Source organism: Bos taurus, chromosome 16 (genome assembly GCF_002263795.3).
Source record: "Bos taurus isolate L1 Dominette 01449 registration number 42190680 breed Hereford chromosome 16, ARS-UCD2.0, whole genome shotgun sequence".
In the NCBI taxonomy this organism is placed as follows: Eukaryota; Metazoa; Chordata; class Mammalia; order Artiodactyla; family Bovidae; genus Bos; species Bos taurus.
In genome coordinates, this window is record NC_037343.1 from 23,045,151 (window position 1) to 23,117,239 (window position 72,089).

Sequence of the window (72,089 nt, forward strand, 5' to 3'; positions counted from 1 at the left end):
GAAATGCTGTATTGTGTTCACTTGCTCATAAAAGTTGGTTTAAAAATGTATCTATGATGAAATTTGTTAGGAGCTTACTTTCATTATAACCTTGTGGCAGGAATTTGGGAGAAGGCTAACCTGGTACCTCAGTTGGTAAAGAATCCACCTGCAATGCAGGAGACCCCGGTTTGATTCCTGAGTCAGGAAGATCCGCTGGAGAAGGGATAGGCTACCCACTCCAGTATTCTTGGGCTTCCCTTGTGGCTCAGCTGGTAAAGAATCTGCCTGCGATGTGGGAGACCTGGGTTCGACCCCTGGGGTGGGAAGATCCCCTGGAGAAGAGAAAGGCTACCCACTCCAGTATTCTGGCCTGGAGAATTCCATGGACTGTATAGTCCATGGCGTCACAAATGTCAGACAAGACTGAGCGACTTTACGTTTCACTTTTCAACTTTCATCAACCTCAGACATTTTGGGTTATTGCCTTTACCTACCAAAAACCATCCAAGAGCTGTGCATATCCAAATGAACTTAGATACCTTCACAACAGGCAGAAATTGGTATCGGGGTTAGCCTTTTTTTTTTTTTCCTTTAGGAGAGGGTTATTAATTTTGCTTACCGATACTCAGAATTATCCTCTGTAAAAGATTTTGACTGACCTATAATTGTTATACTATATCCTGTAAGAGATGTAGTAACAGGTTTATTTTTGAGTCTGTAAAGCATGGCTACCTTTCCTTTGGGCTTCCCCAGTGGTTCAGTGGTAAAGAACCCACCTGCCAATGCAGGAGAAGCAGGAGACGCAAGTTCGATCCCCGGGTTGGGAAGATCCTCTGGAGAAGGAAATGGCAACCCACTCCAGTATTTTTGCCTGGAGAACCCTATGGGCAGAGGAAGCTGGCAGGCTATAGTCCATGGGGTCTCACAGAGTTAGCCACTACTGAGTGAATGGATTTTAGCATCAGTGAGGGCCAAGGCTGGCTATTTACCCTTTGTTTCTAGTTGTTGTGTGACATGGACATGACCTCCTCAACTAAAGTAAGATGAACCAGAAAACACAATCTTTATTCTTCATCCATTCCCACCGTGCCCCCCACTGTCACCCCCTAGTCTCTATATCCTTGTCACAGCCTCCCTTTAGCCAGTGTCCTGAGGAGGCGGTGATGGGAAGGGTTGAGAGGCAGGTGTGGACCCTCAGGCTCTGTATCTCTGAGCCAACATTTTGTGCTCTTTTTCGATAAGATACAGCACTGGACTATAAGATATTTTGGCAGCAACTCCATCAAAACGTAAACACAAAGACTGGTGAGTCAGCTACGTTTGGCTTCTCCAGCTTGCTTCCAGAAGAATTCGAATCTCCATACACCTCCAAGTGAACTCTTTAAGGAGGGCCTCATGAAAAGGAGGTAAAACAAAGACTTACGACATATGGTTTATCTTTTCAGTAATTACATTTTCAAATGTAATCCTATACACTTTTTCCCCTTAAATAAAGTCTTGTTTAAAACCAAATGTTTCTCTGTTAACACAGAGTAGGCAAATGAGAGTCCACACGCGGATATTGAGATATTCAGTGGTTTCATGGTTTTGAAAAGTTTGAATTAACATGCTGTACTTGTGGCCTCCTGCAGAATAAGGCTGTGGAAAGGGAAAAGTGGTTAAGCACTAGGCTTGTGTCTTCCACATGGACAAGCTCTTTCAGGCCACACTCAACTGCAGAATCAGCGTTTTGGTTTTTTTTCAGGGAGGACAGAGCAACCTTGCGGTAGAATATTTGCCGCATGTCCACATCAGAATGGCATATTTCTGAATTCCAAGTTCCAAGAAGAAAACCTACTTTCAGATTCTCTTCCTCAGTAAAGGTAGCTTTCACAAAACTTTTTCTCTCTCTCGGGTCAGTCCAAAGGGAAAAACACGTGGATTTTTAGAAGCTTTTAACCAGCTAATAGGACCAACTATATTTATGAATGATCACATTCCAAATATATTTTCTGCTATTCTGGGGACATGATGAGATTCCCACATCTCTCCCATTACCTAAATTTTCTGTTCATGCATCAGGGACCATGTTACTCCTTCAGAGAAAAAAAACATCCTCTCTGCTAAGGTAAATTTGTAGGAAATTCGAGACCAATAGGGCAGGCATCCTACAGTGAACCAGAGCCTCAGAGATGGGCTGCTGGAAGCTGAGGAGTAGGAAAGCAGAGAACTTTTACAAGTCAAGGGAGTGTGGTGGGCACCGTGGTTTTGTTTTCTCAGCCTCCATTCAACCCTTTTTGTCCTGCCAATGTAAGTGAACTGAAATCTACATTTTCCAGACTCCTTAGCAGCAAAGGTTGGGGATACAAAATAGGTTCTACATTGAGAAACACGCATTTGTCTGAGATTTAGCCAGGCTTCCCAGGTGGCACAGTGGTAAAGAGCCAGCCTGCCAATGCAGGAAACACAGGAGACATGGGTTCGATCCCTGGGTCAGGAAGATCCCCTGGAGAAGGAAATGGCAACCTACTCCAGTATTCTTGCCTGGAGAATCTTATGGACAGAGGAACCTGGAGGGCTATAGTCCATAGTGTTGCCAAGAGTTGGATACAACTGAAGTGACAGCAAGCGTGTATGCAAACTTCCGAGCCAAACATGAAAACGAAGCCAATGTCTTGCAGGCAAACCAGGTCACAGAGACGGAATTCTTGAGTCCCCTTTGCTGGCATATGCAGCAGTCCAGTGATGGATAGCGTGTCTCCTGGCTATCAAGAGTCAGTTATTGTGACAGCAGAAGGGACTACAACGGTGTAACAGCAACAAACTCTCTGATGCCTTGGCCACAACCACGCATAGTCCCGTGCCAGGCCCTTGACTCCCAGTCCTTCACTGCTTCCACTAATTTTAAATCACTTTCTGTTTAAAACACCCAGAGTGATTTTGCTTCCTGTGCTCTACTCTGACCAACATGGAAAAGACGTGTGGTCATCAGGGAAAGATCAACCACAAGGTTAGGAGCTACAGTCTCTAAGTTTTAGAATTAGAAGAGTGTTTACACAGCCTCCATCCAGTCCAATTCTCCTCATTTTCCAGGGTAGAAACTAAGATTTCAGAGAGGGTATATGACTGCTGATTAAATGAATTGAGACAATGTACACAAAAGACAAAATGGAGGGAATGATTAAGGCGTATTTGAGTTTGAACCCTAGAGCCTCAGTTTCTTGGTCTATAAAATGGAGGCACTTGATAACCTGCGATTCTTCCCCTTCTTTTGTCCCTTTATTCATCATCAGGTGATGTGGCGGTACCTGCTTAGACCCACATTTTCCTCATCACTAGAAATACGAAGGTGAAAAGCAAACCCTAAAAACGGCCCCATGTCCTAGTATACTTTTAGTCAGCAATGAAACTCTGGGTAGCAGCACTGAGATTACAAGAGCTACCCATCAGGAAGGAACAGTGAAAGAGGAGGAACAAAATGGAAATTGGGATCTGGAAATGTTCCTCTATTGACTCTACTTTCTTGGGCTCCAAAATCACTGTGGACAGTGACTGCAGCCACAAAATTAAAAGATGCTTGCTCCTTGGAAGAAAAGCCATGACAAATCTATACAGTGTATTACAAAGCAGAGACATCACTTTGCCAACAAAAGCCCATCCATATAGTCAAAGCTATGGTTTTTCCAGCAGTCATGTATGGATGTGAGCGTTGGACCATAAAGAAGCCTGAGCACTAAAGAATTGGTGCTTTCAAATTGTGGTGCTGAAGAAACTTGAGAGTCCCTTCGACAGCATGAAGATCAAAACAATCAACCTGAAAGGAAATCAACCCTGAATATTCATTGGAAGGACTGATGCTGAAGCTGAAGCTCCAATACTTTCACCACCTGATGCAAAGAGTCAACTCACTGGAAAAGATCCTGATGCTGGGAAATATAGTAGGCAAGAGGAGAAGGGGGTGACAGGATGAGATGGTGGGGTGACAGGATGAGATGGTTGGATGACACCACGGATTCAATGGACATGAGTTTGAGCAAACTCAGGCAGATAATGAAGGATAGGAAAGCCTGGTGGGCTGCCGTCCATGGAATTGCAAACAGTAGTACATGACTTAGTGAGAGAAAAACTAGGAAAAGTCTGTATTATTCAACTCAAGCTGTCATAACGAATACCATAAATTGAGTGGCTTAAACAACGGAAATCTATTTTCTCATGGTTCTGGAGGCCGAAAGTTACAGATTAAGATGCCAGCCAATTTGGTTCCTGGTGAGAGTTCTCATTCTGTCTTGTAGGAAAGAATAGCCTTCTCGCTATTTCCACACATAGTCTTTCTTTCCTGCATGTGCATGCAGAGAGAGAAAGGGCTCTTGATTCTTGTCTTCTTTTTATAAGAACACCAATTCTATCAGATATGGGTCCCCACCCCCACCTTATGACCTCATTTAACTCAGTTCACAAAGTTCATATCTTCAAATGAATTCACACTAGGGGTTGGAGCTTCAACATATGAACTCAGGAGACACTATTCAGTCTGTAACAAGATCCAGGTGACCTGATAACAAAACCCAGAGCAGATAATAATTCCTGAGGGAGATGGCTGTTCATGGTCCAAACTGAGGACACTGAACTGGATCTAGCAGCTGGTGTTGGGGACTATGGCCTGCTATGCCACAGTAGAGAATAGATCTGAATTCCCCAGACAGGCAGCAAAGGACAAACACACTTTTTTTTTCAGAGCTCTTGTTTGTTTGCTGTTTAGTTGCTATGTTGTGTCTGACTCTTTGGTGACCCCATGGACAGTAGCCCACCAGGCTCCTCTGTCCATGGGATTTCCCAAGCAAGAATACTGGATGGGTTGCCATTTCCTACTCCAGGGGGTATACCTAACCCAAGGATTGAACTCACATCTCTTGCATTGTAGGCAGATTCTTTACCACCCAAGCCACAAGGGAAGCCCCATGAAATGTTGTTGTTAGTCACTAAGTCCTGTCTGACTCTTTTGCAACCCTATGGACTGTAAGCCTGCCAGGCTCCTCTGTCCATGAGATTTCCCAGGCAAGAATACTGGAGTGGGTTGCCATTTCTGTCTCCAGGGGATCTTCTTGACCTAGAGATCAAACACTAGTCTCCCACATTGGCAGGTGGATTCTCTACCACTGAGCCATGAGGGAAGCCTCTTCTCATGGTTAGAGTAACATAAAGGCAAAAAGCAAGTCAGACTAAACATAAGACCCCTTTTATGTTCTATCCAACCACGCCAAGACAACAGGATCCACCAGAATGCACATACTGTACCTAAAAAAGCCTTAGCAGTAACCTCTTCACCCATTTACAAGGTTCTAAAGATGGTACTTGGAGCTCTTAAAGTGATAGCATAAGCTTTAGTCTCTTTTTGTTGTTTTATATTGACCTACACTTGGAGTTGGGCTTCTCTGGTGGTTCACCTGATAAAGAATCTGCCTGCAATGTGGGAGACCTGAGTTCGATCCCTCAGTTGGGAAGATTCCCTGGAGAAGGGAATGGCTACCCACTCCAGTATTCTGGCCTGGAGGATTCCATGGACTATATAGTCCATGGCGTCGCAAAGAGTCAGACACGACTCAGGGGCTTTCACTTTCACTTTTTCATACTCAGAGATATGTAGCTCACATGGCCCTGATGTCATGGATCATGTGGATCCATGGATCATTGTTATGGATCACTGAGACTCACATTCCATGTCCTGTGGAAGTCCAGTACGTCTATGCAGAATCCCAGTCATCTCTTTTTCCAGGCATGTTTTGGTGCTTCCCTTTAATACAACATTAAAATAAATACAGACACTCAGTTTCTTTCTCCATTTTCACACAAGCTTCCATGAGCATAAATAGGCTCTACAGAAATTTGGGGGTCATAGCAAAAAGCTTAGGAAAGAGTCACATTGCCAAAGCCATCTCTCCAACTCACTGGTCCTCCTTCTCTGAGTTCCACATATTATCCATAACAATTCAGCTCTCCCTAGCAATCTCTCCTAAGCTTATATGTTCAAACCCACACACGGGTTGACTTTGATGCCAACGCCAACAGATCCAAGATAGATTAAGGTGTTTGTTTAAAAACATACAATCTAATAAAAAGTAAAAATGCAAAATAAGTAAATAAACCAACATTTATAAAAAACAGACTAGTGCTGTTAGAGAAAATGAAACACTCCTTTCTTTGGGTTGATTGGTTCAGTCTAATGGTAAAAAAAAAAAAAAATGGAGTTGGAATTGATTCAATTGTTTTAGCAATCAAGAGGAAAAGAAACTAATCAATTATGCTAATGAGAATCACTTTTATCAGTGCAATAAAGTAGTCATTAAATAATGTCACTGAAAATAGCGATGACCAGTTTCTCCCTCAACATCTTCCTGTCTCTTCTTTCTTTTTACTTTTCTTTTATTCAACATGGATTTCTTATGCATCTACTGTGTGCCAGGGACAGTTTTAGACACTGTAGGTATAGCAGTGAGTAAAAGAGAGGCCCTGTCCTCATTCTGGTAGAAAAGACAGTTGATAAACATGAAACAGAGGCATAAAATAAAGTCATACTAGAAATAAAATAAAGCAGGGTGATGGGACAGAGAGTAACTGGAAGAGGTTGGGTCAAGGTGATAAGATAGAAAGGGAAGTCTCTCTAAAGAAGACCTTATTGAACAATGACCTTCTTGGTTAGCAAGAAAAAGGCATAGAGAAGAGAATCCCAAAGGTGGGAAGTGCAGAGAATATGAGCAACAGTAAAGAGGCTGGTGGTGGACAGTGAGGAGAAGGGATGTGGGGAAGTGATGGGTAGTGACATCACACACACGCAGGGCCCAGGCCACCAAGACCCTTGTGAGTCATGATAAGGAATGTGAATTTCATTACCATCAACACTATTCTATTTCCAACCACGTGTTAAACATTTTTTGACAGAATCAGAACTACTCCTACATGGTTCTTTCTTTTTCTTTCTTAATCAGCAAGAATGCAGAGATTTAGTGATCATATATGACATTATAACTAAGTAGAATGTTAAAGATATTAAAATTCCTTAAAGTCCATACATACACTCACACACACACTGAAGGTGTGTAGCCTTTGTCTCATGGGGTTTTACCTATAGAAAGCGGACGGTGTGCCCTCAGGCACTTGCATGGCCCATTGCCATCTGCTCCTGCAAAATCTATTTCCACAAACAAGAAAATAAGTCCCTGCCATACTATGTCCCAGGCTCCTCATTTCAGACCGCAGCTGAAGTTAAGCACTTTGAAAACGTTGGGTTTCTTCATTGTTTAAAACCAATAAGAAAACTAGTCCAGATTTTTTTTTTTTTGCTAGGTTCTTGGGATGGCTCTGAAGAGAGTACACATGACTTTTGGAAACCGTAATCCTTTCCAGCCCCTAGAGATAGGGAGGAAGAGTCTAGTGGATGCCAGAAAAGTGAGCTGAAACAAATTATGCAGTGGGCCTAATAGAAAACCCACCATGTGATGAAATATTCTCTCTCTTTTTTAATTTATGAAAACTTCTCCCTTGCTTGTTCCACACCCATCTCCCTTGGGGCTTCCCAGTCCACTTAACTGCATCATTTAAGAATTAATTTTTTCCTCCATAGCCAAGGGTACAAGACAACAAGACAAAGATTACCATCAGTGTTCCTTGGTTCAGATGGATTTCCCTTAGGAATTCCTTTCCTCCTTATCCCAACGTGGTTCTAAATAATATTCACCCACCCCAATTTTGAAATACAATTCATCCTATCCATTTACCTGAAAGTTAAAGATGCAGAGCAATAGCTAAAGTGAAGCTACCCGCTCACAGATGAGATCTTTGGAATATCCCCCAAGCTCTACTAAACAGAATACAGATTAATCCTACAGTCAGGGTATGACTTTAAATAATGTGGGAAAATGAACCTACTGTGGGATCATAGCCATCCTTTATTCTCCCTGCATTTCAGTTAGTCCATGTATAAGAAAATAATGAAATGGGAGGACAAAGACAGTACTAAGAACTATGAACAGCACTATGAATTAAGATGCTCACTGGAACATGGAAATGTAATGGTGAAAAATTAGAAGCAAGTTAACTTCCAAAATGCTGAAATCATTAATAATAGTTTACTGGATTTCATTAATAATAAAAACTAGAATTTGTAGAGCATATTACTTTATAAAACATTTGCAAGTATATTGCCCCATTTGTAAGCAACCTAACAAAAAAACAAAGACCAATTTATGGTCTATTTATATTTCCCCAGTGCAGGAGATCTAAGAGACATGGGTTTGAGACATGGGTTGGGAAGATCCCCTGGAGAAGGGCATAGCAATCCACTCCAATATTCTTGCCTAGAAAATCCCATGGACAGAGGAGCCTGGCAGACTACAGTCCATAGGGTTGCACAGAGTTGGACACGACTGAAGTGACTTAAGCATGCAATTATATTTCACAGATGAGGAAACGAAGGCTCAGATAGGTTAGGTGCTTTGTTTCAGGCTTCCCTTCTGGATCAGAGAGTAAAGCGTCTGCCTGCAATGCAGGAGACCCAGATTCGATCCCTGGATTGGAAAGATCCCCTGGAGAAGGAAATAGCAACCCACTCCAGTATTGTTGCCTGGAAAATCCCATGGACAGAGGAGCGTGGTAGGTTACAGTCCATGGGGTCGCAAAGAACACGACTGAGCGACTTCACTTCTACAGAGGTAGTATGTGACAGAGCACAGACTCAAAACCAGCGTGGTGTTTGGATCCAGGCAGGTTTGGCTTTGAATATTAGGTCTGCCGTCTTCCATCACTGTATCTTTTGAAGGTTGTTCATCAGTATGGACCTCAGTTTTCTTATCAGCAAAACAGGATGTTGAGTCTGTGATCAAGGGGAAGTGAAAGTCGCTCAGGCGTGTCTGACTCTTTGCAACCCCATGGACTATACAGTCCATGGAATTCTCCAGGCCAGAATACTGGAGTGGGTAGCCTTTCCTTTCTCCAGCAGATCGAACCCAGGTCTCCCGCATTGCAGGCAGATTCTTTTACCAGCTGAGCCACAAGGGAAGCCTGTGTGATCAAACAGGAGACTATGTATCTAATGCAATGCCTAGCATGTTGTTGGTAGAAATAAATCCTACTTCTCTTCCCCTCTCTTTTATTTGCTCATCCCATAGCTTTTCTACTAACTAACCAGGCTACCTCTACTATCACTGGAACTATTAATAGCTACCAGATAATTCTATTCTCCTTATCTTCCCAGTATGGAGTAGTATATTTTCCAACAAGCTACCACTTAGTATCTCCTGTCCCAGAGCCACCCACACCCAACCGACAGAGAGAGAGAATAACCTTTCCTTTGGCATCAGGGTCCGTCAGTGCTTTCCCTTCGGACTCTGATTCTGAATTTCTACTTGACTCTTTAAATCTACGGCACTTGTTGCTTCCTTAGTCTAGTTCCCTAGTGTCAGAAAACGACATGAAAATATTCATGTTTCTGCGTGTTTAAGGCTTTCTGAGTAATCTGGGTTAAAGGATGAGTGAATAGCAAACAAGGCTTGGATTATCCAGAATAATAAATTACCCAGGAGAGATTTACAGATTTCTCTCTCCTGGAGCTATTTGTTCACATTCCAAAGACTTGTAACACCCTCAGGATCTTTCCCTTCTCTCCACAGAGAAGATGTGTTTATACTAAAGAGCAAACTTTCTGTCCTTCTCTCCGGAGGGAATAAAGACACCTGTACAATTGTTCCTATATGAGCGCCAAGATTCATAATTTCAGGGTTCTTCTTCTGCATTCTAGTCACCCTTCCCTTCCATACAAGCCCATGGCGGCTGCCTTTATCATAGAATCCCGAGGGTGAGATGGGGCATAAGAAAACAAATCGGCCCCCCTCAGGTCCGTCCCCCTCTGATCCAGAAACCGTGTGTTTACTGTAGGGATCAAAATAAACAAAATATAAAATATTATCTCCTTGGCTTGATTTCTTATCCATAGAAGCCTAAAATATCTTTCAGCTCCTTCCTGAGTCCCCTTCCAATGCAAGAGATGCAAGAGACTCGGAAGGGGTTGGGTTCGATCCCTGGATCCAGAAGATCTGCTGTAGAAGGAAATGGCAACCTGGTATTCTTGCCTGGGAAACCCCATGGACAGAGGAGCCTGGCAGCCTACAGTCCATGGGGTTACAAAGAGTCAGAGAGGACTGAGCAAACACATATCATTTACAGAATCATCTCAAATGAATGCATGGGAAATATTTCTTGGATTATTAGTTCCAACCTGAGTCAGGTAGAATTATCAGAAAAGAGAAATCTGCCTATCCTGAGCACCAGATTTAAGACCATAAACTGAACCCTAAATGTCCTTTAGTGAAGATGGGAAAAACGCAAGTCAGAGGAAATGAAAGGAACCTACCTAACTCACCAGTTACTATTAAGTATCATATCTCTGCTACTCTGCTAAGTCACTTCAGTCGTGTCCGACTCTGTGTGACCCCATAGACAGCAGCCCACCAGGCTCCCCCGTCCCTGGGATTCTCCAGGCAAGAACACTGGAGTGGGTTGCCATTTCCTTCTCCAATGCATCAATGTGAAAAGTGAAAGTGAAGTCACTCAGTCGTGTCTGACTCTTCGCGACCCCATGGACTGCAGCCTTCCAGGCTCCTCCATCCATGGGATTTTCCAGGCAAGAGTACTGGAGTGGGGTGCCATTGCCTTCTCCGAAGTATCATATCATAGCTTAGTAATTAACTATTTCAACCTAAAAAGGCAAAATGATCTCTCAGGCTGTCCACATATACTCTTGCCAGATCAGAAGAGCTCCCAACAAAATTGTGGTCCCAACGACAAAGAAATTGGAAAAAACTTACAAAGGATGTTCCTTGCCCTTGTGTATTTGGTTCTGCCAAGATGTTGAGAGCAAAAACTCTTCCTCAACCTAACTGCAATCAGAATCTTCAGGTTTGGCCAGCTTTTTTTTTTTTCCTCTTCATGTATTTCTAGCTATGCTGGGTCTCTGTTGCTGTATGGGGGCTCTATCTAGCTGCAGTGAGCAGGGGCCACTCTAGCTGCGGTGGTGGGCTTCTCATTGAGGTGGCTTCTCTTGTTGCGGAGCATGGGCTTTAGGTACACATGAGCTCAGTAGTTGCCACACACGGGCTTAGTTGTCCTGGAGCACGTGGAATATTCCCAGACCAGGGATTGAACCCATGTCCCCTGCATTGGCAGGGGATTCTTAAACCACTGGACCACCAGGGAAGTCCTTGGCAGCTTTTATCTGCCTAGCTGTTTTATAGTGAACCAAAACAATCTTCATTCGGAAGCACACAGGAAGTCCATCTTAGTAGGATTTGGTTAGAGACTTCTGTAACCCCCTCAGTGTGCCCTGGTTCCAGGTCACCACAAGGCTGGCTGAGTTAACTTAAGTCAGTCACATCAGCAAGAACAGCAGTGAATAAAACTTGTGCCGAGCAAGACTGATCTCCTTCTCCTAGCTCTGAAGAGTAAGTTCCCAAGACAGCTTTGCTTGTCTTTCCCCTCAGACTTAGATTTCTGGAGCCTTTCAGAACAATCCTTGGTTGCCCTTTTATATAAAGCCTAGAGGGATCTTGCTACTCAGCTCTATTACTGTTTTCCTGATCCAAAGCACAGCCTGCTGCCCTGCTGGCATCTCTTTGCTATCTACCCTCTGGTCCCACCTCCTCCCGCTCTATTCAATCACTTCAGTATTTGACAAAATGGAAAACTTGGAAAGCCTGGTTTCTCTTATCATCTCAATGGTAGATTTATTCCCTGGCTTTGGACTAGTCATTCAACCATTCCAATCTCTGTTCTTTTAAAACATAAGTAGCCAGCCTGGATTGTCAACACAGAGCTCTCCATATTTCCAGGGAGGAGCTTTCAGTAAATTATGAAAACCCTTTGGAAATGTTAGTTTATCCAAAGCAGGCAAATTCCAACCCTGGAGAGGTTAATCCCTTCATAAAATAGCATAAAAATACTGAGACACTAAGTTTTAGGAGGACAGAATCTGACCCTAGTTAGATTGTTCTGCCCTAAACCCCAGCCCTTGTCATGAGCCAAAAAAACCTTAATAATTAAATGCATTTGACTAATACAGTGGCAAAACCAACTTCCTGACAGATGAAAATAATATCTACCCCCCGATGGTTTTATTCTGTTTGCATGATGGCATGAAAACTACCATGGCAAAGTTATTTCATGGGATAATTGACCAGTATGCCAATATACCAGAATCACTATTTTTTCATTTTCTGCAGAGCAATAGAAAAGATCAGTGTCCTGCCATTTTGGGACATTAACAGTACTGAAAATATCAGTAAATTGAATTTACAGGAAGAGGCTTTTGGATCATAGGGATAATCATTTATGCCCATGATGCTAAGCAGTTTGGTTGCAGTGAGAAAAGCTGATTGTTTCTATCTTATCTGATTCTGTCATAGCTGTAGAGTTGGCTTCTGCTGGGGGTCTGGGATCTGGGGAAACTAACCTTTTTGCTCTGGGGCTGTTAAATCACAGAAGCCTGAGGGTCCCACCCAACTCACTTTGACGGAGCATTAGGCAGTTCTTACTCTTTACAGGATAAGAAAGTATGTGAACAGTTTACACTCAAATTAATAATGAGCATGGTCTCCATTCTACAGTGTATCCATCCACGGAATCCTGCTCCCAGCTTCCGTGATTAGGCGGGCTTTAGTTTTAAATGACAGCATCAAGCTATCCTATTCACTTGTCTGGGAAGAGTAGGCTGTGTTTAAGCCCAGTGCAAGACTCTTTTATCGGCTGTTTTATAAGCCTAACATTCCCTTCCCACCCAGAATGGCCAGTTAATATTCCAGGGCTAAATGCTTGGAGAATTACTCTACCATATGGAAGTAGCAAATGAAGAACATAAAAAGCAGAAAGATCTATGCCCTGGTGGATAGTGGTCTCAAATTCACTCATTATTCATATGAAAGCAAGCAATCCAGGGAACAGGAGAAGGTCAGAGGGGTCCGTGGAGGCCATGCCTTTCCAGTACTCTCTGTTTTTCCTTGGGCAGCATCTAATTGCTTCTGTACTGCTTACACTGGAGGCTGCGATTCTATTCCAAATATTTGCTATTTTCAGAAAGGAAAAAAGAGTTCCTGGTGTCTGTTCTGTATATAAATGGTTGAGTTTCAAATACTATTCAAGCTGCTGGCAGACAAGGTCCTGGCAGAAGTGGGTTTCAGGACAAGCTTATGTTGCCCCCACCCCCAGGGGGTTCCTTCTCTCCTGGAGAGAAAAAAAGAGCTACTTTTAACCCCAAGGTTTGTTTGTCATTTTCCACTGGGGTGTGCTTCTGGAAAATGGTGAAGAACAGGGGCCAGTCAAATGGGATAGAAATATTTTAAACAGAAATCATGCTCCCTAGTTCTCAGGAAAATAGAAGCATGAAAAATACCTCCTTCCCAATCATGAATGCATGTCTTTTCTTTTCTCCCTTCCTTTCTCTTGTTTTAGGATTTTTTTCTTTAATATCCACAGTCCACCAGAATAAAAGTACCTTATTGGAAAGTCATCATTCTACTCCAATCTTCCTTGTTTCAAGGAAATGTCCACTGTCTTCAGAATGTCCACCGCCAGTCACTAGCCGTAGTTAGCATATACCTGCCGAGGTCTGGGAAACTGCCCTAACTTCTTGATACCAAAATCCTCAGTGCCCAGGGACGGCCATATCAACAGCTGTAAAATTGGGGAAATGAGAAGAATAAACCTTGTGCTCACCTTACAGCCTTGCCAAGATAGTATCTATGCATATCAAACAATTAATTAAAAATACATGACAACGTATTGAGAGAATGTGAAGAAGCTCTGAATTCACTACATTAAGACCTAGTATTGGGCCGGTATATGCCTAGGTTCTTACGTTCTACAACCAGCAGCTAGGAAACGTTATAGGGGCTCTTCCTTGCGTAAGGATTTTCATGAGTGAGTGAGTGAGTGAAGTCGCTCAGTTGTGTCTGACTCTTTGCGACCCTATGAACTGTAGCCTACCAGGCTCCTCCATCCATGGGATTTTCCAGGCAAGAATACTGGAGTGGGTTGCCATTTCCTTCTCCAGGAGATCTTCCCAACTCAGGGATTGAACCCAGGTCTCCCACATTGTAGGCAGACGCTTTACCATCTGAGCCACCAGGGAAGCCATACATTAATCCTTAAAAGATGAGTAAGAGTCGCACATTTTTTGTTTAGTTAAAAAATTCCCAATACTCTGAGGCTCATAATTTTCTTTGTCTAACTCCTTAGATTCCTTGAAGGCTTCATATCCTGGTATAGGCAAGGCAATTATATTATCAGACAAAAGGATCTCTCCTTTTTAAAATTTCAGGCCAGCAAGTAATAAAGTGATGCATCTGGGCTGGAATTCTCTCCTTCCTGGGACTGAACATTAATCATCCAGTGAGCTGGTCTGTTCTTCCTCAGATCAAAGTTTGGTGCATCAAAAGCAGTATTCTCACAGATGAGAGCTGGACAACTTTTGACCACCATGGTCTGCCTGCAAAACAGGATGAGGCTTTTCAAAGACTATTCATGAGCTCACAAGTTCTATAGTATGTCTGCCTTGGGTTTATTAGTACGGTGAAATTTTGATGGATTTTAAAATATATATAAATAGCCATAGTAAAACACCTGTGTAGTTCTCACCCACACATGAACTGAAGAAATTCATAGGCACCAGTGCTATGCATACAAACACACCCAATTGGCTTTGTTTGGTGAGATGATGATTTCACTCTTGGAAGCTCTGTTGCTCTTAGATATGCTAATTTTTTTCTTCTAATATAAAATTTTTACATTCAAAAAGGTAAGGCAGGGTGGCTTCTCATTGAATTATGCTTCTACTAATATAAATATGAGAAAAAGGGAAGCAGCTTAAGTTAGAAATAAAACATATAAACTTCAATGAAGGCAAAGTAGAGACTTATGAATTTTCTAATGAATTTTACCACCAACAACCTTGATCACAGGGCTTCCCTCAGAGCTCAGTTGGTAAAGAATCCATCTGCAATGCAGGAGATCCTGGTTCAATTCCTGGGTCAGGAAGATCCGCTGGAGAAGGGATAGGCTACCCGCTCCAATATTCTTGGGCTTCCCTTGTGGATCAGCTGGTAAAGAATCCGCCTGCAATGTGGGAGACGTGGGTTTGATCCCTGGGTTGGGAAGATCCCCTGGAGAAGGAAAAGGCTACCCACTCCAGTATTCAGGCCTGGAGAATTCCATGAACAGTATAGTCTGTGGGGTCACAAAAAGTCAGACATGACTGAGCGACTTTTACTTTCAACCTTGATCACATAAATGCCAAGTGTATCTGTTAACACCATAGTGTGAGAGAGACAGACAGGTAAAAGAAAGTTAAAAAGTAGCAAGAAGAAATAGAAAAATGAAGGAAGGTGAGAAATAAGAAAGTTCTACTGATATTAAGGAGTTAACAGCTTCCAAAATTCAGAATCCCCGAACAAGGCATGTTCAGGGATCATGAACATGCCATGAACAAGGTTCATGGCAAGGGCTTGAACCTCAGATTTAGGGGGAGGGATAAGTTATATGAATTATCTGAATTTCATATAATTCATACCTTGGGTTTAGGGGTAGGGATAAGTTATATGAATCATCTGAATTTCCCAGACCTTGTGGTCCATTCAAAAAAAACTTGTTATCTCTAATTTGTAACCACTGGAAGAACCTTAGAAACTTCCTAGTTACAACCCTCACATTTTACAAATAAATTATGATTCAGAGAAGTAAAGTGGTTTTACAGAGAACTTCTAGCTAATCACTAGAGGAGCAGGGCCTAAATTCCACATCTACTCCCCATTTTTACTTCCACTAAACTTGTTTCTTGATTTTTGGTGGGCGCTATAATTTCCCATCTTTTTGTGTACCCATCTCCTTCATCCTCTACTCCCCATCCCACCATTACATGCCCCACCCCAAATGCACACATACACTTACACTTCTGTTATATGCTTGTGAAATACGAATTCTTCCTTAGTTAGGATGGGTTGGCAAGAAATAACAGGGAATATGTTTTGACAACCCAAAGCTTGCAAACTGAATACAAATACTATGTAAATGACAGTATGGCACTCCCAGCTATTACATATGCCTGAATGTGACCTTTGGGAAACTCCTAATGGAATTCGCCCATTTCCTTTGCTCTGAATTTACCAAACAGTTGCACAACACAAATCCAGCTGTGTGAGGCAGCCCTGTAGGGGAGCAAAAAGCTGTGGGGCTGGACGCACTTCCCGGTAGGTTCATATGTTGAAGCAATCCTGCTGTTGTCACCCGTGAATGGGAAATAGCTGTATGTTTTGTCAAAATCTGGGGTTCAGTTGACTTCCTCTAAGTCACACAACAGATCCCTAAGCCCTTGGGTTCCAGCGCTTCACCTCCTGAGCACTGTCATCCCCCACCCACATCTTCAATTTCTGATCCCATCATCTGACACACACTTCTGTTTTTGTTTCCATCCTTCACTTCAAGACAAATTGCACTCACTGACTGCTAAAGGCCAAAGTGAAATGGTAAAAAAAAAAATTCCTTCATTCTAAAATTTTTAATGGGGTTTACATGATGCAATCTGCACAACTTTGTATGAACATGGCTGTCATTGACCAGCCATCAGAGGAACTGGAGCTTTGAGATGTTTTCTTAGTGACAAGGATGCTCTGGACAATTGAAACTGGATGGGTAGCATAGTGGAGAGCAGGTGGAATGGTGTCTATCCTTAAAATATCTAGTAATAGAAAAACAAAAGGCAATCCCAGGACTATAAAGACATCCATGCCTGCTATATAGAAGGGGAAATTTCAATTCAAGGCAAAGAAGGATTCTCTAATGAAATAAACTCATACACTGTTATTTCAACAAAGGTCCATATAGTCAAAGCTATGATTTTTCCAGAAGTCATGTATGAATGTGAGAATTAGACCATCAAAAATGCTGATCACTGAAGAACTGATGCTTTCAAACTGTGGTGTTGGAGAAGACTCTTGAGAGTCCCTTGGACAGCAAAGAGATCCAACCAGTACATCCTAAAGGAAATCAACCCTGAATATTCATTGGAAGGGCTGATGCTGAAGCTGAAGCTCCAATACTTTGGCCACCTGATGTGAAGAACAGACTCACTGGAAAAGACCCTGATGCTGGGAAAGGCTGAAGGCAGGAGGAGAAGGGGACGACAGAGGATGAGATGGTTGGATGGCATCACTGACTCAGTGGACATGAGTTTGAGCAAACTCTGGGAGATAGTGAAGGACAGGGAATCCCGGCATACTGTAGTCCATGGGGTCACAAAGAGTCAGACACGACTGAGCGACTGAAAAACACCAACACACTGTGATTTCAATGGAGGTTGAATGACCATTTGTTCAGATACTTCCGGCAGGCATTCTTCCAAGCAATGCTGACCTAAACCCTGAATCCCTCCTAGCTCTCCACACCTGTGACTACAGAAATCCCTCTGATGGTTGGTTGCGAACAGGAGAACATTAGATGGGTTTGGAAAGGATCAGACTAACTAATCAACATAGGAATTAAAAACGGACTCATTAGCAAAATGTTCCAGCCAACTATGGAGTGATTCTGTAGCTCATAGTGTACATTGTAGCTAATAAAACCTTCAAAGATCTTCTATAATGAGTAGATAAGAATATTTTATAAATATCACACCAGAGATGTGTTTGACTTTTCAAGGACATGTGCATACTTTAAAAGCTTATTCCCTTAGGTCATACAAGCAGTAACTTTTAACAAAAAAAATAAATAAAAAATTGGGAAACAATAGTCCTTACTTCATAGAGGCCATGAGGTTTAAATGAAGTCATGTGTAAAAACTTCAGGGCAGATCTTCTAGCTGAGTTAGTAAACAATAAATATTAAATATTAACTATTTATCTTATTTGCAATCATCTTTGATTTTCTCAGTAAGCTGTTTCTTAGTCGATGGTGCCTAGATAGATAACACACTCTAGGTCAGAAACATTGCAACTCCAGATTTCCAGAGTTGCACTACATGATCTTGAACTTTATTATACTGAAGAACCTTCACACTGGACACAGTATCATGTACAAATCAGACGCTTGGGCATTCAGCATGCATCAGTGTCTCTTGGTGTGATCCAGTGGGTATAAACTAAAACCAATTCTCAAAAAACTCTGTTTTTCTAAGAAAATAAATAAAGCCTCCATTAAGGTGGAATCAAAGGGACAAATAGAAAGAACTGGGTCAGAGAGACTTCGTACACAGATTTCTGTGTGTGACTAATTTAGTGGGTTAGTGTTGCCTTGCAATTTGCAGTGATTTCCAGCTGGCTTGGAGGAGAAGAGAATTTAAGGCCAAACATTTGGTGAGTTTCCTAATGAAAGAAATTAAACAATAGCTGCTCTGGCTTTTTGTAAGCAAAGATGTGTTATAGTTGAACTCCAGAAAGAGAAGCCGTTCTCACTCTCTTCCATATTCATGAGTCTATAAGGTCGGACCAAGGTGAACTCACCCAAAGGTCTCTGTGACTGCTCTTTCTCTTCACCAAGCCAGAAAAGAAAAAACATACACTGAGAGGGGCTCTTAAAAAATGACTTCTGAAAAGCAAGCTGTAGACACTTTTTACCCACAACCCAAAGGCACATATTGCCCAGAGGCAAATGGGAAATGCCCAGTCAGCTCCCATCCAGAATGCAAGACCAAAGAACTAGAAACTTTAGATAGTTGGAGGACTCTGGACCAAACTCAGACTCATTGGGTGATATAACTCAGTTTAGGATTAACATCCTTAATTGACAGTCTAGCAGAGGTCTCCATTCCAGAGAGGAGCCCTGAAGTGACCACCTGTGTTTCCTCAACTGAAAAGATGAGCTTCCATCTTTGCCTGTTCCTGGACATCAATTCTCAGGAACTGTCTGGGGCATCCAGTTGAGGTATTTTTAGATGCAGAAGAGTTAAAATGGTTTCTGGCTATGTCCACTTCACAGGTCATGCATTCCACTTTGCCCAGCACAGGAAAAAAAAAATCACTGCCCACAACACACACAGTGATCCTTCTTTCAGCATAAATAATCCAATTTGAAACCACAGAGCAGATGACACTGTCTTGGTGACATTTCCTATGACTACAATACTTATAGTTCTTGGAGTCTCAAAGGAGACTTTTAATATAATGATTTTTATTATTTTAATATAATGATGAAATGAAGTGTGTAGTAGGCAGACTTCTAAATGGCGCCCCAAGGTTCCTATCCCTCAGTGTATATATTCAGTATAATCTTTTAATCCCTTTCCCTCGAGTGGGGTAGTATCTGTGAATATCTAGTGATGGTCACTCCATTGAGTAGATAGCACTCTATATGACTCCATTGTAAGACTAAAGGGAGATTTTTCCTGTTGACTTTAAAGAAGTTCACTACCTTGTGCTAAGAAAGTCACATGGCTAGGACCTGAGGCTGGCTTCTAGTCACCGACAAAACCTTCAACCGACAGCAAGAAAGTGGGACCTCATTTCTTATAATCACAAGGAAAAGAATTCTGCCAACAGCGTGAATGAGTTTGGAAAGGAACTCTGAGGTTCAGAGATAACACAGCTCAGATGACACCTTGAATTCAGCCTTATGAGACCCTAAGCAGCAGATTCAGTGAAACCATACGTAGACTTCTGACCCATGGAAACTGTGAGATAATAAACATACACCATTTTAAGTGGCTCAGCTTGTGGCATTTATTATAAAGCAATGGAAAACAAATATATATCATCCCAGCTGAGTGGCCCTCTGTCCTCAGCTACAACTCTATGGCCTTGAGCAGGTTAAATAACTCTCTGAGTCTTCACTTGATCATCTCCAAAATTTGAATTACAAACATATCGGTTCAATTGCTCTCATATGTTGGAAGAGAGAACGAAAGAGAGAAATTATTTATGAAAGATGTTATTTTGAAAATTGTAAAGCACTAATCAAGTAATTGGTCATCTTCAGTGAAAATCTTTGAAGTTTGTGGAAATTCCAAGGTTGGTATGGGCTGAAAACAGGGCCTTACATTCTGGATCCAGCCCTTCAAACCAGGAAAGGATTATGAGAACCCAGCTCCCGTGACCTGTTCCCAAAACAAATACCAGAGGAGGTTTGAGTTCATCCAGTAAAAGGTGTAAACATAGAGAAACTCCCCCTTTCATGAAAATTGGCAAAGCCTTACCCTACAAATGATCTACTTGTCCACAACAGCACACATTACTGGGCTGTGTGCTCAGTAGACACTGTGGATAGAGACGAACAGTACCCAGGCTCTCTCTATAAGCCAGTTCAAGTACCTAGAAGACACAGATAAGGAATGGACAAATAATAACAGCATGGAATGTTATACCAGGTGGCAGGCAGACCAGTGAGTGAGTACAAGGGAGAGTAAAGAAGATGAACACCCACTCTTCTCAGGGATGTTCATGTCCCTAGAGGAAGACAGGCTTGAGTTGATTTGGACAATTGGTGGCAGTGGTGGTTTGGTCGCTATGTCCTGTTCAATTCTTGTGACAGCATGGATTGTAGCCTGCCAGATTCCTCTGTCCACGGGATTTCTCATGTAAGAATATTGGAGTGGTTTGTCATTTACTTCCCCAGGGGATCTTCCTGGTCCAGGGATCGAACCCAGGTGTCCGGTCTTCTGCATTATATTTGGGTTCTTTACCAACTGAACCACTAGAGAAACCAAAAGGACAATTAGGAGTAATTAAACAGACAAGATGGGCAGGGGACAGAGGAAGAGGCATTTTAGGGGAAACAGTTGAATTAAAGACATAGAAATTTAAGAATATGGCCCTCTTAGGGACAAGCACCTTACTGTCATCTGGCTTCAAAAACAAGAACATGAAGATACATGACCAAATTAGACTTGAGAATCGGGAAAGATCAAACCATAAAGGAACTTACCCTCTTTGTTGAAGAGTTTGATATTCATTCTGAAGGCAATAGGAGTCCTTGATGGCTTTTAATCAGATTGACATTTTAAACTTGGACAGCAGAGCGGATAATGGATTTGAAAGAGGAAAGAATCCCCTTTGAAGGTAATCTGAATACCCAGGTAAGAAAAGATCACGATGTCAGTGCACATGAAAGGAAGGATGAATTGAAGAGCCAACAAGAAGGGAGTACAAGCAGGGCTCAATTTTGGCGGGGGTGAACTTAAGAGGAAAAGAAGCCATAGTTGAGTCAGGCTTCTTTACTGGATGGGCAATTGCAAAATTCATGAGTATCTTCTAGAAGGGAGAGAATGTAGGTAAGGAGTTCAGGAGCATCTCAAAGCTTGTCAGGATGTAGGAGAGGAAATTATTTATACAGGCAGAAACTTAATTTATGTCTTAGATCCACTGAGCCAAAACTTTACCCAGAAATTTTTCCTTCCCAAGAAGAGTGGTGAGGGCAGTGTAAGTCCTTTCTGGAACTAGGACAAGGTGGTGTTTTTATGTGTCCCCTGATACCATGAAAGGTGGGGCAGCTAGATATTCAGTAAGTGCATCACAGGTCGGTTTCTTGATGGGTATGTCCTCATCATGGTACAAATTAACTGTAGGCATTTAGAAGGCAGAATCAAGAATTTATTGACTGATTGGTTTATTGGCTTAGTTCAACATATATGCACTCTTTTAAAAGGAATTATAGTGTCAGATAACAAAAGAAATTTTAGTCTTGAAAGTTACTTTAGCAGTAAAGGAGGGGTGAGGGCTCAGAAGGATTGTCAACATTTTTTTTTTAATTCAGTTTTTAGAACCACGTCATTCAAAGTGATGTTTTCAATTATTCCTGCTTTTAAATTGAATTTTAGCCGAAAATAAATACCCTCTACCACTTTTAGTGCAAACACCCTGTAAAAGGCACTGAGAATGTAGAATCGATTTTTAGATGGTGCACGAGACTTTGTACTCGCCAAATCACACCACTCCTTCTAAAACACATCTCAAGTTGGTCATCTGCTGGGAAGCATTTTTTCATTTCTGTTGATCCTGCTCCAACCCACTAGCGGTAACCTGAAGCCACCTTTCTCAGTATTCATTGCTGTGGTTTTGTATTTATCTATCTCATGCCTAATTTTCTACTGAATATGTTGACTCTCTTCTATCTAGCAGATTGGGCCTGACTTCATTTTTGACTAAGTACCTCCCAAAACATGGTCCTGTCATCATGACAAATTAACTAGCCCTTGTTTATTATTATTCCAGCAATAAACAGACTGAAAATCTGCATCCAGAAAGATGTTTTTTTAAATTATAACTTTTTTTTCCCTAACACCTAGAAATGGATGTTTTCTTTCTTTTTTCCTCTCTTTTCCATTATAATGGAAGGAGGGGACAAAGGGACCGAAATCTTGGATTTGGAGTAGTGGAGTTCAAGTTCCTACTGAGACCCAGAGATAAAAGCACATCCTGAAGGTGGGGGTGGGGTGGTAATGGGAATTACCTATTAGTGGGGTTACTACCAGTGGTGAAGCCCGAAGAATGAAGATGAAAAAAGAAGAATGAGCAGCTAGGCTGGTACCTCGGATGGTCAGATTCAAAATAGAGTCAGATTTAAGGAAAGGTTACTGCAATTACAGTTTCTGCAATTAAATAGAAGATTGCATCTCACCCTTTTATGTGGTTCTCAGATCATTTTGACCGATGGAGGTAGGTGGACTTAACTGAGGGAACAATCATCAGAGCTCATCTCTACTCTGTGCAACTCCAGGAGCTATGCAACCAAGAGTAACTTAATTTTATTTTCACGTGGCAAATGAGGAAACACAGGCTGTGGTCTCTTACAGAAGCCTGTCTGTGACTTTTCTCACTTTATTATAATCCTGTTCTCATTCAACTCAATACAAGCCAGCCGGCAGGTGCTTGGTCCCCAAATCACTATCAACTTTTATTTTCAGTTTGAGATTCTACATCAGTGATTCCATTCCCTAATTCACCACCAAAGCTTTGGCTAGGAGATTTATTTATTCAACAAATATTTGAATGACTTTAGGGTTGGAGTGCTGGAGGGCAGGGCCTAAAAAGAATGTAGTTAATTAACTGATGCTCCATCTTTAAGATATATGAAGAGCTTGACTGTTCTCTACCTGGATTTATTATAATTTATGATCGTTTATTCTTCCTCTTCCTGATGGTCCCAAAGCACAAGAACTTACCATATGTCTTATGTTTTCTAGGATCCAGCCATTTCTCTTTTCAAATATTTCTTTTGGTTTTTTTTTTTTTTTTTTTTTTTTACTATGTTGGAAGCCAAGCACAATGTGGCTTCAGATGGCTTGGGCTTTCCTCTGTGAAACTTTTTTCTCCAATGCTGGATAAGAGGAGGCCATGCTGGAAAGCTCAGCTTACATAACCTCATTTGACAAATATGATACATGCCAAAAACTTGACATTTCACAATACAAACTTTTTATGGAGCAGCTTTATGTTTCAAGCACAATACAGCATTCAAAGAGCATGTGGTCATCCAACCACCTCCCCAAGTCCCAAGGGTTCCGTTAAAAATATATGGGGGAGAAACAAAGCGCCTCCACATTATGGCATCCAATCCTCTGAGCAGCCTCTGGTTCTTTCCTCTTTCCTTCTGTGCTCTCTGGGGTGGCCAGGCTGATACCCTTGGAGATTCACTTCAGCACCACTCCCAGGGGCTGGGAAAGCCCCACCTTTGATCTGAGAAGGAGTGGTCTGAAAGAGGTCTCCAGAGCAGCCAAGCGTGACAGAATCGTCATTAGCTCAGATGAGATAATGAATGAGAAAACCATAAAATCCTAAGTGTTAACGACTGTCTTATTATTGTTAGTAATTTATTTATTAGTATTGTTACTACTAATAATGACTCACCAAGCTTCCTGCTTAGAGTTTCAACTGAGGCTACGATGCCTCAAAAAGGTATGGCATGAAAAGCTGCTGAAAAAACAAGGGGAAAAGGTAATCCATTGCTGAGCCAGTCTCTGAGAGAAGTTGTATTTACAAAGACCCCCCCCCGCCCAGCACCCTTGCCAACTCTAATTTTCCATTGCTGAAATGATTTTTCCTTATCAATGATAATACAGCCATGTATCCCTATTGTGAAAGAACACTTACTGTTGAGGTTTGTCTCCAGCGATCCTACTGTGAAAAGACCACCTCTCCATGCCTGAAAGAAAGACTTCAGGACTAACAGACCACCTTCCTCTCTCCCCTCAAACGTATGGGCTTTTCTCAGATCCTTCACCTAAGGTTCTCCAACTATTTCACAAATTGGGAATACCCCAAAATTAAAAAAATATATATATATGATTCAATCAAAAATCTGAGTAAGCATATGTATTTGGCACTGAAAGATGTGGAAAGCTGAGCCTGAAGCCAGGAGGTGGTTACTTGACTTTGCCCATAATTCTACACAGACAGTTACACGCAGCAAACTTGGGGGGCTCCAATGAGTATAATGGGAAGCACTTTCAAATTTTTACTTTTGAGTATTTTTCAATAAATAAGTCCATTTAAGCTCCAGTGGAACAGTCTGCCAAGCTACTTTTTCAACCAGGACTTTAAAAAGAAAGAAATAAAAAAGAATAATTTATAATGATCAAAGATAAAGTAAAATATTAGTCTGGAAAAAATGCAATTTCAGATTTAGAAGTTGGTTTTATGAGGGAGATAATCCTCCCCTGTTTTTTCCAGGCCTATAAATGCAATTTTTATTTTATTTTATTTTTTCCCCAGCCCTCAGGTTCCTACAAAGATTGAACATGGGGAAGATTATTTCATTTATTTTCCAGGGGGGTACTTGGCAATAACATTTTGCAGACCCACCTTGTGCTATTTAGAAGCGTAAGTTGGAAACGCCCTGCTAGCTGCTGCTTGTCAATGGATCTAACCTTCTACTTTTTATGAAGACCCAGCCCTTCTGTATCTGGGGACAATCTGTGAGTTTGGTCATAATGATCTTATGCTCATTATCAACAATTAACACAAAGAACAGATAAGATCTTGGCTGTTTCAGCCTTAGGGAAAGACCAATGTTTTGTTTTGCTTTTTAAAAAATGCCAATTAGAATATAAAACTTGATACCAAACCACTCATATTAAAGTCACAAGCAGTTCTGAAATATGTCCAATATAAACAATAACCCTGGTTTATGACATTCTGCTCAAATCTCTCCTTTGTGTTTCAGAGGCTCCAATAAGGTATTATTCCACAACAGGATAAGAGAGAATGCTGTGTTGTTCAGTTTCATCTGGGCATCCTCCTACAGCATGAGAGCAAATTCAGGAGAAATTTTTTTTTAAAGTGCAGGACCACATTTTTAAATTCCACCTAGTAAGAGCTTATTGAATTCCATGGTAAACACATATAATTATACAACTTAAATGATTTATCTTTTCACTAGAAGAATGTAAATGAGAAAAAAAAAATGGCACTGCTAACCAACCTCTAAAAGTTTCAAGTCATGAAAAATTAGGAAGAAATAGAGAGAAAGGGAGTTAATCTTCCCTCCTAAATGAGATTACATCCATGCTGAGATGTGAGCCAGACACTACTCAGCCTGCAGGACAGAAAAATATTTATCAACATCCAGAATATTCATATAATGTCTATCAAAAACTTGTGTCGTTACAGGAAACACAAACCAAAACATCACTTTTTCATTCAGTCTTCTAATAAAATGTTTTTTGGGGACTCTCAGGACAAGAGGTTTAATATAACAACTTGATAAATGCACAATATGAATTATTTCCAAATAATGGTCTTAGTAATTCAGGTAGGATTGATTTTTATTTAATGTAAGTGATTTTTAATCCACCAGACCTAGGTTTGAGATCAAGCTCTGGCACTAAGTAGCTATGTGACTTTGGACAAGTCTCTGTGGGATTCCCTTATCTGCAAAAAGAGGATAATTATGGTATGTATCTCATAGTCTCATTATTAGGATTAAATGAATTAATAGATAGAAAGCAATCCAAGCAGGGTCTGCCCCATAGTAATCTCTTAAAAAATGCTAGCTATTACTAGCAATATGCTGAAACCTTTCTCCTGCTGTGTTTTGATTTTCTGCAGCCATCATTTGTTCTAGCTATCACCTAAAGGGGAAAATGTATATATTTCTGAGAAACAGGTTATGTCAGGAGCAGACAAGCAAATAAGAAAAACACTAATCCAACCAGTCCATTCTAAAGGAGATCAGTCCTGGGTGTTCTTGGGAAGGACTGATGCTAAGGCTGAAACTCCAATACTTTGGCCACCTCATGAGAAGAGTTGACTCATTGGAAAAGCCTCTGATGCTGGGAGGGATTGGGGGCAGGAGGAGAAGGGGACAACAGAGGATGAGATGGCTGGATGGCATCACCGACTCGATGGACATGAGTTTGGGTGAACTCCAGGAGTTGGTGATAGACAGGGAGGCCTGGCGTGCTGCAATTCATGGGGTCGCAAAGAGTTGGACACGACTGAGCGACTGAACTGAACTGAATCAAGGATCAGAGAACCCAATCACTTACACTGGAGACAAAGTTCCATTTTTCTGAAAGTCTAAAGGGAGCTGGAGAAAGTCAAGTAAAATGTTTTCATTTCTGGCCCTCTTTCATGTCTGTGAACAGATTCCAATGATATGTTTCCCAATAGGGAAAGAAGCTTTAAAAATTAGAGCATTGCAGAGAAAATTGCTAGAGATCTGCAACCCCTTTCCCTCCACTTAGTACCACACGGACATAGCTAAGGAGTCTAAGCTATCCGCTCATCTAATTATTAATTGTGATAGCAATTCATATACATCTAAAATTAAAGGGTATGTAGTCAGCCTCTGTGTATGTTCTGCTTCCTTAGAAGGGCCTTTCTAAGAACAGAGACAAGCTGAGTCTTTTTTGCTTAATAGAGAACCATGCTGCCAACAGATTTTGAGACCAGTGCTTCCAACTTAGAATGGTTAACCAAACTATCAAGGGAGGATTCCAGAAGAAATACCAGAAGCACATTCCAAGTGTGGGCTTTCGAGACAAACAGATCTGACTTTAAAAACCTTAACTCATGCTTCCATGTGTGATGCTGGGCAAGTCAGTTAACTTATTCTACCTTGTTTCCCCATCTAGGTCATCTATGCATGCCCGTTTCCCCACGACAGTCCTAAAGTATACCTTCTGTCCTTGGGTAATTAATGAAAGCTACCCTATCACTTCAAAAAGGTTACTGTTTGAACACTGAATTAATGGACACTTCATTCTTCAGTTAAAATAATTGTCACCTCTCAGGCTAGCCATGAGGTATATTCATTGCTACCACAGTGTCTTACATATAGAAATGTGCAATATACACCAGTTCCCTCTTTATCCTCTTTATCAATTTCTTTCAAATCCACTCTCTGTCCACAGCAATCATTAACCTCACAGGGCTATACAACACTTGAAGCATGGCAATTTGAAGTTCAGATACTCTGTAAATGTAAAATACACTAGATTTTGAGGATTTAGAACATTGAGAAAAGAAGATAAAATATCTCATCAATAATTTTTATGGTAATGACTTGTCCAAATGCTATTATTTTTAATATATTAAGTTAAATAAATTATTTAAATTAATTATACAAGTTTCTTTTTACTGCTTTAGCATGGCTACTAAAAACAATGTAAAATGACATTTTACTGTATTTCCATTGGGCAGTAGTGCTCCAGATGTTCCATATGTATGGGCCTCACACACCTCATCCCATCCATTGAATTCGTCCTTTGAAACCCAAGGTGAGAATCAAGTATGCTTTCATCATATTTAGCAACATGTTTTTAAACTTACTCTGGGCTTTGGAAGCTAAAAGGGCAATAAACTAAAACACAAAATAAAGTCAACTTTGACCATGCCTCTCAGCAATGGTTTCTCCTCAGGGAGAGAAACATTGACCTTGAGTACATTAGGAGAGCTAAAGAGCTGGGGCCAACCTTGGAAGACATCCGCGTTGGCAAGAAAAAAAGAATCTTGGTTTGCCAGAAAAGATATTGCAATCTCTCCCTGGGTCACGTTTGCTAATCCTTGTGAGTGCTTATGAAACATCTCTGGTCTCAAATCTGAATAATATAAAAGAACTGGGACCCAGGAGCATGCTATAGGTGCCGCCTCCTTGAAAAGAAGCACTCATGCCATGAAAAATCACCAGCTTTCAGCCCCCCAAATCTTCTAAAAGCATTAAAACAGCCTCTAGTTTGATTCTTATAGATGCCCCTGACACGAGTGGAAGAGTTGAGAACAACAGAACATACAGAACAGAGTATTCAAAATAATAATTTAATTCAATTAGTGTCCGTGCCGCACTGATACAGCTAGTTGAACAACATCAATGTTCAATTTTTAAAATATTAGCAAAGAGGAGGGGCTGGAGGGAGGCTCAAGAAGGAGGGGATATATATATATATATATACACATATACATATACATATATATGTGTATATATATATATGGAGAAGGCAATGGCAACCCACTCCAGTACTCTTGCCTGGAAAATCCCATGGACGGAGGAGCCTGGTAGGCTGCAATCCATGGGGTCGCTAAGAGTCGGACACGACTGAGCGACTTCACTTTCACTTTTCACTTTCATGCACTGGAGAAGAAAATGGCAACCAACTCCAGTGTTCTTGCCTGGAGAATCCCAGGGGCGGCAGAGCCTGGTGGGCTGCCATCTGTGGTGCCGCACAGAGTCAGACACAACTGAAGCGACTTAGCAGCATACATATATATAGGGCTGATATATATGGTTATCACTTTGTTGTATGGCAGAAGCCAACACAACATTGTAAAGCAATTATCCTCCAATTAAAAAAATATATTAGCAAACTGGATTTTGAAGACATTTTTATCAAATAATCCACTTCAGAAAACCTTTTCAGATATGCAGATTTTTTAAAAAATTATTTCTTCTGGAAGAATTCTATTGGCTGAGGTGGTTTCCCTGGCATCTCAGGTCAGTTCTATCCTAGAGGTAAAAAGTAATGATTCAAACTGGTTTCCCAGCACAACTGAACAAGAGCTGTCGTCAACATATTGAATTTTTCACATTTCAACCCGTTGTTTTAGCACTGTGCAGACATAAACGTTGACATCACTCCTCAGAGGAGCACCATCTTGCCTGATGGCCCCATAGTTTGGAAGGAAGGTAATGACAGACACTATGAGAAGTATGTGTTGGATAGATCTAATATTTAATGTGTTCCATGAGATGCTTTGTGTCTGAGCTCCACCAGCTCTCATCAGCTAACTCCCCCACCCATTCACCCACAATCATAATTCCTCTCTCTTTGATAACGTGCCAACACAGGGAGAGGCAAGGGTTTGGAACAAGAGCATCTGAAGTGGAAGAAAACACAACGGGCCTCTCACTTTCCCTCTCTAACCGCAACAATTGGAGAAGACTTTGGCCTGAAAAAATCTATCTGCTACTAAATGGTACCCAGATGGAAATCACAGCTGTTCTCTGGTACCAGCTGTACCTATGCCCATCCATCTTCAGAACACGCCTGCGGCTGAGCAGGGAGAAAAATTGGGTTGACAGAGCAGTTAAAGAGCCTCTCTTTTCTTCTGCTCACTTTTCCTTTTATCTTTCCCCTTCAGTTTCAGAGTTTCTTGTTCTCACCTTCATGCTGTGGCAGTGCTGACAGAAGAAAACTGCAGTTCTGGAAAACCAGTGGTGAGTAACAGCCCCAGGCTCTGAATACCTAATGCCTATTGTATGCGTGTGTGGGAGGGGCGACAGGAGGGAGGGGGAGAATTTGGTCGAATAGCCTGGGTAGGAAGAGGACCTCGTGATGATGACCCCAGTGCCTCCAGAGAGTATCTGACTTTTGATACCTGTCTTCTAATTAAATCCAAACATCTAATATGCACGGCCTCTAGGAATGCATTGTTCAAACAGATTCGATTCCTGCCCAGAGTCTTTTCAAGCCACTGACCACTTTGAACCTAATTAGAAAAAGCAGAGGACACTGGAGACATTTAATAAAAGGAATCAGGTTGCTGCTTCATCTTCATGACCTGGGATTTATAAGGGAATTTCACTGGCTTTGTAGCAATGTAAAATAAATAGACATTAGATGATGACAGGGAAAACAAAATTGCTGCCAAAGCTAAAAAGAGCTTGGCAAAAGAAGAAAGAACTACTACATAGTCAGTCATTATTTACTGTACAAACCTTTTCATAAAGCATAGAAGAGAGATACATAGGAATAATGGGCCCTTGCTAAAAGATGAAAAGAGCTTTCTATAGCTACATTATCCCCTTGTCGGAGGCACAGACTCGTCCCAGTGGTTACACAATCTTATTGTTCTATTCAACCATTCAGAAAGCTGAATGAACACCCCTGCTCTGGAAATTTTAAAGACTGAAATAAATAGTCCACGCGTTTCCAAGGAAAAGGATAAAACTGTAATGGATGGAAATGACTAATTAATTCATTAATCCTCGCAGACTGCCATGGTCCACTGCATATGGTCTCACCAGTTAATTAGTTTTTTTGCTTGTCATGCTAAAACGTAAATAAGCGCTGTTACTTAACCTACCAGCTCCTGACAAAGCAATCCAGCTGTTCATTATTTCATGTAAAAGGAGGAATGCTTTGCTGTTTGGTGGTGGTGTTATCTTTGAGATGTGTGCAAAATAACGTGACCTGAAAAAACCATCTTAAAGAAATGGTTTGATTCTATGCATTCCCCCTTCTTACCCCAGGAAACAGAAATCCTGTAGCTTCTTTAATAAAGATGTGTCCACCCAATCCAACAATAGGGAATTAATTTTAAATGTTAGCGAAGAAAATTTTATTTTCTTTAAACTGTAGCGTGCTCATAGCTATGGAGCACTGTAACTATAAACTTGATCTAAACAAAAGATACACAATGGAAAGATCGGAAGAAGCAAGGTACATTTTTGATGAATGCTAACAAGAGTCTACCTTGCCACTAGGTTGCATTTTGATAGCTAATGTCATAGGTAGACTCATTTAGCCTTTCCGTGTGTGTGTGTGTGTGTGCGTGTGTGTGTGTGTGTGTGTGTGTGTTAGGGAAGGAGATTTGTTGCCTGGGGTGAAAAGTGGGAACAAATGTGTTCCTACAGCATCTGAGAAAACTGGCGGAAGAAAGTGAAAAATGTATCCAGGGAAATGCGCAACAAAGGGACCATTCTTACAAAGGAAAGAACACTGACCCCAAAGCTGTACTGATATGTTATATGGTACCCGAAGCAGAGCAAAAAACTTTAACTGTAGCGAGCAAAAAGTGGTGGATTCTAATTAATCTTACTTTCGAGAGCAATGGGGCCTTGTACAGACCATTAACTGAGTACCCACCCTGACTTTAAATCTTTAAGACCTCAGGGTCTTGAGCAAGACATCTGCCCTTCCTAAGCCACTACTTCCTCGACAGGAAAATTGAGAGACTAACACCTCCTGCTTCACAATATCTCAGTTTCAAAGATCAAATACCAAAATTATGGGAAATTGTTCTGGAAGCTGTAAAGCCCTGTATGAAGATGGTGTTTAATTGACTATGATAAAGAAGCATCACATATAACCAATAAATGAATGTTTCAAAGAACATGGAAAGAGTACTCAATATTACAACAATCTTAAATACAATTTAGTCTTTCTTGGAGGGTTTAAAAAGTATTTTAGGAAGCCACAATATCTCTTTCTGTTAGGAATAGGAATCAAGTACAGAAATAGCCAACCAACTTGTATGGCAAAAATTAAAATTCTGATGATTTCATATATGTGGTTGTTTGAAATATCAATTATCAGGAGCTACTCTAGGCCATTATGCCTTTCAACTGTATCATCTAAGTTGTATAAGAGATATTACTACTAAGTCACTTCAGTCATGTCCGACTCTGTGCGACGCCATAGACGGCAGCCCACCAGGGTCCCCCGTCCCTGGGATTCTCCAGGCAAGAACGCTGGAGTGGGTTGCCATTTCCTTCTCCAATGCATGAAAGGGAAAAGTGAAAGTGAAGTCGCTCAATCATGTCCGACCTTTAGCATGGACTGCAGCCTACCAGGCTCCTCCATCCATGGGATTCTCCAGGCAAGAGTACTGGAGTGGGGTGCCATTGCCTTCTCCGCGATAAGAGATATTAATCACCCATTAAAAAGAATGACAGAACTATATCAATTGACTGCGAAAATTTTCACAAGATAGTACTGATTGAGCAATGTAAGAGGGAGACATGAGTTTGGGGAAAACCAGAGATGCTGTCCATTGGAGAAAGATGCCCTTTACTCAAGATGCTTTATTTCCATCTGTCAGGATATTCTTATAATATATAGCCATCTGATAGAAAATTGTTGTAATAAATAGAAAACCCTTCACTGTCTGCAATATGATTGGACTTCTATTAGCTGTGGTGCCCTTGTGCAGTGCACAACCCTCCCAACCATGTAGGGTGACCCTGAGATGTTCAGTTTTAATTTTTACACTTTCATTTTGTGTTATATTTACTGCAAAATTTATGAACTACCATTTGCAACTTGAAAAACCAATGTCACTTTCAATGTTTGAAACAAGTATTAAAAGTGTATTAGTATTGGAAACCATCCAGGTATCCACAATAGGGGATTGGTTAAGTTAATTACATATGTTCATTTACTCAACTACTTAGAAACCTATTAAAATGGTGAGGCAAATGTATATAATGTTTAAGAGGGAAAAATGAAGTTAAAAAACATATGCATACTGTGTACAAGACAGCAAAAGAGACACTGATGTATAGATCAGTCTTATGGACTCTGTGGGAGAGGGAGAGGGTGGGGAGATTTGGGAGAATGGCATTGAAACATATATAATATCATGTATGAAATGAGTCGCCAGTCCAGGTTCGATGCACGATGCTGGATGCTTGGGGCTGGTGCACTGGGACGACCCAGAGGGAGGGTATGGGGAGGGAGGAGGGAGGAGGGTTCAGGATGGGGAACACAGGTATACCTGTGGCGGATTCATTTCGATATTTGGCAAAACTAATACAATATTGTAAAGTTTAAAAATAAAATAAAATAAAATAAAAAAACATATGCATAGTATTCTAGATAGAGATAGATGTTGACAAAGGATGGATAGTTAGATAGCCCTGTTTATTTGCGGAATAATCCTGGAATGAGACGCAGCACGGAGGTGATTCATGTATGGCTGGCGCATGGGTAATTTTTGCCTTTATATTTATACATTTCTATATTTGTTGGACTTTTTATAATAATCAAAAATTGTTTCTGTTGGGAATTTTGTCAGTTAAGTTGTGCTGGAGAAAATGTCTGTCTCCTCCCATTTAAGCAGAAGGACCTTTGGACAACCCAGAGGATTATTTAATATTTAACTTAGCAAACCAGTTAAGTCATTGGCAGAGCTTCTTAAGAGTCTGAGTCTTGCTTTCAGTAAGCATCCAGGTTGACTTCTATGTGTGTTTTCTATTAGTTTAGTTCTTAACCATTTTCCCCAGGATAGTAGAAAAGAAAGAAACTTGTTGGGTTCGATGAATGGAAAGGAGTCAGAGGAAGTTGACAAAGGAAAGCGGAGCATACACGTTCTCTGTCGGTGGTGGCGCCCAGCTTAAACATGGTTCCCTATGTTATCTCTTTATTCACACCATACCTGTATACCCTAGCATGTTTCTGAATGTTTGCGATCATGGGAAATACAAAAATGAGCAAGATCCAATGCTGCCCTCAAGGAACTTACAATTCATTTTCTGTCCAGACAGTCCAGAAGCTTCCAAACACAGATTGACATGGACCAAGAGGATTAGCAGAGGACCAACTGTTTTCAAAATAACCACTCATTGCACTGAAATCAATGAATCCTTTTTGAGGCATAATTCTATTTTATACAAGGGACAGCCCTTAAGACTAGGAAAAATAAGTCACCTGATTTACAGACAAAAGTTGACAATCTTCACAGGGCATTGGAAATAAAGATCTTTATTCTCAGTTTATAAGTGAGCATGAACTATAGCGTGTGTGCGGCTGCCTCTCTGCAGAGCTGGCAGTAAGCAGGCAAACCCTTAGTGTCAGGGGAGAAGGCAGAATGGAAAATACAGTGAGAAGTGGAGACCGCTAATGGAGAGAGATGTTGAATGGGTAAGCTCTCATCTGCACATACAGAAGCCTTCACGTGGTTATGAACAAAGGGTGATTGCAAGACAGTTTATTAATTGAAAGTAACTGTTCTCATCTTGGTGCAATGGCTTGATGTTGAAAAACCAAGCACATGATAAAAGGACATGCACAGTCAGCAGAGAAACCTCAGCTTTCAAAAATCTGCTAGGAAGAAAAAGTTTAGAATGGATTTGTTTTCTGGCTCCTCACAACAAATTAACCACCAAGGGACTCCCAAGGAGCTGAATAAGGAACCAGTCTTTCCCTCCCCCTCCTTCCCCACCCATTCCGCAGTCTTCCCCTCTCCATCTCCCTATCTCTTGCCCTTCTGGCTACTCATATGTGCATGGTGAGCAAGTATCCAAAGAAGTGCTCTATTTTTTGTCCTCTTTCTCATGCAGCAACTAATACTTGAAAAAGCAAAACGAATTCCACACATCCCATACCCTAGAACTAGGGCTTACTATAAAACAAAACAAAAATTAGATTTCTCATTTATGAGTCATTTTTCCCATTGTTAAATAAATACGATTCGCATTCAGCAGATGTGTCCATGAAGTGACCGTGTGGGTATATTAAAGACTGGGTTTCTTACCTGCTTTGTTCCTGGGTTCAGCACCAGGTTGATAATTTGCACATTACACAATATGACTGCATTGAAGGTGAAAGTGTTAGTCACTCAGTCTTGTCTGACTCTTTGAGACCCCATGGACTGTAGCCCGCCAGGTTCCTCTGCCCAAGTTCTCCAGGCAGGAATACTGAAGCAGGTTTCCATTTCCTTCTACAGGGGATCTTCCTGACCCAGGAATCAAACCCAGGTCACCTGCATTGCAGGCAGATTCTTTACTGCCTGAGCCACCAGTGACTGCATTGAGAGACCTAATTGGCTATACTGGCCAATTCCTTTGTGAAAAAAAGAAAAAATAATAATTTGCTGCTGGAAACTACTGTTAAATGTGTGTGGTGAAGTGTTCTCCAGTGGAATACATTGCTTTTAAAAATATATATTTATTTATTTAGCTGTGCTGGGTCTTAGCTGTAGCATGCAGGATGTTTTTTGGTTGCAGCATGCAAACTCTTAGTTACAGCATGTGAGATCTAGTTTCCCAACCAGGGATCAAACCCAAGCCTCCTGTATTAGGAGCATGGTGTTTTAGCTACACGACCACCAGGGAAATCCCAAGATACATTGCTTTGAGCCTCCCAGAAATGAGTCCAAAGTATCGTTCCATGATGTAATAATTACGATCACAAAAATCTTTATTTCACTAGGAATATTTGTCTTTGAACCAAAACAGTGCTGGACTTAGACAAAAGCCACACATATACACAACACATCCTTTGAGATCCAGCCCCTCCAAGTTTTCTCTCTTCTCTTAGACACATATACTCTCTGCCAGGATGTGAGTTGAAGTCAATGAGGTACCTTCTTAAGATACTAGTTGTTGGTAAATGATGTCAAAATGTGTAAGAAAAGACTTCAATCAACCTTCTCTCTATAAATGTTCTAAGCACTAATGAAAGGCCAGGGAAGTAGCATTGTTGAAAACCTACATCATGTTTTCCTCTCTTGAATGAACCAGTCTCCTCTGCAAAAGACAGGAGCGTCAGCCCAGAAGGAGGCAAAACTAAGCATTCTGGAAATGCAGCCCTGCCAAGAAGTCATCTGTTCTTGGTGTTGGAAAAACTTCAACCATATTACATGTCTTTTCCAAACAAGTGTTTGAGGGCTCTGGAAAATTCTTCCTGGGCCACAATACAGAATAACTGAAGGACGTAATTTGGTGTCTACCGTCCATTTGTCATCCCAATGTTAGTTCCGATCTTTTAGCTTTGGAAATCTATAATCACATCACTGGACTTCCCATTTGAGAGACTTGGCTACAGTGAGCAAGAAGGTAGATTTTCACTTCTTTATTTGATATTACTATTTTAGTTTTTTGCGTTTTTTTTTTTTTTTTTTTCATTTTCTTCCCAGAGTTAACAGGAAAACAAATTCTTTCAGGGGAGTTCTAGAACTGGCTTCATGGTTTTAAAAGGAGGAAAAGGACTTGTGAGAAGCGCAAGGAAAGGGAAGATGGAGCCAGGGTGGGAGGTGGAATGGAATGAATAAATGCCACCAAACTGAGCACACTGGGCAAGCCCACAGTGGAGATCAGCCCAGGTAACATGTCACAGTGACCCTGAATTACTCTCTGTGCATTTCATCACGGACGTACATGTGATTGTTTTGTTTTGCTTTGCTTTAATTTGGCCACACCACATGGCATGTGAGATCTTAGTTCTCACATCCCAGGATCAAATCCACAGCCCCTGCATTGAAGCTCAGAGTCTACACCACCAGACCACCAGGAAAGTTCCACTCATACAATTTTTAGTGCTGAAATGAAAGTGAAGAAAAAGACTATTTTATAAACCTCGAGAGCAAATGATTCCCCTCGCTATTTTTTTTTAAACCATGAATAGCATTCAGTTTTTCTATTAAATGCATTTAAAACAAAAGAGAAATTCTCTCCAAGAAGGCACAAATTCTAAATCCTCTGATGCTGGAAACAAGGTTGAACAACACGAAAAATCACCCCAACAGCTGTTTCTATACAGCAGCTCTTAGGAAGGGAATCTCACGGTGTCACTTAACCAGCTGTCATATTGGGGAATAGTGAACGTACCAATTGATGTATTGTTCCTGGGAGGTGGGAAGAGTAGGGGTTTATTTGAGAAGAGAGGGAAGAAGGGTCAGTGAATTACAGCTCTAACCTGTGAACAGTGGTTGAATTGTTTGGGGTGTTGATTCAAAATCCTACAAAGGCCCCATTATCCTTATTCTCCAGGTGATTGTACACCTGACAAATGGTAATGGCAACATTAGCTGACCTGCGAGAGTCCTCTAGACTCTAATGTGTGCCAGTATTAAGCCTGATAGCCTCTCTCTCTCCCCTATTTTGATAGCTGCCTGCTGTTTAAGCAAAGCACTGGGTTTCCTGACAGCTGAGGCCCAGGTGGCCTCACTATCAATCTAAACAAGCTGACGTGAAATTGATCTTCCAGGGTTGGGACTTGGGGAGCTGGTGTCAACAGAGCATTCCACCTTCAGTAAAGATAATTCTTTCATCATCAAGGGCGATAGGAGGAAGGACTAAGGAGAGCTGACACAGGTGTCCAAGTTACCCACTTGTATTTGCTTTTTAAACTCCAATTGTGATGACATCACCTTATCAAAGGGCTGTGTTTGTTGATGTTTGTTTATGTGGGTTGTCAGTATATAACCATGCACAATTATAGCTGGATCAGCCCTCTATATTAAAAAGATGGGAAAATTGAACCACAAAAGAAACTCTTTGGGCAAAGAAATGTTGATGGAAGCAAACAAAGAAAATGCAACCTGGATGGAAATTTCCAATAGTTTTAAAAACAATCCGGACAGTGTGGGCAGACTAGTGGTTTGAAAAAATACATATGTGTGTTAGTTGCTCTGCTGCTGCTGCTGCTAAGTTGCTTGAGTTGTGTCCAACTCTGTGCGACCCCATAGACGGCAGCCCACCAGGCTCCGCCGCCCCTGGAATTCTCTAGGCAAGAACACTGGAGTGGGTTGCCATTTCCTTCTCCAGTGCATGAAAGTGAAAAGTGAAAGTGAAGTCCCTCAGCTGTGTCCGACCCTCATCGACCCCATGGACTGCAACCTTCCAGGCTCCTCCGTCCATGGGATTTTCCAGGCAAGAGTACTGGAGTGGGGTGCCATTGCCTTCTCCAGTTAGTTGCTCAGCCATGTCCAACTCTTTGTGACTCCATGGGGTGTAGCCCACCAGACTCCTCTGTCCATGGGATTTCCCAGGTAAGAATACTGGAGTGGATTGCCATTTCCTTCTCCAGGGGATCTTCTTGACCCAGGTATCGAACCTGCAAGTCTTCTGCAAGAGACTTGCAGCCAGACTCTTTCTCATCTGAACCACCAGGGAAGCCCACCAATAAAATTATCCCACCAATAAAATCCAACCAACAGAATAAGTAATCCAGGAATAATTTTCTATTTAGGTTTTCAAATCAATATGTGAAAATTTTAGTAGACTTATTTTAACCAAGTTTGGCTTAGGATTGTCTTAGGTTTGGCATTTCATTCATCTTTGGGGAGGAATAAGGAATGATGCTAAAGCTGAAACTCCAGTACTTTGGCCACCTCATGCCAAGAGTTGACTCATTGGAAAAGACTCTGATGCTGGGAGAGATTGGGAGCAGGAGGAGAAGGGGATGACAGAGGATGAGATGGCTGGATGGCATCACCAACTTGATGGACATGAGTTTGAGTGAACTCCGGGAGTTGGTGATGGACAGGGAAGCCTGGCGTGCTGCAATTCATGGGGTCACAAAGAGTCGGACACAACTGAGCGACTGAACTGAACTGAACTGAATGTACATTCAAAATAGAAGTCAGAATGACCTTTGTGTTTGACTAAACCTAGCGTAGTCAATTGGACTATAAAGAAAACTGAGCACCAAAGAATTGATGGTTTTGAACTGTGGTGTTGGAGAAGACTTTTGAGAGTCTCTTGGACTGTAAGGAGATCCAACCAGTCCATCCTAAAGGAGATCAGTCCTGAGTATTCATTGGAAGGACTGATGTTGAAGCTGAAACTCCAGTACTTTGGCCACCTGATTCGAAGAACTGACTCATTTGAAAAGACCCTGATGCTGGGAAAGATTGAGGGTGAGAGAAGGGGATGACAGAGGATGAGATGGTTGAATGGCATCACCAACTAATGGACATGAGTTTGAGTAAACTCCAGGAGTTGGTGATTGACAGAGAGGCCTGGCATGCTGCAGTCCATGGGGTCTCAAAGAGTCGGACATGACTGAGCAACTGAACTGAACTGAACTGAGCGTAGTCAATAAGGGGGAAAAAAAAAAAACCTTTGTAGAGAGAAAATGAGTTGTACTCATGAGTTTAGTTTGGTGGCATGAATGGGGCCATTTCTTTTTTGAATCTCACTGAGTTGGAACTGCTAGAAATGAGGCATGACCTTGCGCTGCAATACAGGAACAGCTAATTCCTTATCTATAAGAGTTGTCCTGAGATTAGGTTAGATCTTCGAATCAGCATGAAAACTGATTAGAAAGTGAAAAATCAGAAAAGCAATGGGCTCTTTCATTTATACAACACTAGAATGAGTTGTTGTTGGAGAAACCCAACAAGTTTTTTCCACTTAAAGTACACTCTGAAAACATCAGACTATAAAGACAAAAAAAAAAAAAAAAAATCTACAGTTAAAAACCCAACCCAGTGCACCAAAGGGCATCTTCCAGTTTGGAAAATGTGAAATTAGCATTAGCAACTGTGTAGATTTTGCAGAAGAGCTGTGCATTCGCTATGAAAGATCTAAGACACACATTATCCCAGGCTTGGTCTATGATTCTGTGTGGCCTGAAGCTGAACATGCAAATTCTTTGAGCTACAACTTAATTTTACCTCTAAAAGTCAATGGGAATATAACAACAAAGAACACTACAAATGTGGGAAGAGTCTTGCTCAAATGACTGGGGAAATTGGTGGCTGAGCACTTCCTGAAGAATAAAATGAAAACACGATTTGATTATCTTGTTCCCACATATTTCAAACAAACTACTAAACTCTGGTTCCAACCTAACCAGATGAACCTTTCCAGAAACATTTCCTAGATCTTGGTGAGGAAATATTTTGGGTTAGGAGAACTAAAGGCACCTCGTTTCTTTACTTCAGTCAATGGCACTTCATCCTCTACACATCGAGTAGCATGCGATTTTCTACCACCACCTTGAGAGCATCAGAGGCCACAGTATCTGGTGGCACCACAAACTAAGTGAAAACCAGACAGTTTCTACAACACAATTCTTCTATGCTGTAAGAGAGATGACGGGCATGGCTTCTTAGTAATTTGCCTAATTTCATTGTGTTGTCTTAGTGGGTAACACACCCACTAAGAAAGTCCTAAAAAGTGCTGTCAATATAGGAAAAATCCACATAATAGATCAAACTTGAAGCACTATTTAAAATAGTCATGACATGGAAGTAATCTAAGTGTCTCTTGACAGAGGAACAGAGAAAGAAGCTGTGGTGTGTATATATACACACACAATGGAATATTACTCATAAAAAAGAATGAAATAATGCCATTTGCAGCAACATAGGTGGCTGCTGCTGCTGCTGCTAAGTCACTTCAGTCGTGTCCGACTCTGTGCGACCCCATGGACGGCAGCCCATCAGGCTCCCCCGTCCCTCAGATTCTCCAGGCAAGAATACTGGAGTGGGTTGCCATTTCCTTCTCCAATCCATGGAAGTGAAAAGTGAAAGTGAAGTCGCTCAGTCGTGTCTGACTCTTAGCGACCCCATGGACTGCAGCCTACCAGGCTCCTCCATCCATGGGATTTTCCAGGCAGGAGGACTGGAGTGGGGTGCCATTGCCTTCTCCGAACATAGGTGGACCTAGAGATTATCATATTAAGTGAAGTCAGAAAGAAGCAGATAATTACAATATGATATTACTTATTTGTGAAGTCTAAAAAAATGATACAAATGAACTTGTTTATAAAGTAGAAATTAACTCTCAGACATAGAAAATAATCTTATGGTTAACAAAGAGGCAGCAGTGATGGGGTGCAGCAATAAATTAGGAGTTTGGGATTAACAGATACAAACTACTATGTCTAAAACAGATAAGCAACAAGATTCTACTGTACAGCACAAGGAACAATATTCAATATTTTGTAATAATCTATAGTGGGAAAGAATTTTAAAAAGATATATGTATATATGTTTAACTGAATCACTTTACTGTATACCTAAAACTAACACAATGCTATAAACCAACTATATTTTTTAAAAATTAAAATCAACCAATGTAGCACTGATTATTTTCTTCTGATCTCTGCTTTACAGAGGACTTGAACTAGAGCTATAAGTCTTCTGGATCAGTTCTGCTCAAAAGCACTTGTTGTTTATATATATACAATAAAATGTATTAATGTCTCTTTTTTGGACACCATAAAAGTTCAAAATATGTGATCTAAGTGAACATTTCAGATAACTTGTTTACCACTATATTCTAGAATCAAGTTCAGTTCTTGACCAGTAGTAAATGTTCAAAGTAAATAATTCAGGCTTTGTCCTTTTAACAGCATAAGTTGTTTTGAATCTTAACCATTCTTAGCACGTACATCTTAAGGAATAGGACATTCTAAATGTAATTCCATGTTTTGTCAACAAGTGAAGTTTACATGGAAAGCCTCCATCGTTGAATCATGCTATTGTGGTGATGACTTTAGAGATTCTTGGGCAGTACAAGACCATTTTCTCCTATGCTGGATGGTCTGTTCATAACATCCTTTCATAACATTGAATCCAGGAGGCTGCCTCTCTCAGGGTTCTGCCTCTCTCCACTCATCATCCATCTATTTCATAAATATTTATTGAGCACCTGCCTCGTACTTTTGTTGCTGTGTTGTTTAGTCGCTAAGTCATGTCTGATTATTTGTGACCCCGTGGACCATGACCTCCCAGGCTCCTCTGTCCTTGGGATTTCCCAAGCAAAATACTGAAGTGTGTTGTCATTTCCTTCTCCAGGGGACCTTCCCCTGGATCCCCTAGGGATCAAACTCGTGTCTCCTGCATTGGCAGGTGGATTCTTAACTGCTGAGCCACCAGAGAAGTCCACCCTACATTATTCCAGGTCCTAAAACTCTTAAAGGTTTTATTCCTACAGTGCTTGGATTTTATGATAACAATCTTCCATGCTGCTCAGAATCTCTTCTAACTTATATACAATATTGTGTCTGTGTTCAAAATGACTGAAGTTTCTACATTTCCAAAATCTAGGTTATTGTGGCATTCCTGGAGTTAATCTTCTTGCTTAATACTTGTCCCCTCAGCTGACACACTGCTCTCCATCACATTCTATGTCTTTGCTGCTAATGATCCATAAGTCAGGAAGCTGTGAAATTTTCCCTTCCTCTGTAGTGACACCAGCCCAGTGCCAATTCTGAAATTGTATCTGAAAAATATTTGGGGTTGGTGGAAAGTTATAGGGATCTGATTTTTTTAAAGCCTCAGGCCTCACATTCATATAACTCAAGAATACTAACCTAGATCTTTCCAGATTGTTGCTCTGATTTCAGGCTCAGTGATGTGTTCTCAAATTCATTCCCCCATCAGTACCATTTTGCTCTCATGCATGGACCCAATTCATGCTGAGCCCTGACAGGAGGTGCATGGACAGCATGGTGGGGCCAGGCAAATTTGAAACAGCCCATTGCCCGTTAACTAGTTTTAGAAACAACAATGAAACAGGAAATAACAAAGCATGATCCTTGAATTAGTACTTCAGCAAAAATACTCAAGAGTTTTTCCACAGTCTGTAAATTGCTCCAGCTGTGTTTTCACGGTTTATGAAACTGAGAAAGGCAAACTCTAGAGACAAATTAAAATGTTGGATCTGGTCAGGGATGATTTTATAATAAAGGTGCTCAGTTATATGGTATAGTCTATGATACACACAGAACTATAAGCCAAGTCTACTGAAAATACAAACAGTTTATGCATTGTCCACCCAGAGGGACAAGGACTGGCATATATCAACACACAGATCAACCCAAATAATAAGATCTGTTTTATTGCTATGTTCTACCAGGAGAGGATGGAGGTATAACATTTTATTATGAAACGACTAATAGAAGGAACAGGAACACATAGGGATGGGCTCACTTTGGAAGGAAATGAATCGTGGATGGGGAGTGCCACCTTTTGGCTATTGGATGGTTTGACAGTCTCTCTGTTTAAAGAAAAAATTATTTTTGGCTTAGTGAATCGTGAGCTTTGCAATCTAATTCAGAAATACTTCTAAAAGCTCTTTTCCAGGTATCTCTGGGTCTCATCCTTTTTGAAATCAGCCTTGTTAGACTACCTCATGCTTTGCCCATTCAAATACTTCCCAAGAGGTTGACGTGAGCTATTTATTGCTCCCTATCACTTCCCAGAGTACCAAAGATGTAGCCAGAAAAACCAAGACAACATTGAAAGGCAGGGTACATTTTTAAGTTGCACTGCACTCCTGGCTGGGATGGCACAGAAGCAACAAATACAGAGTCTGATGGAGCTAACACAGTCCTTAGAGTCTCATAGCCCTGAACTTAACCCAAGCTATGACATTTGGGAAGAGATTTATTGTTCCTGGTTGGATAAGCATGGAGTTTTCCAGAGAAATAAATTAAACGTACAAGTAACACAAATACCATGCAGGTAGTGATGCATGTCACAGAGGCTCCCCACCTCAGGAAAATCTAAAAATAGTCACATGGGTGCCCATTAACTTTGGCAATATGAAGAGATGTTGGAGACTAAGAATTGACCAAAGTCGTGGGTCACCAAGCTATAGTGAGATGGAGCGTAAAGCTTCCACCTTCATATATGAGGCTTCTAAAGAGCTCAGTGAACAAGAGTTCTTCCTCTCACCCTAGACAAGGCAGAACTAGTGAAAAGAGCCCACACTGAAGAGTCTTCCCTCCAGAAGAATTTCCTAGGAGCCCCAGAGATTTCCCCTACCATGAATAGATTCTTAAAAGGAAGCATCAACATTTTGAGATCCCATTGCCCCAAGAGAGTACAGACGGACTCCATAGAATCAGAGCGCTGAATTACATGCATGGGCTGAGCATACTCCCCGTGTCCTCAAGGGTTTACAAGACCCTTATAAGTGCTCCATGCTTTGCCTCAGTAGAGGCTTCAGGGAAAAACATCACAACAGCCTGAAAGACCCTGCTCCCATATTCCTGTAGGTAAGGAGTTAGAGGTAAAGCATGAGAAAATCAGACACAATCCAGGCAAGATAGAACTGAGGGCTTAGATGCCAAGGACAGGCTTGAAAGTAACAGGTTGGGAGGACCGAGTCTAGTGTTTGGTTTGTATCACACACTCAGAAAATGTTTCTTCACCATTCCTTATTCCTTTCTTAAGTTTCCCAGGTCGCTCAGTGGTAAAGAATCCACCTGCCAATGCAAGAGACACAAGTTCAATCCCTAGGTCAGGAAGATTCTCTGGAGGAGAAAATGGAAACTGCTCCAATATTCTCACCTGGAAAATCCTCTGTGTGGTCACAAAGAGTCAGATATGACAGAGCACACAGGCATAGCATGGCACCTCACAGCTGTAGGCTCTGTTCATGGGCTCCTTTTTGTTGGTAAAGAACCAGGTTCACCATCAGACCTAGGACAACAAGCTGCCCAGAGGGCACAATGAACCTGGGAATCCACTGAAGGAAATGTATTCATTCTACAAATACTTGCTGAGTTCCTATTATGTAAGTTTCCTACGAAACTATCACCTCCAATGTATCATCTCAGTTAATCCCCCAAACAATCCAGTGTTGTTTTATTGCTTTATTATCATCCCCATTTGATGAATAAGGAAGCTGGAGCTCAGAAAGGTGAAATTAAATCTAAACCCAGAAAGAAATGTCCTTACCGTGTCTGCAGAATGGAAAGAATAGGAGGGCAGGGAAATAAACAGGGAGAAGAAAATCTGAAAGGATAAGCAAGGTGGAGGTTTGAGAAAGACCAACAGTGATTGGGAAGCTGAAATAAAAGCTGGGGCATAGCAGATAGAAGTGTTCTAGATGAGTTAAACATAGCTAAAAATCCTCCAAAAGTTATTTTTTTTAATGTAAGAAAAAATAAGGTATTCATCACCGAAAACATTTCTACTTCAGATTATTTTGTGCCTTGTGGTTTACACAAAATGTTTGCATCCCTTATTTGACCCTCCCATCCAAATATGAAAAGTGGGCAAGAAAGACAGCACAGTCGCCGTTTTGCAAGTGAAGGAATCAAGGTTTGAAACGGTGCAATCTCCTGACTAGGGTTATACAGTTGAAGAGTGGGGGGCATGGGGTTCACACTGGGTGTTGCACTTGAATTCAGTATTTTTTATTTTACAATGTTTACACACCCTGGAAAAGCCAAGCAAGCTCAAAGCTGTCATTTACAGGTGTAGTTAAAATAGATGGTTAAAAAGAGACTCAACCTCATGCAAGCCAATATTGTTACGCATTTTTTTTCTCCCAGAGAAACAAAGTACTAAAGGGTAGGAGATCAAAGGAGAACAGTTGAGTCACAGCCACATGTTGAGAAACCAAAGCCAAAGGCTTTTTTTGGATGGGACTTTGGTCAGCATCTAAAACATAACAAACTAATTATTAATTTTTATTCAATTCTGGTTTTTCAATTGACGAATTTTGTTCCAGATGAAAATGTGCATTGTAGCAAAAATGTAAAACATCACGTCATTGTCTTATTATTCTCTAAAAGAACAAATTTCACCTAGGGAGAGATTATAGACAATTTTTTTCAAACACGTTAGGTATAGATTGTGGATTGTATTAGAGGCAACTTGCCCTTCCAAAAGACTAAGACCACTCTCCAATTTTACACCCAAGAGACAAAAAAAATAAATTAGAATAAATTATTGATAAAATAAAAATTATTGGAGGAAAGTAACTAAAAGGAAGTTTAAGAAATAAGATGCAGAATTATTATTAATTATTGCAGTCTTTGGAAACTCAGTGTGCTGTTAAAGAGTACCTCAAGGCTACAATACCAAAAGGAAAGGAAAAAAGATGGTGGGAGGAAAAATGACCATTTCTAAATTTAAAAGGAGTTTGGTATCAGGAGATTAATAGAGCTGTCAGTGTGATCGTACTCAGAATGCTGGCAAATTTCCAACTGGAACTGACACATTCAAGATATAATAATGGTTTTCTGGCTTCCTAACTAATTTGAACTTGGCTCTATTTTTTTTAATAGCCTTCATTTTTTTTAGAACAGTTTTAGATTTTCAGAAAAATTGAAAAGACAGCACAGAGAGTTTCCATGCTTCCCACACCCAATTTCCCCTATTACTGGTGTCATACAATATATGGTACATTTGTTGTAATTTGTGACCAATGTCAGTACAGTGTTATTAACTAAGTCCATTGTTGATTCACATTTCCTTAGTTTTCCCTAAAGTCTTTTTCTGTTCCAGGATCTCATCCAGGACACCACGTTACATTTAGTTGTCATATCTTCTTAGGCTCTTCTTGGCAGTGACAGTTTCTCTGACTTTCCTTATTTTTAAGGACCTTGACAGTTTCAAAGAGTACTGGTCAAGTATTTTATAGACTGTCCCTCAGTCAGGATTTGTCCGATGTTTCCTCATGATTAGGTTGTGCTCCTTGGAAGAAAAGCTATGACAAACCTACACAGCATATTAAAAAGCAGATACATCATTTTGCTGACAAAGGTCCATATAGTCAAAGCTATGGTTTTTCCAATACTCATGTACAGATGTGAGAGTTGGCCCATAAAGAAGGCTGAATGCCAAAGATTTGATGGTTTGGAACTATGGTGCTGGAGAAGATTCTTGAGAGTCCCTTGGGTAGCAACAGAGATCCAACCAGCCAGTCCTAAAGGAAATCAATCCTGAATGTTCATTGGAAGGACTGATGCTGAAGCTGAAGCTCCAATACTTTGGCCACCTGATTCGAAGAACTGACTCAGTAGAAATGACCCTGATGCTGGGAAAACTGAAGGCAGGAGGAGAAGGGGACTACAGAGGATGAGATGGTTGGATGGCATCACTGACTCAATGCACCTAAGTTTGAGCCAGCTTTGGGAGATGGTGAAGGACAGGGAAGCCTGGCATGCTGCAGTCCATGGGGTCACAAAGAGTTGGACACAACTGAGCAACTGAACAACAAACGAATTTGGGAAAGGAAAACTAGAGAGACAGGTGGCATTTTCTTCACACAGAACAGGGCACACACTATCATGATGCTGTATCTCAGTTGATGGTAACCTTGAACACCATGTGGAGGTAGTGCTTGTCAGGTTTTTAGTCCGTTTTTTCCACTATATGCTTTTTCTTTTTCTCTTTCTCTCCCCATACTGTCCTCTTTGGAAGGAAATCACTATGTGAAGCCCACAGTTAAGGAGTGGAGAGCCATGTTCTTCCTCCTTGAGGGCAGAATACCTATATAAACGATTTGAGATTTTCTGCAGGGGTTTAGTTCTCCCTCCTATTTACTTTTTCAATCACTACTTGTATCAATATGGGCTCCTGTATATTTATTTTATCCTTTGTGTTGTAATTCAATGCTACTCTATTTATTTTGTTGCTCCGATTGTTCCAAATGTTTTCAGTGTCCCTTCAACCAAGGTAGGGGGTTTGAGGAGGTTTTTTTTTTTTTTTTTGGTTACTCTTGTTGTTGCTTTAAGTACTGCTTTACTTTCTGGCACTATAAGATGCTCCAGGCTCATCTTATAAACAGTCATCCCTAGGTATCCATGGGATATTGGCCCAGGACTCTCCAACCCCTTGGATGCCAAAATCGGCAGATATTTAAGTCCTTTATAGAAAATGATTAGCATAGTTGGCCCTCCATATTGGAGGGTTCTGCATCTGAGTAGTCAATTAATTGCAAATCTGCAGTTGATTGAATTATCAGTGATGAAACGAAGATCCAGCTGCATTTCCTACCCAGCCTGAGAATCAGCCATTTCTCCAAATAGCCCTGGCTCTTTTTTATTGGAGGATAATGTCAGGAGCCAAGCTCAGAATGCTAGGCATCCTCATTGCTACTGGGCTGACTTGGTTCTATATTTAATGTCAGTTGAAGAATTTGTAAAATATTATTGAACATTCACTGTGCGTTTAGAACTGTATTGAACTCCCAGCCATGATTAAGACATTCATTATTTTCCCTCATGAAGTTACATTTTGGTGGAGTTTAAGTGGAAAATGAAAGGAAAAATATTAGATTATTAGTTTATTAGAAGGTGATGAGTATATCTGAAGATGAAAACCCAAAAAGGGAGTAAGGGAAGGGACATCGCAATTTTAAATGAAGTGATCAAGGAGGGCCCCCCCTAAGGAAGGTAAGTGGACTAAAGGAGTCACATAGACGTCTGGAGTAGAAACATTCCAGGAGAGGGAAGAGCTAGTGCAAAGGCCCTGAAGCAGGAGCATGCCTGGCATATGCACAGAATGGATACGAGGCCAGTGTTTCTGGATCGGAGAGCAGAGCAAAACAATACAAACTGAGGTCAAAAAGGTGATGGTGTGGTGCTGCAAGGGATTAGGGAAGGGATGCAAAGCATGCAGAGCAAGTCAGCCATTGCAAAGGCCTTGGCTTTGCTCTAAGAAAGAGGAAAGGGAGATGCTGGAGGATTTACACTTCTTGGGTAAAGATAAATGTGTGCATGTGTGCTCAGTTGTATCCAAGTCTTTGAGATCCCATGGACTGTGGCCCACCAGGCTCCTCTGTCCATGGAATTTTCCAGGCAAGAATACTGGAGCTGATTGCCATATCCTACTCCAGGGGATCTTCCTGACCCTGGGATTGAACCTGCATCTTTTGTGTCTCCTGAACTGGCAGGCGATTCTTTACCAGTGGCACCATCTAGGAAGCCCAAACATGGAACCTGCCAGTCAAAGTACAGTTTTAATTTTCAACTTGTGCAAGGATCATGAAAAGACATGACTCCAAGCCAAGCTGAAGAATGCACCGAGAAGGGGTTCCACATTTACCAACATGGCAGTAGTGGGTAGTAATGAATTCATCCTGAGAAATTCTAGGGGTCTTTCTTTGTCCTGGGGTATTTTTGTGAGTTCCTGAAGGCAGGGTGGGGGGTCTCCCTGGTGGGGAATTCCTAGGTTCTGTCTTCAAAGATTTGAAAAGGAGCAGGTATCCAAAACACACCCCCCAAACTCCTCCAGGATACTCAGGAAAGAGGTTTCACCAGCAGCCTTATCATTAGAGTGTTTGGTAAACTGATCTAAAGATTAAGAGTGGGTTTTACTGGGTAAGGGGGAAATCCACTTGGGATGCTAAGGAACTTCAATGGGAGAGCACACAGGTGGCAGATGCTGCCAGCCAGCTTGCAGCTTGCCATATCTGTCTCATTTCTTATTCTCTTTCCCTCAAATTCTGCATTCGTTTCTTTTCCTCTGTTCTTTGTAAGACTCCTCTTGTCTATTGTTACCTAATCAACAGGACTTCCCTTATAGCTCAGTTTGTAAAGAATCCCCCTGCAATGCAGGAGACCCTGGTTCGATTCCTGGTCAGGAAGATCCACTGGAGAAGGGATAGGCTACCCACTCCAGGATTCTTGGGCTTCCCTTATAGCTCAGCTGGTAAAGAATCTGCCCACAATGCAGGAGACCTGGGTTCGATCCCTGGGTTGGGAAGATCCCCTGGAGAAGGGAAAGGCTACCCACTCCAGCATTCTGGCCTGGAGAATTCTGTGAACTCTATAGTCCATGGGGTCACAAAGAGTCAGACACTACTGAGTGACTTTCACTTTCATGCAAAAGTAACCTTGACCCTTTCCTCACACAATACATAATAATTAACTTGGAATGGATCATAAATCTAAACAGAAGATATCAAACTATAAAAGTCTAAAAAAAAAAAGCAAAAAACTTCCTGCAATTAAAATCAGCGCCACTCTCCTTTTCACACCCTTCTTTTCTCTGTCTCTCTTAGAATGCCCTAGAAAGCACAAGGCTGAAGCACTAACAGAAGAGAGATCAGACCCATTTCCCCGGAACTCTTCTGAGGCTGGTGACCTCTATTAAGTTGCTCAGCCTCTCAGCCTCAAACCTCTCAAGTGCTCAAGAAGGGGGTGCATGGAAAACATCCAGTTCAAAGGCTTACTGTGAGATTTAAATGAACTAAAGAATGTAAAGTGCCCAGAACATGGCATGGTAAGTACTAAGCTTTTGCTAAATTTGACTTGCCTTTTCAAACCTTCCCCCATTTTGCTATAATATAAAGTCTGTGGATATAAAGACTGTCTTGTTCATTTCTGTTTCTCCCTCCAAATCTCGCAGTGACTTGCACTAGTAGAGACTCGAAAGCTGTTAGCTGAATTAGTGGATTCATGAGGCTTATAGTATCACCTCATATATGTTTAAGGCAGAACACACGCCCACACACCTACACACACGCGTGCACGCGCTCATGGGAATCAGGCTGTACCTGACTGCACGTGTTGTTGACTTACTCTGAAGCTTTCCACAGCTCCACAGCAAGTGGGAGTTCAATAAATGTTGTTGACTGACTGATAGCTCAGACTCCATGAGAGATGGACAACTCTCAACATCCAACAGTTACCACCTGTGACTCCCAAAACAACTGCCTTACTCCACACACAGGGCAGCGAGGCAAAACCACATACTCCAGTTGCCGTTGCTGTTAAGGGCACATAGATTTTAGCCAGAACTCACATGGGCTGGGTTTCTGCCTCATCATGTGCTTTTCAGCTTCTTAATTAAAATGGAAATTGAATGTGCTTATTGTAAATGGAACAAAGTCAAAATGATGAATGAGCTGCCACCGAGAGAACTGCCACTCTGCAACCGCTGGCCCTCTCTCTCTTAGGGAGGACTTTCCAAGGGCTGCCTGTTGGCCTGTGAGATGTGGTAGAACAGAGGCTGCCCAGGACTCCCGGAAACCAGTGTCTCAGTGCTTGCACCCAGCCTGGATTTACACTTTTCCCTAGATTGACTGTCTCCATATTGATTGGGGGGCAGGGAGTAAAGCGCCCCTGACAGTTGACTTCCCTGGTGGCTCAGACAGTAAACTGTCTGCCTACAATGTGGGAAACCCAGTTTCAATCCCTGGGTGGGGAAGATCCCCTGCAGAAGGAAATGGCACCCTACTCCAGTACTCTTGCCTGGAAAATCCCATGGATGGAGGAGCCTGGTAGGCTACAGTCCATGGGGTCGCAAAGAGTAGGACACGACTGAGCGACTTCACTTTCACTTTCACTTTCAAAGTGCCCCTGACAGTTGAGTTCAGAGCACAACAATAAGGCCTTCCAGAAGGGACTTTGAGACTGCAGAGAAAAGGCCTGGATGGGTCACACCAAGGCTTAGAAATGTAAGAAATGTGTACAAATGATGCTGCCACCCAGCAGTACCCTTTCCTGGCAACTGCTTCCGCTTACACAGTGACAGCTGCACTCGGGTGCTGGGGAAACATTGCCTCCTTGGCCATCTTGGGAGTGCCCTTTGAACTAAACATGCTTCATAGGTAAGTTCTCAAAACGCACCGGGTGTCTGAGTAGCGAAAGGAAGTGGAGCTTACGCTGAGAGGGGTGGGACATATATTTCCATATTCTTCCTTCTAGGCTAATTCTGATGTTAGAAGCAGAGCCAAGCCAACAGCCAAGGTCTGAGGCCCAGTCTCTTCCACCTCGGTCTTGCTGACAATCAGGGAACAGCAAACAGGAAAACACTACAACCAGACAAAGAGACAAGAGGGAGACAGGTGATGGGAGTTCATTTCGGCTGGTAGATCTCACACTGTTGCCCTTATAATCCCCTGGAAACTTTGTAAGCATCTGAATGGCCACGGTCACCTCTATGACCAATTAAAAAAAGTCAGATCTTTTGGAGCAGGTCCAACCATCAGCATAGTTTCAAAACCATTCCATGTGATTCCTGAGTGAAGTCAAGTTTGAGAATCAGAACTTTGGGCCGTCAGGGTCTACCAGAATGAAAGAGGTTGGAAGAAGGCTTTGCATGGCCTCATTGGCTCCAGGCCCCTGGAAGCCAGCTGAGGCCATCAGCATGCCTCACCCCGGAGCTGACACACATCTGTTGGCACAAAGCCCATCTGTTTTTGTGTTGCCAGGGGAGGGCCAGCGTGGGGGGAACCGAATGCTCCTTGGAGCAATTTGCTAAAAAGACTGATTTCACTCTGTGCCATCAAAAGTTTAAACATGTCAGCTGAGGCTATTTGTTTTAAGACAACGGACTTTAGTAAGAATAGATTGGAATAGGTCTCTACTCAGCTCCTAAGGACAAAAAGCAACTGTTGCACCACCATCAGCAGGAGCCTCTGATGCCAAAGGTTTGGTAAAGGCTGGGTTTAATTGTTTCTAAGGAGAACAGGAAATATTTATTTAGGATTAGTGGCAGCTGCTCCAATGGTACAGCTGGGGATGGTGGAAGATATAATTAAGGAAACTGTTTGAGGGAGGTCTGGAAAGCCACCAGAAGGCACAGGAGCCTTGAGAGAGGCTGTTTGCATCGGCTTCTTGTGTGTGGGCATTGCAGTGTCAATAGACACTTAGAAAAAGATAAATACGCAGTCTAATTAGCAGCTGACTTGAGGTGGCAGGATCAAATACAGGTAGAATCCCATTATAGCCTCCACCACAGGTCCTCAAAATTGTTTTGATGAGTGAAATTGCATGATAATAAGTACATGTTGGAAATTATCACTCATATCTCCCTGTCTTTTCTCACCACATTTCTCACCTAGAATGCCCTTCTCACAGAGAGGGAAGGGAGTGGCCAGGAAACTTACTATCACCAAAAATCTGCTAGAACTGTCAACAGTAAAAGAATGGAGCTGTGCAAATTATGAGCAGAAAGTTGTGGTTCCATTTATCCTCTACATGTAAATGTTGAATCATTTCAGCATGAGAAAAAATAAAACACTTCCTCTGCTTTGCAAATAGGTTCATCTGTACTGTTTTTCTAGATTCCACATATCTGCAAATTCTCCCACCAGGTTGTCTTAAAATAGGCAACTGTACATAGTCCTATCAGAGAACTCCTATAAACTTAAATTTTTTGTAGCATATCTTTTTTTTTCATAGTTTGCATGTTTTATTTATTTTGTAGAAAAGGAAACAGAAAACAGTGAGGTTGATGAAAATGTTCCAACAACAGGAGAAGCAACTGAAGGTGAAGCAGCAGAAGGCATTGCAGGGTCCACTGAAGTACTGTGGACATCCCCAACTGGCATGTACTCAGAGCATGTTGTTACTGATCCTTTGGGATCTATAGATCCCAGGAGACCTCTCACCAGTGCATCAGTCAAAGTATAAAAGTGGATCAACAACTGAGAAAACCAGATAAGTGCACACATAAAAGGAACCAGAATGATCTCAAGCAAAAGACCTAAAATTCATGTCTAGAAGACTATAAGAATTAACTAGCAAATGCTCAGAAGTATCCTTGAGTCTTGCTGTTCAGCCCCTCAGTTGTGTCCAACTCTTTGCAACCCCATGGACTGCAGCACGCCAGACCTTCCTGTCCTTCACCATCCCCTGCTCAAACTCATGTCCATTGAATCAGTGATGCCATCCAACCATCTCATCCTCTGTCACCCCCTTCTCCTCCTGCCTTCAGTCTTTGACAGCATCAAGGTCTTTTCTGAATCAGCTCTTCACATCAGGTGGCCAAAGTATTGGAGTTTCAGCTTCAGCATCAGTCCTTTCAATGAATATTCAGGATTGATTTCCTTTAGGACTGACTGGTTTGATCTTCTTGCAGTCCAAGGGATTCTCAAGTCTTCTCCAACACCACAGTTCAAAAGCATCCATTCTTTCGTGCTCAGCTTTCTTTATGGTTCAACTCTCACATCCATAATGACTACTTTAAAAACGATAGCTTTGACTATATGGACTTTGGCGGCAAAGTAATGTCTCGCTTCTTAATATGCTGTCTAGGTTGGTCATAGCTTTCCTTCCAAATGTATTTTAATTTCATAGCTGCAGTCACCATTTGCAGTGATTTTGGACCCCAAGAAAATAAAGTCTCTCACTGTTTCCATTGTTTTCCCATCTTTCCTTAGTGCTTGAATCTAGAAAACCATTATTCCTTGTCATCACCATATAGTCCATCAGACCAAGATAGATACTTCCTAAAGCAATTATCAGTTCTTCATCCCATTCTGAAGTCTCACAGACAGGAAAAAGTTATTACTTGCAGCCAAAATTTTTCAGTTTCTCCAGTGAGCCAGGTAAGTGCTGGATAGTTCATACTTTATTGCTTTAATCCTCTCAACAACTCTTTGGAATAAGTATTCAGATCCATATTTTACAGGTAAAAAGAATGAGCTACAGAGGAATGAAATTACTTGCTCATTTTAGGGTTGACCAACCACTCCTGTGTGCAAGAGAGGGATGGGTTTTCCAGGATGTATGACACTCAATGCTCAAACCAGGCATGTCCTGGACAAACTGATGGTTGGTCACCCTATCAGGTCATAAATAATCTCAGAACAAAAATCAAACTGAAATCTTCCTAGATCCAGAATCCAAGTGTGAATACACCTCAGAAAAATTCACACAGGCTCTTATACTAAAAATTTACCTCTTATGTCCCTCATAAGTTCAATTCAGTCGTTCAGTCGTATCCGACTCTTTGCGACCCCATGGTCCCTCATAGTCTTGTCCTATTTTCTTCCTCTGCTTCTCATTCTCATTGGATTCTAAAGTGTTTGGAAAATGTAGAGTGCATGTGCTCAGATTTTCTATTTTTGTGCATTCCTAGTTTCTTCCTACATTAATTAAGCTTTGTGATGACATTTCAGACATTAGAACAATCCCACAGGGTTTCAGGAGTTTGTTTACTGGTTTGGCACCTCCTCCAATACAATGTAACATTTCTGATGTGTTCCCTTACAGGATTTTGTCCTTTAAAAGATGCTGGTCAACACATTTGACAATTCATTTTCCTCCCTGGTCTCTGCTTGCTCTGTGTGCGGGAGAGAGATGAGGGGCTATACCGGTGCCACTCAAAGCCTGACTGTCAGCAGCGTCTCCAAAAGCATGGCATCTGGTGCAAAAAGAAAATTTCTGAGTCCCACCCAGATCTGAAGAATCAGAATCTCCATGAGTGCAGAGCAGGGATCTGAGTTTTAATAATCCCTCCAGGAGAGCTGTATGTACATTAAAGTTTAAGAAGCACCAGACTACATAAAGCTACATACGCTCCATCAGTGTTTCTCAAATGTTGCTGAACATTAGAATCACCTGGGGAACATTTAAAACTACTCGTGCCCACACCACACCCACACTAATAAAATCAGACTTTTGGGGTTGGAAACCCAGAGATAAGCATCTTTTTTTAAGACTTCCCAGATGATTCCAACATGCAGCCCAGGTTGAGCACTAAGGGAGATGGAAGCTCTGTCTTTTGTGATTTTGAGAATCACTTCCTAGCTCTGCAAAACAAGGCAAAGGTACTTGGAGTGTTTTCTAACCTATTTTATAAAGACATCACTTATGGAACAATAACAAACAAGGAAAATGATAGCAGAATATCTTTTTTAAAAAATAAGAGTGGAAAAGAAATAGAAAGACACAGGAGTGGCTTGTAGTAAATGCCCAAACACAAATTGTATGCTTGTAGTAAGTTTCAATTCTTTCAGCAAATGAATAAGCCAATACTGTCATAGGCAGAATTGTATTTTCTTCCTAAGGTCAATTCAGATGGCAAGGATAAGTTGGCAAAGCAAAGACTCGTATTCATATCTGTTTTCTATTATTCTAATTATGGAAAGTGATGAGAGTCCATTTGCTGTTAATGTTTCTACAACCCTGTGATTTGTGGCCAAATATTCAAGTTTACTTGATGGTGTGGTGATTTTAAGCACAGCCAACATGATCAGGGATCAAGGAAAAGTGTTGAAATGGGGCATTTTTGAAGCAGTGGGAGCATGGCTCTCCTTTTTGGCTGCCAGAAGCAATGGTGTAACCTTGATAGCCAGAGGCTTTCTTTATATGCCCAACCAGTTTGACAGGATTTTACTGAATTACTAACTGGTTAATTTGTACCTCCCATATTTGCTTGAAGTTAATTTTGATGAAAACAAATTTAATCAAATCTATTCACCCAGTAGACCAGATTTTTGGTGTGTTTTGTCTCCCCACTTGAAGGATAATGTGTTTGTCATATGGGGGCTCACTGGTGGCTCAGCGATAAGAATTGTTTGCAATGCTGGAGACACAGGAGATGCAGTTTCTATCCCTGGGTCAGGAAGATCCCCTGGAGTGGGAAATGGGAACCCACTCCAGTATTCTTGCCTGGAAAATTCCATGGACAGAGAAGCCTAGCAGGCTGCTTGGGATTGCAGAGTAGGACACAACCGAGTGACTGAGCAACCACACACGTGTTTCTTGTATAACCCGAGAGACAATGCAAAAGTCACCGTAATTAAATTCTCTCATTGAGAAGGCGCTTACTATGGTGACACTGTAGCTCTGTGACGACCTTCAGATGGGAAAGCCACTCACGTCTGGCAAACAACTGGGATGATGGGACTGATTACCTCTTTAGAGACAAGAAGCAATGGGGACCATGCAAACCCCAACCTGCCTTAGCAAACAGTTCTCCTAGTCCTAAAAGTATATATATAGTTGATCATAATAGTGAGGGTACCCCAGAAAGGGAGTTAGTCTAACCCTGAAAGCATGCTCAGTCTGTGTGCCCACGATGAGATAGAGAAAACCCATGCGAACTAAGCAATCATGCTCAAAAAGGATAGAATACCACACGCTCTGGGTTAAAAGGCCATATGTTTCCAAGCAGCCAGAGCAGTACCATATCCTGTGACTTAAAACTTCATAAACAGGGTAAAGACCTAATAAAAATGGCCTGGAGATGTTCTAAAACATAGTGTTTCTTCTTTCACTTCTTCTTGCCAAGGAAAGCTATCGTTTTCTGAAGTGATGTGTACTTACATCTCTTGAGGACACCTTCTACTCAGTGTTCTCCCAAGCATAGAACTCATGCCACTGCTGGGACATGGGAGAGTTTTAGGGACATGCGGTAAAGAATCTGCCTGCAATGCTGGAGACCCAGGTCTGATCCCTGGGTGGGGAAGAGCCCCTGGAGAAGGGAATGGCTACCCACTCCAGTATGCTTGCCTGGAGAATTTCACGGATAGAGGAGCCTGGGGGCCTACTGTCCATGGGGCTGCATAGAGACAAACACGACTGAGTAACTAACACACAAGAGTTTAAAAATATAAGCTTTGGGAAGGAATACAGAGGCCCCCAGCTCACCCTTTCTTTCTCACCCTCGATCTTGTCCTGCATTGCAAGGGGTCTCGCATGCATGTCTATGGACCCAACAAGCCACATCTCCATGCACTAAATGCATTTTTCCTAATAGTTCCTCTTTCACCTCTCACCCCTGGGTGTATGTACCTCAATAGCACACTCCATTTTCAGGAGGTCAAATATGGGGCCGCATCTGGTGGCCTTGGGTGAGCAGTGATTGTCCAGAAGAGTAGGGTCTAGGAGGACTTCTTCCTTTGACTCTATGGATCACTCTTTTCATGGGTAAAACACTGTTGGAAAAGAACCAATGCAGGCCTTCTGAAGTATGGTGCCTAAGACAGGGGGCCATCACTTTTAACCAAGGGTACACTGTTCTGCCGATCTTTAGCAAGTGTTCTTCCAACTCTGTGTTCAAAAACTTCAAAAGGCGCAGTGGTCATCACTCCAGGAGGTGCTTCAGTATTTAGTAAGGGTCACAGGCACAAAAGAGCTGCGAGAGCCAGGAAGCAACATACATGAGTGAAGGAAGCTGATGTAGGTCCAAAGAAAGTAGTTGGGAATGTGGTGAGGTGGAAAGCACGAGCCCTTTCCAAAGGAAACAGCCTCCAGCTGGAGCAAGGGGGAGGGGGACTTTGGTCTCCATGTTGCTGAATCTTTCAAATTTTCAAAAAAAAAAAAAAAGCCAAAATTTAAAATCTTGGCTCATTCCTGGATCCTTAAATGTTGGCAACTAATTCCAATTTTGTTTGAAACTCTCTGTGGGTACAACAACCCACATCTGCTAGCAGTTTTTAACTTATGGGCTACCAGTATGCAACCTCAGAAATAAAAACCTTCTTCATTCTATTTTTCCCATGTTTCTTTGGGAATCCATGCACCAGGAGTAATCAAGAATCACTCTCTCTCTTCCAACGTGCCTTATTTTGAAGCTAGACATCATTTTCCCCAAACATCTCCCTTTTAGGAAAAAAGTATTTTATTGAAGTATAATTGATTTACAATGTTGTGTTAATTTCTACTGAATATATATATATACTGAATATATATATATATATATATATATATATATATATATATTCTTTTTCACTGGAGAAGGAAATGGCAACCCACTCCAGTATTCTTGCCTGGAGAATCCCATGGACAGAGAAGCCTGGTGGGCTACTGTCCACGGGGTCACAAAGAATCAGACACAACTTAGTGATTGAGCACATACATTCTTCCTCATATTCTTTTCCACTCTTGTTTATCATAGAATATTGAACATAGTCCTCCGAGCTCTACAATAGGACCTTGTTGTCTACCTGTTCTATGTACAATTGTTTACATCTATCAATTCAAACTCCCAATCCATCCCTCTCCCACCTTTGGCAACCAACCATAAGTCTGTTCTCTGTGTCTCTGAGTCTGTTTCTGTTTTGTAGATGTGTTCATTTGTGTCATAAGACATTTGTCTTTCTTTTGCTGAATTACTTTGCTCAGTATGGTAATCTATAGATCCATCCATGTTGCTGCAAGTGACATTATTTCATTCTTTTTATGGCTAAGTAGTAATGGCAACCCACTCCAGTGTTCTCGCCTGGAGAATCCCATGGACGGAGGAGCCTGGTGGGCTGCAGTCCATGGGGTCGCACAGAGTCGGACACAACTGAAGCGACTTAGCAGCAGCAGCAGCAGCAGCAGTATTCCATAAGACATATGTACCACATCTTCTTTACCCAGTCATCTGTCCATGGATATTTAGATTGCTTCCATTCTCAGCTACTGTAAATAGCACAAATAGCTCCCTTTTTTTTGAGACTGTTTAGCTGCAACATCAGCTTCAGCTTCTACAGCCTAACTCCTGTATCCCCCACTGTCATAGCCACCCACCTCTGTGAGTCCTTCCTTTGTCTGTTTTCATGAGTGGGTAACACCATGAGTGAAATGCTTCAGCCATGACTGCTTCTCACTAGTAACTATTTTTCTTAGGTCTGCATGCCCGGCTTAGAAAAAGGAAAAGATAACTCAGTCACCAGGCTTCTTATACAAGGTGGGTGATTTCAGTAAGTGGATGGAAGGCTGACGCTGCTAACAGCCTTCCTGATTAGTCAGAGAATATAAAATGAGGTGTGTATTTGATGTACTGTCGGAGTTGCAGATGGAATACAGCAACCATGACACGGTAGAGGTAGAACGTCATGGATCATCCTGAGTGCCTGGGACTGATTAGCCGTGGTACAGCTACATGCAGCTTCTAATTGATTGATTTGAGTTTGTGGTCAGAAAATGACTGTCGGCTCCAGCTTATCTATAATTATCAGTAATCAGAACCAGACTTCTCTCTCCTTAATCGGTCAGGGCTCCTCCAGTGTGCTCGACTTTTCTACTTTTCAGAGTTTCTGTAACCACTGCCTAATAGCTTTCACTGCCATAACATGATATCTGGTGACCATTGGGAAAAAGAGTCTGGGGGCATGAACAGAGAGGTAACAGGAACACTGCTCATTCATTAGCTTAATCGTTTGACTGTTTTGAGTTGAAGAGTTTCAAGTTAATAGGAGGGCTCTCATTCACCATTTAGCTAGTCTGCAGTAAGCAAATCTGAATAAAGAATTAAAATAATTCCCATAACTCTGGCCAAAATCTCATTTTTAACCTAAAAATGATCTTGATGTTAATTAGAGGCTGGAATTATTTCTAGGAGCCAGGGTGTCCTGGGTAAGGCATCACTCACTGTCCAACAGACCACCCAAATCAGAAACCTGGAAATCATTCTAGAACACTCTCCTTCTCACAGCCTCCTACTCCCTGCCACATCCAGTTAACCATGAAGGAAGCCTAAGTCCATCCTTCAAATCTACATGGTCTTAGAAAAAGTGACTTGAGGCCACACAGACCTGGGTTCAAATTCTGATACCATCACATACGAGCTGTGAGGCTCTGAGCAAGTTGAACAAGATATTGGATGTATCACATGCAGGGTTTGACATGGCTGTGCTTAATGAATCTACTTGTACCCCTGTATAAAAGTCCATCCATATGGCTACATGCTTAAGATCGCACCTAAACATAAAGAAATTTATATTTAATTATCTTGTCAACATTTTAAATTAGAGATATTAAAACTGGAGGGTATTGTCCTCTTCAAATCCTTTCCATCTTGTCTTTTCCCATCAGTGGCATTCTCAGACAACTTCTGCTCTCAGCTTTGAAATCAATATTTATTCTAGCCAGCTTGTCTTCTTCCTCACGTCCAGGTTGACACCAAATCTTTCCAATTCTCTTTTGAAAAATAACTTAAGTATATTCTTTCCCTCCAACTACAGCCCTGTGTTAGCCTGTGGATTTCATTCTTAGACTCCTAAAACAGATTCCCGATCTGTTTTATATTTTAGTCTCTTACATGTCCAGCTCTTCCAACACAACAACAAGAATCATATTTCTTGGCCACCATGTTTAATCATGTTAATCCCTTTCTCAGAATACTGCATCTGCTAAAAATAAAATAAAACATAATAAAGTCCCAGGCTTTCATATTCTTTCCTAGTTTTAACCCTACAAAAATCCCCTTGGTCACACAGCACTATTATAGGTTGGGTGGTCCATCAGCAGACCTGAGATGGAGCTTAAAATGTGTTAGCCACTCAGTCATGTCCAACTCTTTGAGACCCCATGGACTGCAGCCTGCCAGGCTCCTCTGTTCATGGGATTCTCTGGGAAAGAATTCTGAAGTGGGTAACCATTCCTTTCTCCAGGGAGTCTTCCAAGGATCAAACCTACATCTCCTGCATTGCAGGAGGATTCTTTAGGATTCTTTACCTTCTGAGCCACCAGGGAAGCCCAAGATAGAGCTTAGCGTGCAGTATATACCATGTTCCCTTGGGATCAACACCAATGGAAGGGAGTGTGGCGGGAAGTTGAGCAGGATGGAACAGAATGGTTGCAGATGGTGATACAGACCGGATGGACCTGACAGGCTTAGCCAACACCACAGGGAGCTCCAGAGCCTGTCAGAGTTAATCACTCAGGGCTAAAATGAGTGAGCTTTTATACTGCTACTTCCATCCACCACTGTTCATGGGTCGCTCGAAGGAGGGGATGACTTTAGGCAAGGCAGGTCTCTGCAGTGGAGACAGTTCCTGAAGGGGCTGAGAACTATAGACTGTCTGCTGAGATTAATAGCTAGAGGCATGTCCTTTCCAGAAAGAAGTTTTGGGGTGCAAATCTCTATGTCCATTCCAATCCACTCCTTGTGCCACTTGAATCTACTCCACATACATTTGAGGAGCAGTCTTTCCATTGTTCTAACCAAGCATCTCATCCTCTGGAAAACTGAGGTGATAGTCACTGAAATGAACCACAGCCCCTGCTCCCACACCTGGTCTTAGGGCTGCAACTGATACACATCATCCCTCTTCTCCATTATCCAGTCTAGACTCTCCTCACCTCAGGCAGCATCTCAGCTGGTTTAATGGCTTATCTAGTGGCATACGCTAGATCTTCATCTCTGAGTCATCTGGGGCCCTGGTCACCATGTCCTTGTCAGGTGAGGGGTGCCACAGTTGTCCATTTGCTATCACAATTGGGCAGGTATATTAGACACCCAGGTCCATGTCACTCTACCTGCAATTCTAATCAGAGCCAGTTACTCTGAAAAGATGGTGGCTCCACTTCTCGTCCATTGGTCCCTGAAAACAAGAAACCCAAAATGTCCAGACAGGAGCTATAGAATATAGTGAAATGAGATTCTTGCTGTGCTTCTGACAGAAGTGTCTCTCTCTCTCTCTTAGAGGAAAGAACTTCTAACTCTCCTGAACCCAGAAAGCACAACTCTTCAGGATTTTCCTTCTTCACTGAAATGTTAACTTTAGGACACTGACATACCATAATTTGCTCTCCGTTGCAATTAAAATCCGCGCCTCCTTGGCTTCTGTTCAAGGTTTACCTACCTCTGAGTGTTTCCATCTGATGGTTCTCCATTATGGGCTACACTTCCTCATCCTCCAATCCATTAACATTCGTCCCTTCCAAAATAAAACTGGTTAAAATGGTATCATGCTAGTAGTTCCTGTCAGCGATGGGCATCTTCAAAAAATTCCCTTTAGAACATTTGTGCACCAATAATAGCAAACGAAAGCATGCAACATTGAAAACTCAGCATAGCAGCTGGCAATTTGTCATTATTCCTAGAGGACTTTTTCACAGTAACAGAGCAGATAGCAGTGGTCTGTTTTTCCTACCTTATCAAAAGCAGAGACTTGTGGCTTGAATGGTGATCTTCTCAAGGAACATTGTGGAAAAGAAAATAGAACTCCATTCTTTACATTTATTAGAATGGTATTAAATTTGAGCCAGTGCTTGTACCCATTTGAGCCAATGCAACTCTTTTTACGTCTGCTTTTCTCTTCTAAGTACTCTCAACTCTATTGCTTCTGGAATCTCTAATTGGCTGACTTTCAGCCCAAATTCTCCCTCTCCATTCTGTCCATTCAGCTTTTATTCTCCATCCTTCTCTTTTTCCTATATTGCATTATTGAGTAGCCCCACTTGGCCTCACTAGTTAATTCTTTTCTCTAATCTTTCTGTCACTTATTCCCCATCTCATTCTCTACAGTCTTATTAGACATCACAGAGCTGTAGAAAATCACTTGAGAGACACAACTGTCCTCAGAGGGTAGAGAAGGAAAAAGAATTGAGGGAAATAGGGAAATTTCCCCAATTCTTTACCTGCATCTTTCAGGTAAAGAATCTTACTTGAAAACCTGGATGTTTGGGGAAGGGAACAAAACAGTCTTGCTGGCAAAGAAGTAAGTAAGAAGGCATTCCAACTCTCTTTGAGTGCATGAGCACATCTAGCTCAAAATATAGAGTGAAGACTCAACCAGAAACACAAGCATCTGCTCCCTTACAGCAGACCAGTACCATTCCATTCTAGCCAGCCAGTCATCTGTTCATATCACTTAATCAACAATTATTTATTGAGTCTTTACTATGTGCCAGTTCAAAGAATGTTCCAAGATTACAGGAGAAATTAAAAAGTACTGTTTGGGACTTCACTTCAATAGAGAAACACAATGTAACAATGTTTTTGAAAACAAGAAATAAGGCCAAGTATCAGGACAATAAATATAAATGTTTGCAGTTCCCCTATGAAAAGTTGAAGACTTTCAGATTCAATGAACTAGAACATCCAGAGCATCATGATTTGAGGAAGTAAAGTTCTAGAAACAACAGATGGTGGTCAATTCATACTGTCGAGCAGTAAATAAATAAATCAATAGCTGTAACTAAACTACAGCTATAGTCAACAACATGGATAAATTTCTCCAAGTATGGAGAGAAATAAGTCAGATTTAAGATTCATACAGAATGATTTGATTTCTGTAAAGTTGGAGAAGAGGGACAATAGACTTACATGTTAAAAATGAGCATAGTAATTACTTTAGAGGAGGAGGGAGGGAGTAGTGATTTGAAGAGGGCATCAGAGGATTTCTGAGTGCTGGGAATATTCTTTCCTGAATACCGTTACATATGTGCCCACTTTGTGATAATTCACTGAGTTGTATGTGTTAATATACTGCAGATATTTCTGCATATACCTTAAAATTCAATAAAATGTTAAGAAACAAAAGATAGTTCTGCAATACCTCACATGTTTACCCCATCACAGTATTGGAGGGGAAGATAAAATTAGAATGTTTGGGAATTAGATAAATTCTGAATAGGAGTAGTAAGTACACTGAACCCCAGATTCAGGATGCAATAGATGACTTGCCAGGGGTCTGGGGATTTTTCAATTGAGCATGAGGCATGGGTATTAATTCCTCTCTTGGCCATAAAAAACAGATGATAATACAGATTCAGTGATCCTATTAGGTAAGATGGTAGGTAGTGAATTTCAGCAAATTCTACTATCCAGCAGTGGATAAAAATTGTTTTAGTGGTATGGTTTTCCTAGAGTTTTCAGTCAATCTAATCAAATTAGCCAAATTTGCCTTTTTTTTTTCCCTTTTTTAAAATTTTGTGTCAAAGTTGCCTTTGACCAGACTTTGGAGGAATATAAATACTAATGTTTCAATATATTTAGCTGATGCCAGACTGAAATTCTACTCTGATGAATATATCTTTAGAGATGTATTCAGTGAACAAAAATCTATGTGAGTCAGCACACATCCTAGACAAGTCTCCATCAACACCACTGGCTGTATCCCATCCTTGGTACTGAACACACCATCTTCTTGGAGTTCAGTAAATACAATGCAAGATTTGTCTAAAGCTAGCTACAGTTCCTTTAATGGCCTGACTCAGAGATACCAAATTTTAGCTGCAATGAAAAAAAAAAAAAGAAGAGAAAGAGAAACTGAGTGCTTTTGAACCTTTTAAGAGTTACTGAGTAGACGCATTACACAAATGTTTAAGGTTTTTCATCTCTTTTTATTAATTCGATATGTATTTATGGAGCCCCTGGCTTGTGCCAGGCACTATTCTTAGGGCTAGGAATACAACAGTGACCAAAAGAGATTAAAATCCCTGATTTCATGGAGTTACTATTTTAATTAAGGGAGGGAGATATAATACAAAAATTAAACACTATACATTACAGATAATGAATGACATGTAGAAAAATTAAACCAGAGAATAAGAATAAGGTGTGTGTGTTAAATTGCTTCAGTGATGTCCAAATCTTTGTGACCCCATGGAGTGTAGCCTGCCAGGCTCCTCTGTCCATGGGATTTTCCAGGCAAGAATACTGGAGTGGGTTGCCATTTTCCTCCTCCAGGGGATTTTCCCAACCCAGGGATCCAACTAATGTCTCTTACTATTTCCTGCATTGGCAGATGGATTCTTTACTGCTAGCGCCAGCTGGGAACCCCAAGGATAATCTCTGAGGAAGTAACATTTGAGAAAATACCTAAAGGGAGTTGGGGGAGCATGCTTTAAAAAAAAAAAAAAAATCTGAAGGAAAAAAAAATCCAGGCAGACAGACTAGCAAATGGAAGGCACTAAACAGGGAATGTCCCTGGCTTGCATGAAAAGCAGCATAGAGGTCAACGTGGCTGGAGTGGAGTGAGTGATGGGGAAAGCATTCTAAGATAAAGTCAGAGAAATAGCAAGGGGTACCACCTTGTGGGCCATTATAGGATTTGGTGGGAAGCGCCTATAAGTTTCTGAGTGAAGGCTATCACTATCCTTCAGATAGTTACTGCTCCCAGGGTTTCTATCATTTCTGTAGTTATCTATTGAAAGGACTACCCTGGCTGGTATGCTGTGTACAAACCCAAGTTGGGTGATGACAGAAGCAAGAAGATCAGGAAGAAAGTTATGACTCAACCAAGTGAAAGATGAGGTGGTTTGGACCAGGCCATCTGCAGCGAAGATGATGAGAGATACTCAGATTCTGGATATACATGGAAGGCAGAGACCAGAAGTATTTAGTAGATAGATTATTGTTTAGATAATTTGAGCACATGATATGAGATTAAGAAGGGCATCTGAAATAGCTCCAAGATTTTCAGCCCAAGTATCTAGGAGGAAAGATAGTGTTGCCATTGATTGAGATACAGAAAAAGGCAGAGAGAGCAGATTGGGAGGTGAGCCCAGGAGGTCAGCTTTGGACATGCCGAGATGCCTGCAAATGTCTAGCTGTGGAGGTGAATAAGTTTAGAGTTCAGAGCAGAAATTCTGAGCTGATCCTTTAAGATTGTATTGAATCCCATCTTTTTTTTTTTTTTTTTTTGCTCTAAAACCTCCAATTACTTCCCAGATATAAACTAGGGAGCTGCCAGCATCAGGATTCTTTTTAAAACTATGACAAAAGATGAGATCACCAAGGGGATGAGAGCACCTAAAAATAGAGATGAGGTTGAAGAATGGGGCCGTGGGTGACTCCAACATAATCTCTCACCAGCCCTACTTATAGGAAACTGAAAATATCCCCAGAGGGAAAACCAAGCTATCTGGACTTGTAGGGTTGAAAATACTTTTGTAGGAAATCTGGGGCCCCTTCAGGTTCATGTCCAAGTTGCTAGTGTCCTGCAAGGTCATGGTAGTTTTCTACAGTCCTCCCTGGGGTTTGAGAGCTGGAGCAAAGCACAGAAAGCAGCTGTTAAATGACATGATAATAAAGCAATAATGCAAACATTGCAGTCAAAGGGCATTATTGCTCCCTCCTAGCCAGCCAGAATTTTGCTTTGAAATTGGTATAAACTATAACTGGCTTGAACTAGGGCTGCCCAGTGAAATGGACATATAAGGATCTGTTTGGACCCCTGCCCCATCTTCCTGAGAGCATTATATAACAACTGTGACTGCTGGAAAAGGAAAGAAGCCAACAACTGAAATGAACTGGGTTATTGGGAACCTAAGACACATAAGCCAAACTTGTCTAAATGCAAAACATTTACTTGCCAATCTGGACATTTTATCTGGGAATCATTCAAAGCAGCAATTCTCTAGAGCTAGGGTGCTATTCTTATTCCTAGACAGGTTAGGGGTTGGGGGAGGAAGATCTAGGTTTTTATGGAGCCTGAAGTTTGTCCAGTTTGGTTGAGGGAGTACTTTTTAAAGGAAAAGAAGACAAAACTAGGCTTCCCAGGTGGCTCAGTGGTAAAGAATCTGCCTGCCAGTGCAGAAGACGCAAGAGATAGAGTTTCTATCCCTGGGTTTGGGAAGATCCCCTGGAGGAGGAAATGGCAACCCACTCCAGTATTCTTGCCTAGAAAATTTTATGAACAGAGGGGCCTGGCAGGCTACAGCCCATGGGGTCGCAAAGAGTCAGACATGACTGAGCACACACACACGTGCACAAAACCAGGTATAGGGTCTTAGAAAAGACCTATGCAAGTAAAGGCCTTAAGCTATAGTTTCACTAGATACACAGAAAGTCCACCTCTGACCCCGGAACCAGATGATAAAACCTTGGGAGCAGTAACTGATGACTTAATCCTTGGTGATCGAGTTCACAAAAAAGACGAGAGACATTCAGAGTTAGCCAGACATCATTTAAAGTCCCTTAGATGAAAAGAGAGAGAGTAAACAGTCTTATTACTTGGGATTCAATAGTGTAGGACCACCCCAACAATCCTTAGTACATCCAGTAATCTGAGCAATCTTACTGCACTTCACTGATTCTAGGGACACTGTGGTCTGAGTCAGAGGACCAGTGATGGTGTCAGAAATGATTCCTCTGTTTGTATACATATGGCTGATTCACATGGTTGTACAACAGAAACCAACACAACATTGTATATAAAGCAATTATCCTCCAATTAAAATTATTTTAAAAAATAAAAGAAATGCATTTCTGGCTTTTATCCTACATGTAGAGTTGCCAGATAAAATGCAGCACCTCCATTTAAATTTGAATATCAAATAAGCAACCTATAATTTTCCACCATAAGTATGTCCCAACATACTCATACCAGAGAAGCATTTGTTCATCAGAAATTCTGATTAAACTGGGCATTCTGCATTGCCATTGGCTACATCTGGCAAAGCTACTTACACTGATCTCTGCTTTGGGACATACAAGATGGGAATTTAGAGAGCAAAGCTAAGGAATGCGCTACAAACATTGTATCGGTAGATGACACTGTCGCTTCCATGCTGGCCCCACACTCACAGAATGTCGCACCATGGTATCAGAATCTGTAGGAAGGGAACTAAGGACTGTGTAGAATTTGTGCATATTTGAGTCCCATAGAATAAATGATTAGTAAAAGCTGCTCCCATTTAACTGATGGAAAAGATGAAATCACTGCTGTCGAATAAGCAGCATTATTGCAAATACAACATTCCACTATTCCCCTAGTCTCCCAGAGGGATAAAATATTTTGCTATTGCTGGAATTGTTACAACCAACCAAAAATGCATACAGAATTCTAATTGCGAAGCGTTAAGTCCTGAGTATTTGTCCAACAAAGTGAAAGTCACTTACTACCTCTCAAGATAGAAATTAGAATTAAATATAAGAGCTAAGTCTCAGCTCATGGAGAGAGTTAACAGTACTGTGTCCAAACACTTTGTGTACCTTACAACCATTTTAGTTATATTATGTCTCTGATAGTATTTTAGTACCTACAGCTTTGATTTAGAGATATGCATATGTCCTCTTATTCTTTCATCATAGTACCTAAAAGATAATATCTTACCATCATTTAACCCTCATTTAAAAGCTATTTATTTATTTGACAGATATTTATTGGGTATTCATTATGTGCTCAGAATAGTGACCAAGACAAGGTCCATCCTGATAGAACTTACTTCTAGAATGGAAAAAAATATATTTAAAACTCATGAAGTTTCAAATGGAAATATGAAGTTTCTTCATATTGTTATGAAGAAAATAAAACAGGGAGACTTCCCCAGCAGTCCAGTGGTTAAAACTTCACCTTCCAATGGAGGGGATACAGGTCTCTGGTCGGGGATCTAAGATCCTATATGCTTCACAGCCGAAAAAGTCAAAACATAAAACAGAAGCAATATTGTAACAAATTCAATAAAGTCTTTTTAAAAATGGTCCACGTTAAAAAAAAAAATCTTAAAAAAAGAAAACAGAGCAAGAGGAGAGAGAGAGAGACAAAGGCAGCTGCTGTTTAGATAAGGTGGTGAAAGTCCTTTTTATGGTAGCATTTGAGCCAGACATATATTTTATATCATAAGAAGATTCCAGGCATATGGAAATGGAGTAAGAACATTCCCAGGGGAAGAAATGAGTTTAACAAGTTCCTGGTACTGGATGACTACAGGGGAGTGAGTAGAGTGTGGAGGGAAAGGAGTGTCAAATGTGGTGGGGATGAGGTAGGCAGGGGCAAGCTCACAAAGAGCCTGCACAGACCTGGAGAAGAGTTTGTATGGTATCCCAGTGGCGTGGGAAAGAGGTGGAGGGTTTAGAGCAGGAAAGTGCTGTGATCCACTGCATACTTAAAGGATCAGACTGGCTTATATCTGCAGTAGAGCCAATAGGGCTTGCTGGTAAATCAGAGGAAAAGGATGGGGAAAAACAAAGCACAATGGATCACCCTTCGGATTTTTACCTGGAAGGTTGGATGCTATTAAGCGATATGGAAACTGAGGTTCCTTAATATTAAAATACATTCCTATATTCACACACGTTAACAGAACCAGCATTTAAACTCAGATTTTTCCAGTACTTCAATATTGTTGGACTGGTATATTGTTAAATCTATTAATTTGTTTACTTACTCAAAAGTTCCCCTTTTGGAAGGGATAGTTAGGGGCTTTAGGAAGGTCATGTCCACACTACTATCTTTAAAATGGATAGCCAACAAGGACCTATTGTATAGCACATGGAACCCTGCTCAACCTTACGTGCCAGCCTGGATGGAAGGGGGCTGGGGGAGAATGAACACATGTGTATGTATGGTTGAGTCCCTTCAGTGGTCCCCTGAAACTATCACAATATTGTTAATCAGCTATACCCCAATACAAAATAAAAAGTTTAATGTTTGGGAAAGTAAATAAATAAAAGTTCCCCTTTTAAACTCTAAGCTCCTTTATCAATAACAGGGATCTGGTAATATCTGATATCTAACCACGACAGCAAAAGCACATTAATGCTTTCTGATGGTGAGAACATTTGTAAGAAATTATGACAACTCTATGAGCCTCTGTGTTTGCCACCATCCCTGACTAATTCACCAATCTGGTCCTTTCAGAAGACCATACGTGTTTCCTATGTTGTCGGCTTTGGACTCCGCTATGGAAGTACTGATCTCATTTCAGAGGCCAGCGAGCTTTCCCTTCCTCAGAAAGTACATGGGTGCAATTACAAACATATGCTCACAGAGATAAAAACACATGCTAGTTATTGTCCTACAGGCAAAGTTGTCTTGATGGAATCAACAACAGACTTTATTTATTTGAGAAAATCCAACAGAAGAATATCTCATCAACTATCTTACAACATTCTGTATTTGATTACCCTCTGAAATACATGATACTCAGTGTTAGATTTTTATAAATTAAAAAAAAAACTGCAGTGTGCAACATCAGTGTGAGTCTCAGTCAACCTCGGCATGATCTTGCTCTCCTTATAAGCAATTAGGAGCCCCAAGTTCCATATATTTTTCAATCATCCTTCTAAGGAATATTTAAATTCAACATATCAGAAGCTTTGATTAGCACACACCTACTATTACTGGAGAAGGCAATGGCACCCCACTCCAGTAGTCTTGCCTGGAAAATCCCATGGACGGAGGAGCCTAGTGGGCTGCAGTCCCATGCTAAGAGTCGGACACGACTGAGTGACTTCACTTTCACTTTTCAGTTTCAAGCATTGGAGAAGGAAATGGCAACCCACTCCAGTGTTCTTGCCTGGAGAATCCCAGGGACGGGGGAGCCTGGTGGGCTGCCATCTATGGGATCGCACAGAGTCGGACACGACTGAAACAACTTAGCAGCAGCAGCAGCAACTGTTACATTCTTCAACATGTGTTCCAGTCTGGGATCTTCAATACCTTCCTCACATACTCAAAAGAAATTTTTCTACACACTCTATGTAACCCTCCTATTTGTATGTAATATTAAGACTCTAGGCCCTTCTTAAATTATCTTAAACTGATTTACAAACAAACAAAAAAAAATCATTAGTTACCAACTTGCCTCTTTAAATGAAAAAATACAATTCAAACTTCATCATTCTATCAATTGCAGCTTTTCTGAGTACCCTTCAGAGAGAATTCAACAGAATGGGGGTGACAGAGCTAGACGCGGAAGCACGTCCCCTTGGCATTCATTCCTGCGACATTGAACTGTACCTGGAGCATCCACTTCAGTATGAGGATCTGGCATGCCTGGCAAATAGGGGGAAATTTTTCTGGAGGGCTCATAAAAAGAGAGATCTTTCTCCTTCCAGATACTGATCAACATAAAACATCTTGGCTCAGATCTCTTTCTGATAAATACCAAGATCTTACCATGTGATTAAGAAGCTAATTGATAAAGTATTTTTTCTCTTTCTTTTTTCAAATTATGAAAGTATGATAACACAGTTATAGGAGACTTGGAAAGTAAGGACAAAGTTATATATAGTTCTATTATATATTACAGTTATCTTTTTTACATAGATAAATTAAGATTTTTAGTTGGACTTTCAATAGCAAACTCTCAAAAATTAATAGAATGAATATACAGAAAAGCATAAGGATATAGTAGACCTGAAAAGCACCATGAAGCAATTCAACATAATTAAGATTTATAGAATTTTCACACAACAGTAGGATACAAATTCTATTTGAGTTCCCATAGACTATAAACTAGGAGACACTGGAATATATCCAGGGACATAAAACAAGGTGCAAAAATTTCGTGGTCTAAAGGTATTGAAATCATACCAAGTCAATATAGTATTTTTTTAAATGCCCACTGAGATATCCTAAGTGAAACTTTTTGGAGATTTCTATTATGGCACATCTGGCAAGAATGTCATTTTCTAAAGACTTTTTTTGATGTGGCCCATTTTAAAAATTTTTATTGAATTTGTTACAATATTGCTTCTGTTTTATGTTTTTGGATTTTTTGGCCACAAGGCCTGTGGGATCTTAGCTTACTGACCAGGGATTAACCCCACACCTCCTGCACTGAAAGGTAAAGTCCCAACCACTGGATTGTCAGGGAAGTCCTATTGTTGTCGTTCAGTAACTCAGTCATCTCCAATTTTTGGCAATCCCATGGACTGCAGCACTGCAGGCTTCCCTGTCCTTCACTATCTCCCCGAGTTTGCTCAGACTCAAGTACAGTGAATTGATTATGCTATCTGACCATCTCATCCTCTGTCACCTCCTTCTCCTCCTGCCCTCAATCTTTCCCAACTTCAGGGTCTCTTCCAATGAGTCTGCTCTTCACATCAGGTGGCCAAAGTATTGGAGCTTCAGCTTCAGCATCAGTCCTTCCAATGAATATTCAGGGTTAGTTTCCTTTAGGATGGACTGATTCTTGCCTTGAGAACTCCATGAACAGTATGAAAAGGGAAGTCTCAAGAAAGTCATGTTCAATTTGTCAGGCAAGACATGAGCTAAAAGCCTCTTTATTCAATAACACTTCCCCACCCATCCACATACAAAGAAGAGAAATAGAGAAAGGAGGAGAGGGAGGGAGGGAGAAGGATGGGGAGAGAGATTCCAAATCACCTAGGAGAACATTGGGTCTT

General features: G+C 41.3%; 1 long non-coding RNA gene across 1 annotated transcript; it reads left to right on the plus strand.

Annotated features, from left to right (window-relative positions):
- Positions 1-29,485: 29,485 nt before the first annotated feature.
- LOC101904386 (uncharacterized) lies at positions 29,486-53,703 on the plus strand. The gene is made up of 3 exons (XR_811858.4): positions 29,486-29,634; positions 49,621-49,841; positions 52,773-53,703. It is a non-coding gene; the product is annotated as an uncharacterized lncRNA (long non-coding RNA).
- The last annotated feature ends 18,386 nt before the right edge of the window (positions 53,704-72,089 follow it).